General features: G+C 41.2%; 1 long non-coding RNA gene across 1 annotated transcript; it reads right to left on the bottom strand.

Moving 5' to 3' along the window:
- Positions 1–44,919: 44,919 nt before the first annotated feature.
- On the bottom strand, positions 44,920–64,047 carry LOC139435159 (uncharacterized). The gene is made up of 3 exons (XR_011644419.1): positions 63,927–64,047; positions 47,295–47,374; positions 44,920–45,635 (listed from the first exon to the last, which is right to left on the bottom strand). It is a non-coding gene; the product is annotated as an uncharacterized lncRNA (long non-coding RNA).
- Positions 64,048–68,769: the final 4,722 nt, after the last annotated feature.

Below are 68,769 nucleotides of genomic sequence, written 5' to 3'. Positions count from 1 at the left end.
TAGAACCTTTCTTTTTAAAGATAGCTGCAGATTTTATTGCTCCACCTCTTACTTCTCTTTTTAACCTCTCCCTCAGCACGAACACAATTCCAAAAGTATGGAAGTCTGCTTATGTCTTGCCTTTACTGAAAGGAAGGGAGGCAACTATTTTAAATAACTATAGGCCAATCTCTAAATTGTCAGTTCTGGCTAAGGTGCTCGAACGCTTAGTGAGTGAACAAGTAAAGGAGTTTTTATGTATAAATGATATCCTGTCTAAACATCAGTCAGGATTCAGAAAGAAACACAGCACCATCACTGCGACAATGAAAGTGGTAAATGACATTACTACTAATTTAGATAATAAGCAGAGTTGTGCAGCTCTGTTTATTGACCTTTCCAAAGCGTTGACACCGTTGATCATCGCATCTTAAGCAGAGGCTGGTCAGTATTGGCATATCCAGCAATGCAGTGGGTGGTTTGTGAACTACCTCTCTGAAAGGTCCCAATGTGTTCACTTTATGGACTGTCTTCTGAATGGTTAAACATTTCTAATGGTGTACCACAAGGTTCTGTTTTAGGACCACTTTTATTCTCCATATATATTAACAGTGTAGGTGATAATGTGGATGAAGCTACTTTACATTTTATGCGGATGATACCGTGATGTACTGTGCAGGTCCCTCCATTCAGGAGGCTGGTGATAAATTACAGGCTGTTTTTAACACTATTCAGACTCAGCTCTCTGAATTAAAGCTTCTTTTAAATGTGGATCAAACCAAGGTAATGCTCTTTTCAAAAGCTAAAAAGACACCAGAGCCTGTTTAGATATTGTAACTACGCAAGGAACAAAACTTGAAGTTGTTGCCTGTTACAAATACCTGGGTATCTGGCTTGATGATTGTCTCTCTTTTAAACTTCATGTCAATAACCTGCTTAAAAAACTGAGGGTTAGGCTAGGTTTCTTTTTCAGAAACAAGTCCTGTTTCTCGCTTGAGGCCAGGAAATTGGATGCTGCGTATCACAGTGCTCTGAGATTTGTCACAAATTGTAAAGCGCTTACACATCACTGTACACCAAGGCAGGTTTACCATCACTCTCTGTACGGAGGCTCAGTCACTGGTACACGTTTATCTATAAAGCTTTGTTGGGTAAACTCCCGTATTATATCTGCTCTCTGATCACACAGAGAGTTGCAAGCAGCTATTGTCTGAGGTCACATGATGTAGTCTTGTTAGATGTGCCAAGAGCAAGGACTGTCTTAGGTTAGACAGCTTTTATGTGCGCAGCTCCACTTGCTTGGAACAATCTTCAGCAAGAATTGAAACTGAGCAATCTCATTCCTCTGCATGTTTTTAAAGCTAGGGTAAATGAAATGCTTGCTGATACAATGGGCACTTGTAAATGTCTTAACTAACTAAAATGTATAATGTCCTTTATTGTTTTATGTTTCATGTGGAACCTATATGCTGCAGGTCTCCCTTGAAAAAGAGATCTATGATCTCAAGGGACCAATCTGGATAAATAAAGGTTTGAAATGAAATGAGAGACTAGAGGAGGGACTAGAGGAGGGAACTCAAGAGGGGACTCGCAAGGGGAACTAGAGGAGGGACGAGAGGAGGGACTAAAGGATGGACTAGAGCAGGGACTAAAGGAGGGACTAGAGGAGGGAACTCGAGAGGGGACTCGAGAAGTGACTAGAGATGGGACTAGGGAATTGACTAGAGGAGGGACTTGAGTAGGGACTAGAGAAGGGAACTCGAGAGGGGACTCGCGAGGGGACTCAAGGAGGGACTAAAGGAGGGACCTGGAGAGGGAACTCGAGAGGGAACTCGAGAGGGAACTCGAGAGGGGACTGGAGAGGGGACTCGAGAGGGGACTCGAGAGGAAACTTGAGATCGGACTGTGGCAGCTGGGGCAAGAGCTGGGTCTGGAAACATGGCTGCGGGGGCCGGAATTGAGCATGGAGCACTGGAGCATGGAGGCATGGCTGCTAGCTTGGCTTTGCGCCTCCTTCTCTTAGCAGCCGCCTGTAGCATCAAAAAAGCTGAATCCGCTGGGTCCATTCTTGGTCGGTTCGTAATGTTACGGTGTGTGAAGCAGGTAGGACCCAAATGCAGATTAAAGTAAAAATAATTCCTTTATTTCAAGGCTATATATACACAGACAGAACAGAACACTCACCGAGGACAAGCCAAATCACAAGACGAACCGGCACTGAACACTGGGAGACAGGGGAATTTAAACACAGGGTAACTAGACACAGGTGGGAACAATCAGGGGCGGGGCTGACACTGATGAGCACAGGAGACACACAAGGAGTGACAGGTGAAAACACTCAGGAAATTAGACACACCAGGGAAACTAATGACAGACATGAAAACACCGGGAAAAGAGACCAGACAATATACCAGGAGGAAAATACCCATAACCAGACATACAAAACTACAAACGTGACAAAACATGAGAATCCTGACAGTCTCATCTTTACACATTTGTGCAGCCGATTATGCATATAAGCTTACCTTCACCTAAAAAGCTGTCACGTACTATCAGGCATAAATCCGGATTGGCCTCCACCAGTTCAAGAAGGATGTCTTCTTCCACTGCTGTGTCAGTTTCATCAAAGATATGAAGTTCAGCCGCATCAGAAAGCCCAAACTTGCGGTTGACTATAGGAAGATTAGCATGGACACCAGAGAAAAATACAAGAGGCAGGTTTTTAACTGGACATATTTGAATGACAATTTAATTAAAGTCATTATTATTATAATCATGCCAAATCTACACAGAATTCTAAATACTGCATCTTTAAGGCCAAACTACTAAGCAAGTTAACTCAGATGAGGGGATTTGGAAACCGTTTCCGAAATAGGAAGCATATTTTGGAAATCAAAATAAACTAAAAAAGGCCTGCAGCAAAAATCATATTGTCCCCGCTGGCCAAAGCTAATAAAGTTATCAAAAATAATACCACACATCCTTTTGCTTCTGCAAGCTGTACATTTTGTTACACAAGATGGCTACTTACCTTCATTGATGAATTCCAAATAGGTGAACCCCAGATTTAACCTGATGTACTTTTTGGTACTCTGGTATTTTACCTTCAGCAACATGATGAGTCTTCTTAAAGAAACCACAATGGAGATAATGTTAGCAGTCAACTTTTGTTAGCTGCCACATCTAAACATCTAAAAGATTCTGTCTGGAACAATATAGCTTTTATTTATTTTTTCATACACAACCACTCATTTAAGTAGGCTTAGCCTCTTCATGCAGATTTTTGTGATCCAACTGTACATTAATTTACTGATATAAACGTGTTAGCTAAACAGCTATAGCTTGATTAACCTCTCAAATCAGTCTTCTTCTCATTCAGAAGCAGTTTTGGCACTTAATTAAATGGGACATGGTTGGTTAGCTAATTGCCATAGCCAGTGAGCAAGTTAACAAGCTAGTTAAAAAACGGGGCGTTAGCATAGAGCTAGCGATAGCATTGAACTAGCGTTAGCATAGAGCTAGCTAGCAGCTAGACCATGAGTGGTAAGAACAAGAGAAGACAACGTAAAACGAATATTATTGAAAATTGTAATAACCGTTCCAACATCAGTAGCTATCTATCTTTACCTTAGTCACTCGCGCTGACTGAACTCAAAATAGCGTTTTTGGAAAGTTTTGGCTAACACAGCTGCAACTCATCTCCACCTGATTTCACGGCTTATGGCCATGGCTGCATGCAATTACACGTGACTTTGTGCAAAGTAATACTAGTGAGAGTCATACGAGCCAAAGCCTCCACACCAGCCTTGACACATTTGAGTCACATCCTACGTGACGTTATACATACTTTTAATACAAAATTAACATTTTACAGATTAATTTAATAAACTTTTACAAAACATAGGTTGATGTTATATCGGGGGAAAAATACATAATTAAACATTCAATTAGTCTCCTTGCATATTTAAGTAATGCTAGTTTATATAACAGATGAACAGATGTACAATATCCAGAAAGTAAGTGCAAAAAATATATATAATGTGTGCATTTCCAACATTTCCTCTGAAAGAGTGTTAGTCGTTGAGTTGAGCCATTCGTTTTGTTTTCGTGGTGCGATGTCTGCTGAGAAGTCCTTGTATGCCTCGCTGACTTTGAGGACATCTGGGTCTGGCAGCGCCCCCCGCACGGCCTTGTAACGTGTACTCCTTTGAACATGTTTATATAATAATTAGGACTTTTAAGAACAATTTTACACTCGGACAACAATCACAAAGTTGTAGCAGGCGACATACAATTACTTAGGACAATAGATATTACCTTACACCGTCAACAACTGTAAACTGCTTTGGCTTAGTGGAAGTGGACACCATGTCACTCACTCTGCCTGGTTTCACACCCTGTTCATTACAAAATAATTGTCAAATTAATTGAAAAGGTCGTCGATGCATCATACGAGATCAGCTCTTGGCACAAAGGAAATACTCATTAAACCGTGGATTGGTTGTGAACACATACTGTACTTACCATGGGTCTTAGCTTGTGCCATCGCTGCTCTGTTTCAGTGCAGCTGAGGACAGGGGGACAGCAGCTGAGGACAGGGGGACAGCAGCTGAGGACAGGGGGACAGCAGGGACAGCAGCTGAGGACAGGGGGACAGCAGCTGAGGACAGGGGGGACAGCAGCCAGGTTGAGTGTGGAGTAGTGTGCGGTCTGGAACAGCAGTGCAACATGGTGGTTGCAGAGTGCTGTTCCAGCTACACAGGAACACTTTGCCACTGCAATCTCCACAGGGGAACAGTTCTTAAAACAACATGTCAGTCATTTTACATTTAGGACACTGCTTCAATACAACACAGAGAAATGAGAAAGCTGAGAGCAGGCTGATCAGTAGTAGTAGGTGTGGGAAAAGGCTAAACCATGTCAGGTCGTCAGTCACATCACATATACAGAAGTTCTGCTGTTTGGAATACTGTAATTTAAGGACATTCAAACAGATACGCTTGTATAGCCTGTCTCAGCTCTCTCAATGTATTATCTTATATTATAACTACATAAAATAGTGTTAGTAGAACGTTGAACAGCTTAACATAGATGTAGAGTACAAAACCAGCACTTACCTAACACTGGCTAATACAAATGGACCCTACATGGATTATACTAACCATTCAGTAAAGAACAGCAGCCGCCACAACCAGTTTCTGGGGTTTCCATGAAAGCAGAGATGGTTTTCAACCTCTCATTAAGAATCTTTGATGAAAGCTAAGTTTGGGTTTAGCTATTGTATTTATCATTTTACACGAGAGGGTTACGAAACGAAAATAAATCTGTAGCCCCTTCCTGCTACACACACATAGCTAGCTACCAGTTGATGTGAGCACATGTATTGTCACTATGTAATCTGTTGCCACCAGGGGCGTCGCCTGGGGTAGGTTAGACAGCTACCATACTGAAAAAATATTTACTGTGAATGTATGCTTCCAGGAAGAGACCTTTTCTTATATATATTGTATTTTTTTTCTCACCCTTTTTCACCTCCTTCCTTTCCTCTTCCAATCATTTTCGAGTCTGTTGGAACAGGTCGTTCAGAACGAATCATCAAAACGTCAACTATACTTAGAATAATGTTTACATTTTCTATCAGATTATTCTTCGATATTTAAGAAGAAAATTCCTCCTTTCCCTCTTCCTCTCATTTCCGGGTCTCGCTATGTCGGCTCGTTCAAATGTCCTCCTTTTCTTTTCTTTTTTTAGAAAACTTTATTTTATATTATTTGAGCAGTACATGATATACACAACTTAAATTAATAATACACATAAAACACAATGAATACATATATAAATAACATAAAGAGAGCACGTTTATAGCCCAATGAGACTCAGCTCGGTCACAGACGAAAAACGCCCTTGGCTGAGTCAATATTTTTCTAAAACCATTTAGTGCTTCACATTATAAAATACACAACGGCTGTAGCCTGATTAGGAGCTGTAGGTGCGTGTGGTACAGTGTGTAGGTGCGTGTGGTACAGTGTGTAGGTGCGTGTGGTACAGTGTGTGCGTAGATGCAGCGGACAGACGGGTCTCAGTTGGTTTGATGTCCTCTACTTACTTTTAATCATAGGCGGTGCGTGAGGCTCAGGTTTGGGAAGGCTAAATAACTTTTTTTACCTGACCTCCGGCGTCTATAGAAAAGAGATCAACTCAGTGAAAGCACCGCCTGCTGACCAATAAGAGCTCCGTGTGCGGAGTTTAAATCTATCAAGTCATATCACAGGATAAAGAAAATACAGTTTAAACTGCCGTATGCAGAGAAGATGCCGACGTGTCGCACTTTATCATTCATATAATATCATAATATATCACATTTCCTTATCCGAGTCAGCTTCTAGAGCCGTATCTGGCCGTGCATCACCTACATTGTAAGATAGGCCTACTGTATGCAGAAGTATTATTTTAAGCAACACATTAAGTTGACTAAACACTCAACTCAAATGTAATTAAAGTCAGATCCACTCGTGTCTTAGACGGGGCAGTGATATCATAAAACTGTTGTACGCTTTCAAACACTCGGTCGTTATTTTTTAACCAGTTGTTCTATATTCACCTTGCATTGCCCCCCCTAGTGGCTGAAATATGTTACAGCATTACTACGTCGAAAACTGTTCCAATACAAATATTTCGTATATCAATATTTTAATAAGGTAGGACACTGGTTAATAATATTATAGCGTGTTCGAGTAACCAAGGGATGTAGTAGTTATCAAATCAGTATAAGATGTGCACAGTTATGATAAGTTTTACAGTTATGTAATGCACTGTTATTGGAGGGAGAGACCGCCCCTTCCATATGACTGTGTGTGTACGGCGGGCATGGAAAAGTCATACTCAGTGCGGTGAGCGCTGGCTTTATTGTTACTGTATCCGTAGCACCCCACGCAATAGTTGGAACCAGGGTTCCCGTTAGCCGGTAATTACCGGTTTTTAGCTGGTAAAATTGAATAAATACCAGTAAATTCAAAACCTGCCGGTCAAAATGTCCGATGCTCCGATCGATCGGCCGCCGATCATTATCGGCCGATATTCACTCTTGATAGTTTGATCTGTGCTCTCTATAAAGGCCGATCAGGAGAGCTGGATCTGATCGATATGGACATAAACACGAGTGAAGTGTAACCGGACGTGAGAGAGAGAGATCAGATCAGCTGCTGCATGATCACCTGAAGCCCCGCCCACTGTTTAGTGAGCTGCATGAGAAACTGACGGGCTGTCAGGAGAGAGAGGGAGGGAGAGGGGAGAAGAGAGGATCCGTTTCTCCCGTGTTGTTATCAGTTATTATTCAAAGTTAATTTAAACTTTTGAATAATGTACTTCATCTACTACAAGTAGTTTATTTGAATGTAATAATTATGTTGTTTGTTGTTTGCGGAATCATTTATTGAAAGCTGAATCTGAATTTTTCGATCTGTTACGATTATAAACTGAAGCAATATAAAAATGACTCCCATTAACTGAGTTTTAAACATCAGCATATCCGGTCCTAATCCGGTAATGACCTGCTAACGGAAACTCTGCTACACAATTCTTATTAATATTATTGAAACATGACCGGTAAGTTTCAAATTTGTCCGGTAAAATAAATTCTGTCCGGACATTTAACCGGCGAGAAAAAATCCTAGCGGAAACCCTGGTTGGGACGTCAGTAAAAAAAGGTTTGCCCCCCCCAAGCGCAAATGTCAAACTCCGCCTATGCTTGCAGGTGCAACTATGTGGCTTGTATCCTGGATTATATGTTTAAATCATGGATGTTTAAAGTTCATATTTGTCTAATATTAGTTTACTTTTCATTAATGACGGATGACGCTGCGCTGTCCCTATTTGTGATTGGTCAAATGTTGCTAACCCCGCCCCTTTCACGTGAACTCGCTCTCAGCTGGAGAGAGAACCTCTGGCTTGATTTACCGAGTTGATTAACCAGCATCGTAGGACCGCTTAGCGAGATCTCGTTTGTTAGGGTTAGTTAAGATAACTCAAACATATCCAGGGTCTGTTGAACTGGCTTCGTAGTACAGGGCACAGGTGGCTGCATAGCAGTGCTAATGTCAAAGACACAAACATTATACATTATATTTTTATTTTACCAGGATGCAGTGACACAAATATTTGGGAAGAATTAGCCTTCCCTAGCCTACAGCACCCGCCGCCCCTGCTTTTAATACTTGTAAATAAAACATTTGGCCCGTAATTTATTTCCCTCATTGTAGCGACCAGAGAGGGAGGGGGGGGGGGGGGGTATATATCCAGTCTCTGATAGTGTTACGTTATTATGAGAGTGCTCTGTTTGATTCTGAAATGGTATATATATATATATATATAAATATATATATGTGTGTGTGTGTGTGTGTGTGTATGTGTGTGTGTGTCCGCATCTGGAGCCTGTTATTGTCTCATTATACCGCACTGTGAATGAATCAAAGTAAATATAGAAGTGGTCATCTGTCCATCAGACAGAGGGCTGCTGTGCCTCCTGTCATCATTAATGGACGTCTCTTTAAAATGACCGCTCAGAGGAGAGGAGTTCTCATTTCTCTAACCGCCTGCTGCTTCCCCTCCTCTCTCCTCGGCTCCCCTCCTCGACTCCTCCGTTTGCATCTCCTGTGGGCGGGTCTAAGTCTCTAGGATAGGAGTCGAGGATAGGAGTCGAGGAGTGGAGTTAGAGAAATGAGAAAGGGCCCGGGGCTCCGGCACCGACAAGGTGGGCGTAGTTACCCTTCCTCAGATGCCGGTGGACACGGCCGACGGGGAACAGGAGCCCGGCCCGGGAGGGGCGGGTCTTAGCCTTGGCTCGGGCCTTTCCTCCGGTCTTCCTTTTTTTTTTAATGGCACAATTTTATTTTACAGAGTTTTATACAAAATAAAATCAACTCGAGCCCGATTATCGATTTCAAAGGTGTGCTCTAAAATGATATTTATAAATGACTATTATCATTATTATAAGCAAGACAATAAATGGCAAAGATATGTAGAAAATAAACGTATTTAAGATACGTTCATAAGGAACGTAACGTGGAAGAAAATATGTTTCTAGAAGATGTGTAGAAAATAAACGTATTTGAGATACGTTCATAACGAACGTAACGTGGGAGTAAATACGTTTCTAGCAACGTAATTCAGAATGCAGTTTAGTTCTGTGGGAACGTAATTTTTAGGAGACAGGGTTGCCGACGGGGAACTGGAGCCCGGCCCGGGAGGAGCGGGTCTTAGCCTTGGCTCGGGCCTTTCCTCCGGTCCATTTTTTTTATGGCACAATTTTATTTGACAGATTCTGATGTTTATACAAAATAAAATAAACTCGTGAATTATTTCGTATTTCAACAAAAAAATAAACTACCAAGCAGCATAGCCAATACTGCTATTAAAAATAGCTCCAACTTTATCAGCTTCAATACTAAGGTGATGAACAAATTGAAAAATACATAATTATAACAAATATGATTTATTAATAAATGAATACTTTTACATTTGTAGATGTTGACACTGCAAAAAGTATAACCATTTGTAATATTTGTATTCTTTCTATATCCCTAATTATCTTCAAAACGCTTTCTGGTTCTTTGAAGGCTCTATCCAGACTATCTTCTGGTTATTTTCTGCATCAATCCCTATTATCTCTTACAACAACAAAAAACAACATCTTGGACATAACCGCAAGACTGTAACCTCTTCACATTCTGTTGAGATTGTGAGTCAATAGCCATGTCTCCCACATTGCTGTTTTGAATCATTACTATGTGGATGGCAGTTGAACTGGATGATGTAACATGTATGCCATCTGCTGGAAAGAAGACGTATCGCTCTGTTGGCTCGTTTGGACAACAAAAACAGAGTGAAGCTCTCATTTCATAAACAACCTTTGAGTACAGACACCGTCCTGCAGAGAGCACACAGCCCAACAGCACGTTGTTGGTCTAGTGTCATCTTACAAAACATTTGCATTAAGACACTAAGACTAGCTGGTCCATTGTAAAGGTCAGTCCACCTTAAATGAGCAGTGGTTCATCAACAGTCAGTGGTTAACGGATACATCAGAATGACAAAAACATGAAACATATTGTCCACAGACAGATTTCTCTCACGTGTGAACAGTCATAAGACTTATTCATTGTCCTCTCCATCGGCTTCTGTTTCCATGTGTTCAGCTGAGCTGCTGATTGGAGGCTCTGCCTCTCCGTTATTCTGTTTGAATGTCATTAAGCCGTGAGGACTGACGACCAACACACTTGTGCCTTTGGAAAACACCAAGCCATTTAAATCTTTGTCACAAACATTGCAGCTGTATATTTCCTCTCCTGTGTGGACTCTCATGTGTGTCTTTAAACTTCCACTCTGTGAAAAAGCTTTCTCACAAACTGAGCATTTGAATGCCTTCTCTCCTGTGTGGACTCTCATGTGTTTCTTTACATTTTCACTCTGTGAAAAAGTGTTCTTACAGACTGAGCAGCAAAAGGGTTTCTCTCCTGTGTGGACTCTCATGTGTTGATCTAGTTGTTGTCTTTGTCTAAACGTTTTCTCACAGACTGAGCAGCGAAAGGGTTTCTCTCCTGTGTGGACTCTCATGTGTTGATCTAAATCTCTTCTATGTCTAAAACCTTTCTGACAGACTGAGCAGCTGAATGGTTTCTCTCCAGCATTAAATCTGGGATCACTGACAGATTCTTGTCTATGTTTCAGTGAGTTTGAGCCTGAGGCAGGTTCTCTGGTCTCCTTCCAATCAGCACTGTCTTCAGCGTCAGGTTCAGAAGAGTCTTCAGTGTCTTCAGAAGAGTCTCCAGTGTGGTCCTCAGTCTTTGGTTGTAAACTTCTCTCTGGATCTGAGTTGCTGGCTGGTTCTGGTCCTCCACAGTCCTCTCCACCAGCTTCTGTTTCCATGTGATCAGTTTGTTTTTGATGAGGCTGAGAGGACTGAGGTTTCCCGTCATCATCTTCACTCTTCACAGGGTCAGGAGTGAAAGTGGACTTGGTGATATCAGAGTGTGCACCAATCAGGGGGCTGCAGGTCTGGAAACAGGAGCTGTAGTAGTTGGCTTTGTCCTGTAAGCACATCCTGAAGTGTACCTGTTGTCTAATGAAGTGGTGGAACACGCTGGAGAGACCTGGCTGCATTACAAAGTGAATATCTATTTCCAGAGAAATACAGAATGTTTGGAAGTGTTTTGGAAAGAGCTCAAACACAGATCAATACATAGCAAGCACACCATCTGTCAGGTGTGGCATGACAACATACAGTATCATATCAAACAGGGATTTGAAGCCACTGCAATATTTCACATGTCAAATCCTGACAGCGTGAAAAAGCATGCAGACATCGTTGCTGAGGTGATAATACCTCCAGTTATTAACTGTTAAATCAAACGTTTATTCATGTTCAGCATTTGTAATGACTCAATAAATGCATTAGATATTATGCATATAGATATCACAATAACTATTTATGTTCAAACACATGACTACAAAAAGAGAAATAAAACATATAGCCTAAATCAAATGTGTAAGATAGAAACAAATATATAATAATTATGTAATATTCTATTGGAAAGCATTTAACTCTCCTCTTGCTATGAAATAAACAAAGTACTGTAGTAATCAACTAATTGAAATGTATAGTAGTAAAGTAGAATCGACAAGGAGTACTGTAGCTAATGATCTGAGTACTTCCACCTTTACTTTAGAAGCAGATCTGAGTACTTCTACCTCCTCAGTTTAAATGAAATGACTGTAAAAGCGAAATTTCCGACGCGTCCCTGAAGGCGTCCCTTTAAACTGGAGTTTGTGCTGCAGCGGCTCGACAGAATTTCAGGCCAAACAAACGGAACAACCGGAGACTTTCTGACCCCGGTGATCCCCCGGTGATCCCCGGTGATACCCCCATTGCCCCCCGGTGATGCCCCGGTGATCCGGCTGGTGCTCCGCTGTTCGGTAAGTCCTCTTGTTCAGCCTCAGTTTGTAAATGCTGCTGTTTTAATCTGAGCTGTGCTTTAAAAGGATGCTGACATTATGATGCACGCTTTTCAAAATTAAGACACAATGTCTAACTATCTATCATATTTTTCACGCACAGCCCGCCGGGTATATGATTTTAACTTTGTGGATTTGAGCCTTTATTGGAGAAGAAGTTATGTTTGCAGCATTCTTATTATACATCCATGGTTTGCACCGAGCTGCCATTTTGGTGCGTTCAAGTTACATCGGGTGAAAACCGTCAAAAATGAAAATCAGAACATTGCCAAGAAGCAGAGGTGGAAGAAGGACTCAGATCTTGTACTTGAGTAAAAGTAGAAGCACTCAGATCTTGTACTTGACTAAAAGTAGAAGCACTCAGATCTTGTACTTGACTAAAAGTAGAAGTACTCACTTAATTAAAGCATTAATTAATTAACGCTGACAATTATTTTATGGCGCATTAACAGTTTGAATTATTATGTGTTTGCAAACCAAATGTTACTGCACTTGTGTTCATATATAAAACCAAGGTAATGCTCTTTTCAAAAGCTAAAAAGACTCCAGAGCCTGTTTTAGATATTGTAACTACGCAAGGAACAAAACTTGAAGTTGTTGCCTGTTACAAATACCTGGGTATCTGGCTTGATGATTGTCTCTCTTTTAAACTTCATGTCAATAACCTGCTAAAAAAACTGAGGGTTAGGCTAGGTTTCTTTTTCAGAAACAAGTCCTGTTTCTCGCTTGAGGCCAGGAAAAGGCTAGTCACTGTGACCTTTTTACCTGTGCTGGACTATGGGGATTTGTTGTATATGAATGCACCTGCCAATTACCTGAGCAAATTGGATGCTGCGTATCACAGTGCTCTGAGATTTGTCACAAATTGTAAAGCGCTTACACATCACTGTACACTGTATACCAAGGCAGGTTTACCATCTCTCTCTGTACGGAGGCTCAGTCACTGGTACACTTTTATCTATAAAGCTTTGTTGGGTAAACTCCCGTATTATATCTGCTCGCTGATAACACAGAGAGTTGCAAGCAGCTATTGTCTGAGGTCACATGATGTGGTCTTGTTGGATGTGCCAAGAGCAAGGACTGTCTCAGGTAAGACAGCTTTTATGTGCGCAGCTCCACTTGCTTGGAACAATCTTCAGCAAGAATTGAAACTGAGCAATCTCATTCCTCTGCATGTTTTTAAAGCTAGGGTAAATGAAATGCTTGCCGATACAATGGGCACTTGTAAATGTCTATAACTATGTATCCTGTAAATATAATGTATAATGTCCTTTATTGTTTTATGTTTCATGTGGAACCTATATGCTGCAGGTCTCCCTTGAAAAAGAGATCTATGATCTCAATGGGACCAATCTGGTTAAATAAAGGTTTGAAATGAAATGAAATATAGCAGTACGATTACAATAAAACTGCACATACACTACTTTTTTCACTATAGAATTTTTTGTAGAACAATCATGCGATTAATTGACATTAATAACAAATGTTAATCGTTTCCCTGCACTAAAATAAATGTATGACAAACCAAAAACACAAGTGAGACCCTCAAAATTAGCAGAAAACGGACCCCTTTTATATATAGACATGTGTATTCATTGGGATGAACCCCTTGAGATGCACCATCTCGTTTTCAAGGGGGTCCCGACAATAGCAACAACTTACAGACATACATAAACAAAAAGACAAAATGCAAAACATGACACACAAGACAAACCACATACAGTCTGTTACGTGAAATTCAAGCAATGTACACAATCATTACAATTTGAGACAGTCGAGCAAATCAGTTTCATCAATATCAGTTAATAACAAGTGCAGACCAGTTGAAAGTGAGATAACAATGCATGTTTAAACATACCCAATGATGCAAGAGATCTAATGGCAGCAGGTAAAGTATTCCAGTCTGTTGGGGCTTTGAAAATGAACGCTCTTCTTTTCTTTTTTTGCAGAGGACCGAGAAATACATCTGGACAGAATGTCTAACTTGATGAATTGGTGAGTAGGGTACAACATACTGCTTTAAATAAATGGGATAGTTAAAATAAATGCATTTAAATATCAGCTGAAGCCAATGCATGTGTCTTCTTACATTTAAAGAAGGCCATTTAAGTTGGTTATACATTGTGCAGTGATGTGTACGAAAAGGACAACCAAGAACAAATCTGCATAGTCTGTTGTAGGCTATGTTGAGTGGAGCAAGATCTGATTTATGTGCATTTTGGTAGACAACATCACAATAGTCCATAATCGGAAGAATACGTTGAGAAGCAATTCTCTTTCGGACACTGAGCGTAAAGCAATGTAAGCGTAAAGTGGTGTAAAACACCGATTCCGTAATTGACTTTTTGTATTACATGCTTTATATGTAGTTTAAATGAAAGTTCAGAATCTAGCCATACACCAATATATTTAAAGCTATCAACTTTATGCAGAGAAGTAACATCCTTACATGTTATTACTACATTAGTTTTGGATTTGAGCTTCTGCCTGGTACCAAAGACCATGGTATAAGATTTTGTTTTGTTAAGCAGTAGTTTATTGTGTGATAGCCAGTCCTGTAAGATATTAAAATCCGATTGAAGAGAGATCTAAATTTGTGAGAAATCTGATTTGGATGTATATATGACAGTGTCATCAGCATAAAGGTGAGTACAACAATTAATGAGACAAGAAGATAAATCATTTATGTAAATAGAGAACAGAAGTGGGCCCAGAGTTGATCCTTGGGGTACACCCTTTTGTTGGATCAACAGGTCAGACTGTTTTCCATTAACCTGTTAAGCCCGAGCCTGTTTTTCAGGTCTCAGGCTTGAAAATGACATTCCCAGAACAAATGACCATATCTTCTAAAAGGGTTAAATTAATAATCTTTTTTCTCAAAGTAATGATAAACCTGTGAGTTGAATGTAGAAGTGTCAGAATCAATATAGATGTTTTTATTTTAAAGTAAATTCAGATTGAACACAGTAAAAAAATGTAAGTACTTACAGTGAAAACCACACTTGAATGATGTGATGGTAGACTGAAAGCTTTAGGAATCCAAACTACAACATATAATAAGTACCCTGTATCAAGATTGATGCAAAACAAGTGAGATTTGACCTTTTTAGAGAGATTTAGCAAAAAAAACCACTTCTGGGGTCATTTGGGTGGATTTGACCTATCTCTGGCCACCCTTGGTCGATTTTGCTGATTGACATCTCTTTTTAACCATCAGAGCCAATGGAATCAAGGGGAACTCCCACCTATTCCTTATTTGGTTATGTGTTTGTGTGAGACTGCCGCATAGCCAAGACCGGAAGCTGCGAAAACTCTGGTGGCTACCATTAGCAGCTAACTTTTATTCTCCGATTTTTACATACAAATGGAATTATGGATTAACAAATTAAGAGGTTAATCACCGAAAAATGCAATTACGATAGAAATTGTCCCCTGTCAAAAGTTTCTATGGTGTACTACTTAAGCTCAAGGTCATGGCTTCTTCATTTGTTTTTTTCGAGAGGTTTTGACAATTCTTCATAATTTATTGGGTCTTTAAAAGTTCAAAAATTGCCTGAAAAATGTATCAGATCTTATGATAGTGATTAACTACCATAATGTTCGAAGCCTTTACACACTTGTAAAATCTTTCGAATGGATTCATGTTTCTTAGAGATTTACAATTTAAAAAATGTTACACATTGCTGAGTTGCATCTTAAATTAATATTAATATTTCCAACTCTTACATGATGTATACCCCTTTTATGTTGCATATACTATTTACTCTTTTATATCCTCTATACCAGGGGTCTTCAACTAAAATTCAACGAGGTCCAGTTAGAGAAAATGTCCCCATGCAAAGGTCCGGAACATCAAAATGTCTAACTTGCTTCATGAATTAGTGTGATATATATTGAGCTTTATCAACGTCTGCATAATCAACAACTGACTGCCAATCAAATAAAGAATTACAATTCAAAAACAACTATTTATTGTCAATTAACATTAAATACTGTGGATATGTGTAATGTTCCTCTCGGGCTGCATTTACAAATAAAATAGAGAAAATAAATAAAATAGCTTTTGAAAATATGTGCATCTTAAAAGTGCTTAATTTTAGATAAATAAAATAAAGTGTAGCAGCAGCTTGAGTGTCCCTTTTTCTTTGTTAACCGTTTCACATCATGACTTAACAGTTTCAGCCGATTATAGAACAATATCAGTCTTTACACATCATAACAATTGAACAGTTTCTCTTTCTTTCCCTCTTATATTGCAGTCCCCCACTCACTTTTTTTAAATTCAGTGTGAGAATTGAGCTTGAGCTTGTCCTGCCAGGAGTTTGTAAATCTGGGCTGACATGGAGTCAAGTTGTATTTTTTACAGTATGACGGCTTCTACAGATGACATTTTTTTATGGATTCTTTGTCAAAGCACTTCAGATATTCATTGCTATCGGGATGTTAAGAGCATTCCATGGAATATAACAAAAAGTGTATCTCGAGCCGGTTTCTGAAACTTACCTACCCCACCTTTAAGTTAAAAATCAAGGGTTTTTATTATTATTTACAGCAGGGGTGGGGAACCTTTTTCCTTTCAATTTTTACAACATCCTCCGAGGGTCGTACAAATTATTGAACTCAACCTTTGCTTAAAATATTGAAGTTAAAAGCATCAATCTGGTACACTTTGAGAGCAACATTAAGAGATCTATGGATACTCTCAACATCCATATGAAACAGAACTGTAAGCATATTTTTCTTTTTGGATATTTTACAAATCACTCCCCTTTTTAAACTCTATTCTTGTTATTTTTAACAACTTTTTTGTTACTGTCATATATTATTGTATACCAGTTTTTCATTTAGTCTCATTAATAACTATAATGACCATATCAAGGTGCCTTAACCTCACTTGCGGCTTTCACACCAGCGCTTTTCAGTTTCTAGCTCCGAGCGGGAGCTTTTCTGATTCAGCTCCGGTTTCCCTTTTCAGCTCCCGCTCTGTGCACACCGCCCACTGGCGCCCCAGAGCTGCCCTTGCTGCGTCATGACGTCACCGTTTACATCGCTGATTTGCTCCCCAACGGAAGCTCACAACAACAACAACAGCGTCGGGTCGATGATCGTGTTGCTTTTAATCACACGAAGCCAGAATAAATTGAATAACGACTTCTCCAACCTTATACTTTGCTCCAGAGTGCCGTGGTTCATTGTTTATTAATGTGTTTCTGCAGCATTTACCGACCGCTGCAGTGCTGGCTGCTCTTCCACGGGACTTTATTCTCCCGTTAGCTCCCGGTTAGCTCACACGGCAGCGGCCGCTCTAAAGTATTCACTGTCCGACTCACACAAGCAGCTGATGCATATCCCCAGTTCCCTTAGCCTAAGTAGAAGAAGAAGATGAACTTTTATTAATCCCTCATGGGGAAATTATTTCTCTGCATTTGACCCATCCTAGTGTTAGGAGCAGTGTGCTGCTATTTTGAACGGCGCCCGGGGAGCAATGTGGGGAACGGTGCCTTGCTCAGGGACACCTCGGTAGCACTTGGTCTTGCCGGGACTTGAACTGGTGACCTTCCAGTTCCCAAGCCAAGTCCCTATCTACTTCGCCACCACCGCCCAAGTGAATGTGTGTCAGTCTGAATTGACACTGTTTGGTATCACAACGCTGTTATGAAAGTGTCTCTGGTATAAAACGGGTGATGTTGGCATAGCAACCGAAGCTAAACTGACTACTCTAATCCGATAGCTGCAATAATACAAAACAACACGTCTGCCTCTCTCCACAATGATCGATAACAGTGAACGGATGGTCAAAGTAAGGCACAAATAAACAGAACCACACGAAGCCTGGTTAGTGTTGCCTGACTTTATAAAGTGTGTTTATAAGCACTACTGCTTGTAGGCAGGCATAACAGTCGACCCATGGGAGGTGGGTTTAGTTTCCTGCATGCCTCGACGTAAGAGAGACGTAAGCGACGTCACACTGCGGCATGTGTACGGCTCCTTATGGATTATTATCCTTATATGCAATATTTTAAGGGCTGGAGCGGCGTTCCGGTGCTCAGCACTCCTTTCAGACGAGACATATACCACGTGAAGACACGGAAGACAGGTTACGTTCGTGTTGTGTTCAAGGAACCTGTCCTTGGCCAGGAAAAACAGGTACTCGCTTGTTTAATTATTTTTGCGGTCTAGATTTCTTCTTCTTTTGTGAAGTGAGAAGTTGTCCGTCAGTCGAAAACTCTTCGGTTCTCCACGAATTACACAAGTCACCCAAATAAGCGTTAAAAAAGCGGGAGGCGCCGAAAAATCCCCTATTAATGTATTGATTATAGCTCAGGTCCGTTTAGGTCTGGGTCCGGATCCGGACCGCGGTCCGCCTGTTGCCGACCCCTGCTCTATACCCTGCCCTTCTAAAAACAGAGAATTGTGTAACCCAATTAAATAATGCAGTGAGTTTTAGACTCTGTAATAAACAGCAGCTCCCACTTGGGGCAGTGCTGGTACAGCAGAGTCTGCATATGAGGGAGGAGAGGAAGAGCAGGCCAGGTGTGGTTGTTAATGAGGCTCAATGAGTGGCAGCTGAGTGTGGGCCCTGTGTGTGTTCAAATTGTTTGATGATGTGCTAAGTTTGAGACTGCGGGGAACCAGGAACTAGCAGAACTGACGGAAGTTTTTGGAGCTGCAGTTTTTGTCTTTTCCTCACCAGAAAAAGGATTCTACTCACCAGAAAAAGGATTCTAAAGGATTCTACTCACCAGGAAAAGGACTGATGGTCATTGGATTACCAGAGAGAGAGAGAGAGAGAAACTACAGACAACCCGGGTTCGATTATTGTTGTTTTGTCCATGATAGCAGATTGGGTTTCACTGGGGTGGATGAGGGGTTTGTGAAAGTGTTGTATGAATGTTTAATAAAATGCCGGCTATATTAATTTGATATTATTTTTTCTATTTATATAATCTTCTACTCCTCATTGAAAGCAACCTAGTACATAGGAGTGTTACATTATTAAGGTGTACAATAGGGGTGCACCGAATGGGAAATTCTTGTCCGAAACCGATACCGAAAATAGGAAACAGTTGGCCGAAAACCGAATGCCGAAAGGCCGAAAATGATTAATAGAAATATATATATATAGGGATGCTCCGATCGATCGGTCACCGTGCGCTTTGCTTTTCCCCCGCATCGAAATAATGATCTTTATATCGCGGGTCAAGTACAGTCGCGATACAGTACAGGGGATCAGAGTAGATATCAGCAAAACGTGGGTTCACAGACTCCAAGAGTGTACTTTTCCTAATTTTTACTCCACGGTCCGTTGCAACCTCTTTCCTTAGAAGACGCTTTAGAGCCGTATGTAAAGGGATGACGTCTGCCACCGATGTGTCAGGTGAGCTAATCTCTCTAGTTAGCTGTTCAAATGGGGCAAGAATGGAGAGAATGTTCTCCATTAAGATCCACTGGTTTGGAGTGAATGATGCGGGGAGATCATGATCTGTGCTGTATGTAGCCAGTTGAGAATGTTTGAAGTGACCAACAATCTTTCTGCTTACGGCCAACAGATCTTTTACGCTGCGTTGAGCCAACACTCCCTTGTTCACAGCTAATTGCAGAGTGTGGGTCATGCAGCGTATTCCACTCAGATTGCCTTCTTCCATAGCTTCAGTCATATTTCTTGCGTTATCATTGACTATTGCGTGCACTTTAGGTCGGTCGATATGCCATGTGTCGAACATATTGGCGAATGCCAAGGAGATGGATTGTGCTGTATGAGACCCCCTAAACTCTTGTGAATGCAGCAGAATATTTTGCAGTTTAAAATCCTTGTCGATCCATTGTGCAGTTAGACTGAGCATACTGGTGATGCTTGTAAACGTCTGAGCTCCATATGTCTGTCGTGAAGCTGATGGCTGTAATATCTGTAGCCAAGAGCTCATGGATGTGATTAGCAACGACATTGTACAGTTCAGGTAAGCACACGTCTGCTAAGTGCCGTCTGCTAGGCAAGGAATAACGTGGCTCAATAAGCCTACGAAATCCAACGTCCTGTACGACAGAAAACGGTTGATCATCCATGGCGATACATTCCATTAACTTCCGAGTAATGCCCTTTGCCTTGGGACCATCATTGGGAAACTTTTTTACCTTTTCAAAAAGGTCCGCCACAGAAGGAGTCGGGGTAGGGGAAGGACTTTTTTTTTCTGTGCGCTAGTGATTTGATCATACTCCGCATATTTGTCCGGGTGTTTTGATTTCAAGTGGTGGAGTAATCCCGAAGTGGTGAAAGTCTTTGCAGTTACACCCCCTCGAGAAATGTCAGCTGAACACGTTTTACAAATCGCAATCAGCGCCTCTTTCTCTGATATTTTGAAATATCTCCAAGCGGCAGACATGTTGGCTGTGAGCCAGCCGCGAACATGGTCACGCGCCAATGCTTGTCGCCACATTTTGATTACGTCATCACAACAACACGTTAGGTTACCAACGTAACCCTGTTCTCTCTGACATTCGGTGATATTTTTTCGGTGCTAAAACCCTTTCGGCCTTTTTCGGTGGCCGAATATTATCTCTAGTGTAAAGGGTTTTGGGTTTTCAAATTCTCTGTTGACTAACTCAAACTCTGTTTTCTGTCCCACAGACTGGAAAGCGCAGCAGACGATGCTCTAAAACACCAAATAAGTGTCTTGTCTTCCTCTGCAAAGACCCAAGTTCTCAGGACGTTGTTCAGGAAACAAAAAGAGGATTTACATTTTGGTTTTTGATGTCAGCATGGAGAACATGGATGAATACATCTGGCAGCGCCGCATCCACCACGGGATTCGGCTGCAGAAAGGCACCGTCCCATTCCCAGAATCAGAGAAGGCTGGTTTGGACTTCAATGCAGCGTTGGAAAGGAAGGACAAGTTGGATCCGAGGCTGCTCACAAACGATGTGATGCTGGAGCTTTGCACATTTGCAAGAACTGTGACGCAGTCCAAGATCTATTTCTTGTTTGAAATGCTGGACTTCAACTTTGACCTCAGCGTAGACTTGGACAATGATCAGCAGTACTAAAAGTACGCGAGGCGTGCTCATAATAAAATAAAGGTAGTGAGGGATAGAATCATGAAGAAAACTCATTAAAGACATAAAGATAAATTCTCGCTACCAGTCAAGATCACTGCAAATGAGCAGCCCGGACGCTACTACCCTAAAGAAACAAAATGGTTGATACTTCGGTACTTACTGATGGCAGCAGGAAGACAGCAGAACCTCAGAAGACGGAGATCAGTGAAGTCACGTCAATGATGAAGAGAGCAGGAGAACTACGAGTCAAGGCTAGATCTTACCCATACTGTGAAGACCTCGGTATGTCTCTGTTTGTACGACATTCTGGAGCACAACTTTGATCTTGATCTGCAAAGCAGAGAAACCATGCAGGTGATCCAGAGATGGTACGGCACACAGAAAAGAATGAGCATCACGTCAAAGGGTTTAGTTACCTGGAAGAACGACCTCGTCCCATTGAGTGGCCACGCAGAGCCAGAGCCAGAGCCAGAGCCAGAGCCAGAGCCAGAGCCAGAGCCAGAGCCAGAGCCAGAGCCAGAGCCAGAGCCAGAGCCAGAGGAGTCCTCTTTGAGATGCACCAGTATGTGAGTCAAAACTGCAACCGGTACAATCCTACTCTGTACGAGATTCTGGAGTACAACTTCGACCGGAGCTCGCAGAACCATCGGAAAGTAGAGTTCGCCTGGTCCATCGCCTCTCAGGTCATCGCAATAGCGGGTAAACACGGCCGAAAGGGAGACTATCTGAACAAAGTGATCGAGTTGCCTGTTGAGATCACAGAATCTTCGCAGTCCGTCTGCAAAGAAGAGCCCAAAGACGAATTCATCGAAGTAGACCTAAACGATGACGATGACATTGTGTTTGTCCGAGAACTGATGCCTGTAGACATAGACGTGATGATAGATTAACATCGCTGCTCCTGTAGTGATCAGATTGGCATTATGAGTCATTAGCCTTCTGAAATCCAAGACGATGTTTTATTTCACGTGTTCTGTCTAAAACGTATATTTACTACCACATGAGACAAAGAAAAGCAGCACATATTGACAATGGAGACATTTGCTTGGAATCATTGCAGGAACAAATACTTAAATGTTAATCCTGTCGCCAAGGCCATTGTTAGGAAAGGTCAAATAGTCAATAGTTCAAAATGTTGTAGTTTCTTCCACGCCCCGTGCTTCACCCCTCTACCAAAGTACAACCAACACAAAACAGTGTATAACCTTAATGAAGGTTTGGTTCATTGCAAAGCTGTAGTATTTGGTTGCATTGCTTTAAGATGGCTGTTTCTTTTCATAATAACATGAAAACTGAATGTAAATATTGTATAGAAACGTGTTTTTTCCAACCTTCATTACATTAATGGTAAATATGATGGATGTGGCTTCATCTCAAACAAATAACATCTGGTAATATAAAAAAAAAAACGTGTTGAACTTTAATTAAAATTAGCATTTAGTTGTAATATACACGCGTTCTGTTTCTGGAACCATTTTAAGAAGTGATTTAATTGTGGCTCATAATTGTTAGCTGTTACTGACCAGGAGTTACGGCCACATCTGACTAAGTTTAAGTGGATTCAAACATATTTTCCTGTCTTGGATGTACGGTTTTATTTTATTATGTTCTGTGGTCAGTAATTAAAGTGTCTTTACTGTGTATAATGTCGGTGTCAGATGTGTTTGAGCTTGAATACAGCATGTTAAAATGTTTTGCTTATAATTCTTATAACACTTATAAACCTAATTTTGAGAGCATCAAGCATCCTTAGCGGATAATTTGCAGATTGTTTTGCATTTAAAAAAAATATATATCTTACACATTAAATGTATTGTCATTGGAAATATATATTTTACATTATGTTATTAGTCATACATTTATTTATGATTAAAGAAACTTTTTAATTATCAAAGAAACATTGATTTAGTGAAAAAAGCAATTTTATTAAATAAAAGTTTGGGTTTTCTAGGAATTTTTATATGTATACATATTTCAGGTCTGCCTTTATGATTGCCACCAACAACAAAAAACAGGGCTCCCCAAAAGCAAATAAGTAAATCGAACACTGGTCGATTGTGTTTAGGATATACATATTTTATACATACAGTGGGGCAAAAAAGTCAGCCACCAATTGTGCAAGTTCTCCCACTTAAAAAGATGAGAGGCCTGTAATTTTCATCCTAGGTACACTTCAACTATGAGAGACAGGATGGGGGGAAAGAATCCAGGAAATCACATTGTAGGATTTTTAAAGAATTTATTTGCAAATTATGGTGGAAAATAAGTATTTGGTCAGCTACAAACTCCACTATGGCCAAGACCAAAGAGCTGTCAAAGGACACCAGAAACAAAATTGTAGACCTGCACCAGACTGGGAAGACTGCATCTGAAATAGGTAAGCATCTTTTTTAGATATTTACTTTGCAGACATTTAAATGTGAATGGAAACCTAGTTAACAGTTAATAATGCAACACGTGCTTAGTGATTAAGAGAAGTGCCATTTATATGCATGTGTGTTAAAGCAAACAGATATTGTTCTAAATTGTATTAAAGTAAACAGGTATTATCTTGAACTGTATTGAAGTGAACATGTATTATTTGGGACTGTTTTTAAGTAATCCTATATATATATAAACCTTCTTACATATACTTTCCCAGACACCCTGACACACACACACAATACACTCCCTGACAAAGATACCAACACACACACACATACACTTTCCCAGACACCCTGACACACATACACTCCCTGACCAAGATATCAACACACACATACACATACACTTCCTCTTTACCAAACACACACACATGTCCTTTTCAAGGTTCTTTTTGGGGCCAATATAATCTCAAATACTAATATATCTGTGTACAATGTTTGATACTAATATATCTGTGTACAATGTTTGATACTAATATATCTGTGTACAATGTTTGATTGTTTGAGAAAGAATAGTTTGTGGGGAACCTTCCCTGGGAAATTAAAGGAGTAGAATCCAGTGGAAGATAAGAAGTGACTCTCCGCCCCAAAAAGGTCCATATATACTGTTGTTTATTCATGCCAAATGCCCCCTGTTTCTGACTGGCTGGTCCCGATACCTGTATCGCACAGCAGTAGAACTGGGAGTCCGGAGTACTCTGTAAAATTGTATTGTGTCTTTTTACCATTAAAATCAGATTATTGTTATAACTTTTATGCCGGTGTTTTGAACTCCTTTTCTTATTAATCCGACCAGGCTCATCTAACGGACAGCGCGGAGCAGAGCTGGGCTTTAAACCACCACAACTGTGTCTGCTCCTACAGTGTGCAGGGTACAACATCTGTGTAGGAAGGAAATGTGCAGTTGGGCTTTTTTCATTTAGTCCACAGACAAATTTTGGTCGATGATTGATGACAGGTAAATATTTAAATTGACTGGAATTAATATTCCAGAGTAAACCGTTAAAAAAAGTTAGAGGTGAGTGGGGCTCTTAAAAGAGCCGTTGGTTTGTTTTAGATGGTCCCGATCGTTCGCTTCTTGGCGGCCTTATCGGTCTTCTTGGGCAGCAGCACAGTCTGGATGTTGGGCAACAGCACAGCCTGGATGTTGGGCAGCAGCACAGTCTGGATGTTGGGCAGCAGCACAGTCTGGATGTTGGGCAGCGGCACTGCCTGGATGTTGGGCAGCAGCACAGTCTGGATGTTGGGCAGCAGCACAGTCTGGATGTTGGGCAGCACAGCCTGGATGTTGGGCAGCAGCACAGTCTGGATGTTGGGCAGCACAGTCTGGATGTTGGGCAGCAGCACAGCCTGGATGTTGGGCAGCAGCACAGTCTGGATGTTGGGCAGCAGCACAGTCTGGATGTTGGGCAGCACAGCCTGGATGTTGGGCAGCAGCACAGTCTGGATGTTGGGCAGCACAGCCTGGATGTTGGGCAGCAGCACAGTCTGGATGTTGGGCATCAGCACAGCCTGGATGTTGGGCAGCACAGCCTGGATGTTGGGCAGCAGCACAGTCTGGATGTTGGGTAGCGGCACAGTCTGGATGTTGGGCAGCAGCACAGCCTGGATGTTGGGCAGCAGCACAGTCTGGATGTTGGGCAGCAGCACAGTCTGGATGTTGGGCAGCAGCACAGTCAGGATGTCTTTATTCTGGATGTATAAAGAGGTCTGTGGGGGGGAGGTTGGGGTAATGTTTTATTGAAATGGTTATTTAGGGAGTCAGCTAAGATGCCTAAAGCACCAGAGACATACATGTTGGTTAACATCTGGAATATGATCATTGTCTATAGTTTTATCCTCTGGGGTCAAATTGACAGGTACAGCACGTTGTTGGTCTAGCGCATCGTTTCTCAAAGTGGGGCGCGCCACACTGGTGGGGCGCAGAGATGTGATAGGTGGGTCGCGAAAAGAAAAGAAATTATTTAAAAAAATAAAAAATCCTATTATTATTTATTTTTATCAACACTGGTGGAATATCAAAACAGCGGCCCGCCTGGGGTGCACAACGCATCAATGAAAGCGACCCTCTACCACACAAAACAACACCTGTAGATAACCCAATTTGTGTTCTTTGAAATTGAAAATGATATTGAATTGTTTTTGTTACTTTCGTTGCAGTTGTATGTCTTAAGTGCAATTTGGCATGCTTTTATTTTGAAGGCGAGTTTACGCTGTTGACAGTTGTTGTTGCTATGGAAACAAGAAACGTTTCACAGCGGGCGGAACTTGTCATAAAGTCTGCGATAATAAAGCCCACCCATTTAGAGGGAAGATATGATTGGTCAATTGTACTGTCATTTGACATTACTCTCTCGTTCAGTTACTATAGCTGGCCCTCTGTGAATTCATAGCTGGACGTCCAATCAGCTCCTGTCTTCACAGACTCGCAGAGACTGAATAGGCAGATTCAAAGGATTTATTTCTTTGGAAATGTTATTTTAAATACAATTTAATCAAGTTATGTTTGGTCAAACTAATGACAAATATTACTAAAAACATATTTAAAAAAAATATATAAAGAAAAATATAATTTGTTTTAATGTTTTTAAATATTATTTTGTAGAATATCTTAGGCCCTCAGAGACAGGCTCGCCACTGGTAAAAATCTAATCAAAGTAGGGCTGCTCGATTATGGCAAAAATCATAATCTCGATTATTTGGGTCAATAAATGATATCACGATTATTAAAAACGATTAACCATTTACTTTGAAAAACATCAATTTATTGAAGAAAATAATTTGAAAAGTATGTTTTTAACAGTTGATTACCCTGAACTTTAAGTATAATTCAACTGAAAAACCTATTTAAAAAAAAAAAAAAAAAATCGTTTTATTTCGATTATGTTTTCATAATCGCTGAAAGCCAAAATCGTAATTGCGATTAAAATACGATTAATTGAGCAGCCCTAGCTCAAAGTGCACCAGATTGATGCATTTAACTTCAACATTTAAAAAAAATCTTCCTGGGGATGCATGCCCCCGGACCCTAGAGGATGTGACGTCCACCACCAAATAAAGCAGGTTAAAATAATTAAATTGCATACATTTTATTTTAGTAAACACTGAAAACGGGTCCCACAGACCCAAACACCACTCAAAGGTTAAAGGTAGCATATAATATTGTTAAAATGTGCTAAATATATACATTGCAAAAAAAACAAAAGAGGAGTAAAAGTAGCTCACGACTTGTTTTATTTTTTGAAAGTAGCCCTCATCCTAAAAAAGGTTGGAGAGCCCTGTTATAGAACGATACATTTGACCATTTTATTGGAGCGATGAGGAACAGGTGGGGCTTGAAAAGGCCCACCTGTTCAAAGTGGGGAATGACAGAAAAAGTTTGAGAACCACTGGTCTAGCGTCATTTTACAAAACGTTTGCATTAAGACTAGCTGGTCCATTGTAAAGGTCAGTCCACCTTAAATGAGCAGTGGCTCATCAACAGTCAGTGGTTAACGGATACATCAGAATGACAAAAACAACAAAAGCAGAGTGAAGCTCTCATACCATAAACAAGCTTTGAGTACAGACACCGTCCTGCAGAGAGCACACAGCCCAACAGCACGTTGTTGGTCTAGCGTCATTTTACAAAACGTTTGCAATAAGACACTAAGACTAGCTGGTCCATTGTAAAGGTCAGTCCACCTTAAATGAGCAGTGGTTCATCAACAGTCAGTGGTTAACGGATACATCAGAATGACAAAAACATGAAACATATTGTCCACAGACAGATTTCTCTCACGTGTGAACTGTCATAAGACTTATTCATTGTCCTCTCCATCGGCTTCTGTTTCCATGTGTTCAGCTGAGCTGCTGATTGGAGGCTCTGCCTCTCCGTTATTCTGTTTGAATGTCATTAAGCTGTGAGGACTGACGACCAACACACTTGTGCCTTTTGAAACAATTACGCCATTTAAATCCTTTGTCACAAACATTGCAGCTGTATATTTCCTCTCCTGTGTGGACTCTCATGTGTGTCTTTAAACTTCCACTACATGAAAAAGCTTTCTTACAGACTGAGCAGCTGTGTGCTCTTTCTCCTGTGTGGACTCTCATGTGTGTCTTTAAATTTCCACTCCGTGAAAAAGCTTTCTTACAGACTGAGCAGCTGTGTGCTCCCTCTCCTGTGTGGACTCTCATGTGTTCCTTTAGAGTTTCCTTCCGTGAAAAAGCTTTCTTACAGACTGAGCAGCGAAAGGGTTTCTCTCCTGTGTGGACTCTCATGTGTTGATCTCGATCTCTTTTAGCTCTAAAAGCTTTCTGACAGACTGAGCAGCTGAATGGTTTCTCTCCAGCACTAGGTCGGGGATCACTGACAGATTCTTGTCTATGTTTCAGTGAGCTTGAGCCTGAGGCAGGTTCTCTGGTCTCCTTCCAATCAGCACTGTCTTCAGCGTCAGGTTCAGAAGAGTCATCAGTGTCTTCAGAAGAGTCTCCAGGGTGGTCCTCAGTCTTTGTTTGTAAACTGCTCTCTGGATCTGAGCTCCTGGCTGGTTCTGGTCCTCCACAGTCCTCTCCATCAGCTTCTGTTTCCATGTGTTCAGTTTGTCTTTGATGAGGCTGAGAGGACTGAGGTTTCTCTTCATCATCTTCACTCTTCACAGGGTCAGGAGTGAAAGTGGACTTGGTGATCTCAGCCTCCTCCAGCTCCTGAAGCTGCTCCCCCTCCTGTTCCTGCTTAATGTGTGGGGGGGGCTCTGGGTCCTCCTGGTCCAGGCTGGTGCTCCCCTCCTGCTGGTCAGGGAGAGGATCTTCTTTAACCACCACCAGCTGCTGGACATCTGCTCTGTGGATCCGACGCTGAGGCAGTAAAACAGCGTCCAGTAGTTTCTGGAGTCTCTCGTTCTCCTCTTTGGAAAGAGACAGCTCCTCCTCGAGCTCTGCTATTGTTTGTTCAAACAGAGCAAATATCTCTTCAGCAGCAGCAGTGAGTCGCTGCTTCTTCAACGACAGCAGCATCTGGACTTTACTCATGTTTCCTAGATCACCTTTCCCTGCAGACTCCGTTAAACACACCGTTTCTCTCTCCGTCAAACTCTCAATCTGACTAGTGTTGCTAACGTGTTTCCAGCTAGCATGCTAAGCTAGCTCCTATAGTCCGAGGTAAACGCTCCAGAAAAAAAGAGCACAGAGTCCATTCAGAGGTCTATCCAGACACACAGATGATGGATCAGTAGAGCTGGAGCTCACACACTTTCTCAGGAACACAGAGAGAGAACCGAAGCGACGAGAGGCCGCATGCAGGGCTCGAGTTATGTGTGAGCTCCGGTCTTGCCTCTTCCTGACATATTTGATTTCTCGGGTTTCCAACGAACTGTGGCTCTCTGCTCGCCACAGCGGCTATTTATATCCACCAGCTGCTCTCTGATTGGCCATCAGCGAGCGTATCGACGATCGTCCAATCAGAAGGGAGGTTACGTTGGCAAGGCTCTTCATGAGGCTTATTTAAAAATAAAACAGGACATATTTAACCAGACCATAACCCTTAATATAAAAAGTGTTTGATAAATAATCCCACAGAAACACTTGTTGACATTTCCAGTGCATCCAGAGAATGTTAATTATATTCAAATGTGTTAAGTTTGTAAGGTTTAAACACATTAATATGAAAACAATCCCTGAAACCTGAAACTAAAATGTGACAAATCCAATCTAAATGACTGCGATATATTCCCTGTACTGAAGTAATACTAAAAAACACAATATCTGCATTAAAACAGTACACTGTACGGTTAATGAAACATTAGGAGGTAAACAAACATAACATGTAAATCGCTTTGGATAAAAGCGTCTAACACGTGACATGTAATGTAATGATAAGCTTTCAGAGGTGCACCAATCAGGGGGCTGCAGGTCTGGAAACAGGAGCTGTAGCAGTTGGCTTTGTCCTGTAAACACATCCTGAAGTGTACCTGTTGTCTAATGAAGTGGTGGAACACGCTGGAGAGACCTGGCTGCATTACAAAGTGAATATCTATTTCCAGAGAAATATAGAATGTTTGGAAGTGTTTGGAAAGAGCTCAAACACAGATCAATACATAGCAAGCACAGCATCTGTCAGGTGTGGCATGACAACATACAGTATCATATCAAACACGGATTTGAAGCCACTGCAATATTTCACATGTCAAATTCTGACGGCGTGAAAAAGCATGCAGACATCTTTGCTGAGGTGATAATACCTCCAGTTATTAACTGTTACATCAAACGATTATTCATGTTCAGCAGTTGTAATGACTCAATACATGCATTAGATATTATGCATATAGATATCACAATAACTATTTATGTTCAAACACATGACTACAAAAAGAGAAATAAAACATATAGCCTAAATCAAATGTGTAAGATAGAAACAAATATATAATAATAATGTAGTATTCTATTGGAAAGCATTTAACTCTCCTCTTGCTATGAAATGAACAAAATACTGTAGTAATCAACTATTTCAAATGTATAGTAGAAAGTAGAATCGACAAGGAGTACTGCAGAAAAACATTATTAATGACAATTGATGAATTAAAACACAGTAAACACAGAGTTACCCAAGATGTTTTAAATAGATTAGAATAGAATATTATCGCTATTGTCATCGTGCAAAGATAACAACATTTATTTGGCCTCTCTCACTGCAGTTATACAAATAGACACATTGATTGATCTGAGTACTTCTACTTTTACCTTAGAAGCAGATCTGAGTACTTCTACTTTTACCTTAGAAGCAGATCTGAGTACTTCTACCTCCTCAGTTTAAATGAAATGACTGTAAAAGCGAAATTTCCGACACGTCCTTGAAGGCGTCCCTTTAAGGTGGAGTTTGACGGTGCTGCAGCGGCTCGACAGAATTTCAGGCCAAACAAAGGAACAACCGGAGACTTTCTGACCCCGGTGATCCCCCGGTGACCCCCGGTAATGCCCCGGTGATCTGGCTGGTGCTGCGCTGTTCGGTAAATCCTCTTGTTCAGCCTCAGTTTGTAAATGCTGCAGTTTTAACCTTAGCTGTGCTTTAAAGTATGCTTACATTATGATGCACGCCTTTCAAATTAAGACACGATGTCTAACTATCTATCATATTTTTCACGCACAGCCCGCCGGGTTTATGATTTTAACTTTGTGGATTTGAGCCTTTATTGGAGAAGAAGTTGTGTTTGCAGCGTTCTTATTATACATCCATGGTTTGCACCGAGCTGCCATTTTGGTGCGTTCAAGTTGCATCGGGTGAAAACCGTCAAATGATATCAGAAAATTGCCAAGTAGCAGAGGTGGAAGAAGGACTCAGATCTTGTACTTGATTAAAAGTAGAAGCACTCAGATCTTGTACTTGAGTACAAGTAGAAGTACTCACTTAATTAAAGCATTAATTAATTAACGCTGACAATTATTTTATGGCGCATTAACAGTTTGAATTATTAAGTGTTTGCAAACCAAATGTTACTGCACTTGTGTTCATATAGCAGTACGATTACAATAAAAGTCCATATATATACACTACTTTTTTCACTATAGAATTTTTTGTAGAACAATCATGCGATTATTTGATTATTAATAACAAATGTTAATCGTTTCCCTGCACTAAAATAAATGTATGTATGACAAACCAAAAACACAAGTGAGACCCTCAAAATTAGCAGAAAACGGACCCCTTTTATATATAGACATGTGTATTCATTGGGATGAACCCCTTGAGATGCACCATCTCGTTTCCGACAATAGCAACAACTTATAGACATACATACATAAAAAGACAAAATGCAAAACACACAAGACAAACCACATACAGTCTGTTAAGTGAAATTCAAGCAATGCACACAATCATTACAATTTGAGACAGTCGAGCAAATCAGTTTCATCAATATCAGTTAATAACAAGTGCAGACCAGTTGAAAGTGAGATAACAATGCATGTTTAAATTAGGGATGGGAATTTGAAAGCAATTGTATATTCGAATATTCGACCCCCCAAAAAACGGTTAACCGGTTAACCAAAATGTACATATCCTATAAAAAAAAAATTGGGTAAACATTTTTTTTGAAAGAAACCAAGTCGAATTTGTCAAATGTATTGAACTGATGATCACAGTTTGACAGCTATAGGCCTACAGCTTTCATGTGTGGAGGTGATTCACAATCAGGCCAGCTGTAGAGAAGACCCTCTCAGCTGGAACGGAGGTTGCGGGTATAGCATGTATATATAAGTTTAATTTGGCTTAGTTTGACCTCTACACCTGGTCGAAATATTTCCACACATTACTCCTTTTTGACGCCATGTCTGTTGTGTAGGACTCTTCTTAGAGTGTAAATAATTACCGGACTATGACTGGTAAAATATGTTGAATACCGGCAAAACTAAATCTCTCCTGTCAAAATGTCTATGTACTTTGCCGCCACACACGGTTGCCAAGCAGCGCTTATTGTTGTTTAGGCTGGCCACTCATGTGTCACGAGTGTTGACAGGGGGCGGAGGAGCATGCTCATGAACTGTTAGCGCCGGAACCTCGCAACGGCTGCGGAACTCATTTGCGCCATATTTGGGCCTAAGATGAGGTTTGAGTCTGCGTGATCTGCGTGTAGGGAGGGGCAGCAGCCATATATTTGGCTGTAACCAGCTAGATCTGATGGATTTGGACATAAACGCGAGTGAAGTATAACCGGACACGAGAGAGAGAGAGATTAGCCCCTGCAGCTCTTCCCGCTGTGAGGGACCGGTGAGCGGAGCAAAACACACCTTTAGACGTCACCTAACACATTTAGCTATGGCACAGTCATATATATATACATTGAATTATTCAATTTGATAATATGTAATCAACTTAGGCATCACTCCCAAAACATTTAAAAAAAAAAAAAAAAAAATATTAATAACTCATATTCGAATTCATGAATAATTATTCGAATATCTGAATAATTTCGAATATTCGATTAATCGTTCCCATCCCTAGTTTAAACATACCCAATGATGCAAGATATCTAATAGCAGCAGGTAACGTATTCCAGTCTGTTGGGGCTTTGAAAATAACGCTCTTCTGCCAATAGATTTTTTTGCAGAGGGGACAGAGAAATAAATCTGAACAGAATGTCTAACTTGATGATTTGGTGAGTAGGGTACAAAATACTGCTTTAAATAAGGGGGATAGTTAAAATAAATGCATTTAAATATCAGCTGAAGCCAATGCGTGTGTCTTCTTACATTTAAAGGAGGCCATTTCAGTTGGTTATACATTGTGCAGTGATGTGTACCAAAAGGACAACCAAGAACACATCTGCATAGTCTGTTGTAGGCTATGTTGAGTGGAGCAAGATCTGATTTATGTGCATTTTGGTAGAAAACATCACAATAGTCCATAATCTGAAGAATAAGTTGAGAAGCAATTCTCTTTCGGACACTGAGCGTAAAACAATTGCAAGAGCTGTGTAAAACACTGATTCCGTAATTGACTTTTTGTATTACATGCTTTATATGTAGTTTAAATGAAAGTTCAGAGTCTAGCCATACACCAAGATATTTAAAGCTATCAACTGTATACAGAGAAGTAACATCCTTACATGTTATTACTACATTAGGTTTGGATTTGAGCTTCTGCCTGGTATCAAAGACCATGGTATAAGATTTTGTTTTGTTAAGCAGCAGTTTATTGTGTGATAGCCAGTCCTGTAAGATATTAAAATCCGATTGAAGAGAGATCTGAATTTGTGAGAAATCTGACTTGGATGTATATATGACAGTGTCATAAGCATAAGGGTGAGTACAACAATTAATGAGACAAGAAGATAAATCATTTATGTAAATGGAGAACAGAAGTGGGCCCAGAGTTGATCCTTGGGGTACACCCTTTTGTTGGATCAACATGTCAGACTGTTTTCCGTTAAGCCCCGAGCCTGTTTTTCAGGTCTCAGGCTCGAAAATGACATTCCCGATGCAACATGCAATGTTGTAAAGAGAGAAGGTAAAAACCCTGTATTAGTTTGGACCTATTTTTCTTCAAATAAACTGATCCCACCTTTTGGACTGGGACAACTTAAAGGACATCTGTGCTCTCCTCTCCTGCTTCAAAGGTAAGACTGCACCCTGCCACACTCATGTTTAGGTAGGAACACACCTCATTTACTGATACCAAAATCCTTCGGGATCGCTTAAACGGATTAAAAAAGAGTTGTCTGAATTTAAACAGCAGTTAATTGAACCTGGTTCTTCTGGGAGTTAATAGAGGTGAGATCTTTCTGACGTTGGTGGATCTGAGCCAAGCAGTAAACTTACATAGACTCAGTAACTTTGGTCAGGTCAATTAGTAGGTCAGAGTAATTTACCGGAATAAATTATCAGGACCTCACCTATACTCTAAACATGGCGCCCAACGTGGGGCTCTGTGAAAAGTAATACTTTTACAGAGTCAAACTACAAGAACAAAAACGACCTAGTGAAAAAAATCGATGAGTACAAATCAGCGAAATACAGGCTGAAAGTCTTGTTAAAATACCTACCCGAATCCTAGAATATATATTTTAACCTAAAAGTGTAGTAATTTAAGTTGATACTATTGCACCGGACTGAGGGTTATATTATATCGGATATTGCTGTCTGTTAAAGAAGCTAAAGTAGGTTCTTCTTCCCCTAGCCAAATTGGGAAGCCCCTGGGGTCCCTTTAACACAGGTTTGGTGGCTAGTAGTGAAGTCAGCCGTAGGAGCACTGCTCAGTATCTGTCCAAATTACTTTGAAACTTATATGTAGGACTTGACAAAGAGCTGCGGTTTGAACTTTTGCGTTAAAACATAACGTGGGGAAGAGTTAATGGGAGATTTAATAAAGATAAACATAGGTCTAAAGGTACCTATGCTGTTGAAACAGCTCGAAGCTCGATACATAACTCTCTTAACTGAGGTGTCCGCATGCACTAGCTGAATCCAGAAGAGTAACCTAGAACCAAGTGACGGTATATTCGGACTGATCCTCCGGTGTGAGTAAAAGCCTAGAAACGTGCATGTGTATAAAAGAGTGAATGTAAACCCTTGAATAAAATAAAATAAAAAGAATGGCTGATGAGGTTAGAATGCAATTTAATGACTCGGAGCCAACTTCAGATGGGGAGGGATACACAGAAGCATCATCCGGAGCTTCTGCTCGCCCTGGTCAGCTTAGCCCAGACCCACGGGCGTACCGCGACCTAAATACTTTCCTGTCAGACTACCGTTTGGACAGAGAGCAACAAGCAGGTGGTATAATGTCTGAGACCCTACCTCCACCCTACAGGGATAAAAGCTCAAAAATGCCATTTATGAGTATCTACTAATCCTAGAAGAAAACACATTGTTAGACATGATATTCAGGGAAAAGGAATGTTGGAAATAATAAATGTCAATTATTGAAAATCTTAAACTAGTCAACAAACCATGTTAGTGAACCCTGCTAATAGGAAGCTAAAACATGCAGGAGGAATAGCAGTAGCTCTGGAAAAGAGAATAGGTCCTAGCATGAAAGCACAGTGATAATATGATAAGGACTATTAAACTGTCAGAAGGCAAGGTGGTGATCAGATGACCCACAAATACTGGTTGTTTTGCAATGTACTTTTAAGAGAAAACCTATGTGGGAACTATCAGCAGATATCAAACCCCAACAATATCTTCAAAACTAATATGAGGAAGTTTTTTACGAAGCTAAAGCTCAAATACTTTACCAAAATCAACTAAAGTATTTTGCTCATGCTTACACTTTTGGAAAAAAATCTCCCCCTTTCTCTGCTCCTGAGGTGCTGCAGAAAAACCCAGCACACAGGGTCAGAGACAGGTGTGACCTCTGGAGGGGAAGCAAATCTTAACAGACCACAGAGCGATCCATTAAAAGTTGTATGGCCTCAGCACAGAGAGGAAGATGGAGATAAGAAACTCTCCCAAAGCAGGCTATCCACCCCCACCCCCACCCAGCACAAGGGAAAGAGTTCCTCTCACCAAAGAACAAATCACCTCTTAACCAAGTCAGATATAAAATAGACATAGCTCCAGTTGTTAAGAAAAGAGGGAGATTCAAAAAATGATCTTAACACCAGAACAAAAATATCAATATCAAAAAACTGAGAGAATAAGAATGGAAAATGGCAGAGGACGATGTCTGATCCAGATGTGGAGTTTAGGACCACAGGAAGTAAGCCACAAAGGGAAACATTGAAACCCTTAAAGAAAAACCGCTGCTCCAAAGGTAACACTGTTTACAGAGGGGAGTTTGCGAAAAGGTGACCAAGCAGCCACTTGGGCCTTTATAATGAAAACTAATTCACTTGAAGTACTTTGCAAGCAAAAGGGTGCAATACCAGGTACAGCACAGACTGCTGAGGCAAAGGCCATTTGTTGAGGGACTTCTTTTTGCTAAACAACGTAAAATAACACACATCCGTATTGTTACTGATAGTGATTATTGTTACAAAGCGGGTAAAGAAGAGCTTAATAACTGGGAACAAAGGCAGGTGACCAATGTGAAAGGTGAAGCACTTACACATGCCCTTCAAGTGAGGGTCTTATTGCAGAGTTAAAGGCAGGCATGTACCTGGAGTGGAATCATGTCCGTAGCCAGACAGATAAGATCGAATTAGACTATCAGGGTAATAGAGAAGTTTTACCTTGCTTAAAGCCGGGGACGGGTTAACCACCTGATTGCCATATTCCCTAGAATATGGAAAAAGGGTAGAAGCATTCACGTACCCCCTGAAGAAGCTCCTCAGGTTGTGCGTGAACTACACAGCAGTTTAGGCCATGTAGGGCCTATTTCGGATGAGAAAATATTGTCTCCACAATGAAATCCTCATACCGAAACTGCGATTGCACTTACAACACACACGGTCAACATGTCTTCAATGTGTAGAGGTGAATGGGTTCAAGAAAATTCATCCTGAGCATCTTAAAATAATAGAGGAAGAACCACTAATCAGTTTTAGGGCTGACATAGCAGGTCCTTTTCTGACCCGCACTCCCAGTAGGAACAAGTATTTCCTTGTGACCTTTGATAATGGAGGGAGTCATAAACATGTCTATCCTCTGACCAGAGCAACTGGAACACAGTGTCTGCTGAAATGGCGGAACATATAAGTATGTTTTCCTAAAACTGAGAGAATAAGAATGGATAATGCAACTCACTTTAAAAATGAGAGTTTTGTCACCCTTGCAGGATAAAGGGATTCACACCTATCTGGTCTTTACCATATAAGTATCAGGCGTTAGAGCAGCCACAGAGTGGAGTATAAAAACTGTAAAACAAATTGGGATATTCCGTTCAATTTGACAAGGCTGAATATATTCCTATATGTATGGAAAAGCTACCTAGGGCAAAAGTCAGGTCAAATCTAACTATCACACCTTTTCCGTTTAAGTTCAGAAATCGTGTATGGGTGACCAGAAAGGGGCGAAGTCCAGAGAAGGGTTAGCTTAAAACTAAATCAGAAGGTTTGGATACAGTGAAGTCAATCTCTGGGAACGTAGTTTCACTCCAGAAGAGAGGACCGGTTCACCCGAGCCAACTGAGTTTAGAATCCAGATAGGAATATGACTGCGGCCTACCCATCCACTGTTGATGCTATCAGTCTCACATCACATTACATGTTTTGCACACACACGTGGCAGTTAATGTGCTTTCTTCCACAGGAGAGGATGGCTTTTTGTGGGATCTTCCCGCAATAATTTAGAAGTTGTCTTGGTAAATTCGGTACCAAGGGATATTTTATAGAGCAAAAGAGGGAATTTAAGTCTGAGTAACAAGTAATAGCTCAAATGCAAAGGATTTAACAGTATAACTGTTAGAATCGTTAGTGAATTATGCAAAGAAAGATGGAAACTCTGTCTATTAGCATATGGATCATTAGAGCTTGAATGGAGAATACCTCAGTATCAAAGAGGAAATGGGAAATAACCTTTGTATTATTTTTCTCATTGTTTTTTAATTTTACACTATTAGTTTTCTTTTCAGTTATTTTAATTGTTATATGCCGACACCCTACAACAGTATTCATTTAAATTAGATTTTTTTTTTGAGCACATCTTCCTCCTTCTTTTTTGCTCGTTTTCACACAGCATGGAGGTGAAGGGCTGTCAGGTCGTTAAACTGATAAGAGTAAGTTATGGCCCAGTGCTTGAGAAAACCCTTGGGGAAGTTTTTAAACTGAAAACAACTTTTTATGAATCAGAGAAATGATTTATACTTGATCTTAGCTATATTGTTGAGATTAATACCTCAGCAATCTACCAAGAGGATTTGAACCTGCCTAGCGGGACAACTTCAGTCACAGTGCCTCAAGTGAAGCCAAGTCCTGGACCCAGGAAACCTGTGCAGCATGGAGCCAGCGGCTGAGTCACCTGTACCCTGCCAGTGGAGGATGATGTTTCTTCCAGCTATGTGGGAGAGGCTGCATCTCTACCCGCTGAGCCACTCCGATCGCAGTGGATTTCAAAAAGGGACGACGACTACCTGATAACTGCATGGTCAGATATCAGACGCCAGGTAGCAGCAGCTCTACCTACCCCTGACACTGGTCCACTTCACCATCTCCAACGACTTCGTGCTGGTCAAGGACTTCCGGAGAAAGAGCTGGAAATCCAACCGTTGGCAAGGGCCCTACCAGGTGCTTCTCGTCACCCAGACAGCGGTCAAGGTCACAGAGAAAGCCACGTGGGTCCACGCCAGCCACTGCAAGGTCGTTGTCACAGGCCAGGAGAGACGGTAGACACAGATGACAACAAGTGACGTGCCAAGTCACCACCAGCACCACATAAACCTAATCTCACACTGCACACACAGGATGCAATGAGCGAGTGCCAGCTAAGCTGTTTCATATGCTTCTGGTTCCTCGTGTGTGCTATCATTGTGTGGGGCCTCATTGACCTTGTCACAAAGTCATGAGAAATTATTGACGAGGTCTAAAAAATCCACAACAACTGTCGACCGAGTTATCTGGCTTTCGTTTGGAGGTGTCATCCAGGGAGGAACCTCAACCCCTCCATGGTCAGGGTCAAGGATTTACATCAGATAGCAACATGGATTTAGGAGTCTACACCGGAAAACACAGATAGGCCCCCGCTCCTGCAAGTGCCAGGCCGAGTGGGGGTGCGTACAAATCTATGCTCATCATGACTCTTTTTACTCTGATGCCTGACCTATGTGTCACCAAGAACATTCCAGTGAGGTACTATGTTTTCGGCGTTCTCCACACCAGGTTCATCAAAAGGTCGTCCTGATTACACATACTGAAGAACTTTTCATGATATTGATGCTTGAAGTTTTACGTATGTAATATGTATGTGTTTTTACGATTTTATCTGTTGCTGTTTGATAACTTTGCGTTTTAAAAAGAGGGTGTTGAGAGCTTCATAGTATGAAGTGAATACTTAAAACGAAAGTTAGTTATAATCAAATATAATCAATTATATTCTTGTATAACCCACAATGAAAATGCTTCATATTTTAGGTTTTTCTATATTTACAGCATAAACAAAACAAAGTGGTTTGTTAAGTTGAGTGTAAGGCCTAAAATGATTTATGCCTTACTCTCTGATAAGAGAGTAGGCAGGTTCTTTCCTCTCCTCTCACAGCAGAGAGGGGGGCTCCTGACTTACGACAGGCGCGGATAGTTCTCATTGGCAGGTTTCTTTGATGACGTTTATATTAACCGATCAGGAGTGTTGTGGACTCATTCCAAACATGCCTGACTTGTCTGCCGTGTTTTGGCTGAATTCTATTGCAAGTGCCGTAGCTCTGGCTGCCGGCCAGAATCCGAAAACCATACATTATACTGTAAAACTAAGGCTTATTACTGTATATTGACCAATGGGGAAAAAACCACAGCAACATAAATAAAACAAGGATAACTGTGACTTGTTGAGTAAATAACAGTGTGTGTTTTAAACATTGGTCCTCCCTGCAGAGATTTCTCCACTTTCTATGATTTGTTTTAATGATATTGTCAACTGCAGATGTTTACAATATAGTAAGTTAGGAATTTCATGAAAACATATTTATTTACTTTTGTTTCAACATTGGATATGTTGTGTTTGTGGTGGATTCAATCGAATATTGAGAAAATTATTTATGTAAAAATGTTTTACTTACATTTTACGTTTTTTTTTTATTTTACGCTTTTTTTTACAGTTTTATGTTTACCTTAAAATTACAAAGAAAATCTTAAAGTCTTATAATAGTAATACACTTTTATATTACGAGTTACATATTTAATTACAGATTATTTTATTTTACGTACATCTGCATGTATTTTCTGAAAGTGCAAAAATACTGTAAATATTATATAGTAAATTTACTGTAAAAAAAAAAGGTAAATAAACGTTATTTGTTGTCAAAATACTTAAAATAATGAGTTGGGTTGTTAATTTATAGTTAATCTGTCATTTTACAGGATTTTGCAAGTTATTTAAAAAAACATGATAATTACTATAAAAATGTACAGTTATTTCCTGTAATATTACGATCTTTTTTTACAGTGCACCCAAATGGCCCCAGAAGTGGGTTTTTTGCTAAATCTCTCTAAAAAGGACACATTTCACTTGTTTTGCATCAATCTTGATACACGGTACTTATTATATGTTGTAGTTTGGATTCCTAAAGCTTTTAGTCTACAATACCATCATGCAAGGGTGGTTTTCACAAGTAATTTTTTTATTTTGGACGGACACAATAATTTACATTTTTTTACTGTGTTCAATCTGAATTTACTTTAAAATAAAAACATCTATATTGATTCTGACACTTCTACATCCAACTCACAGGTGTAACCTTGCTTTGAGAAAAAAGATTATTAATTTAACCGTTTTAGAAGAAAATATATGGTCATAGATAGATATCTATATCTATATATATATATAGATATAGATATGGTCAGGTGATATTTTGGTTTACTTATCAATACTAAACCAAAATTAAATTATACCTCCTTTGAAAGCCTCGTTTTTAGTCTTACGCATCCGACCTGGAAAACTTTGCAGCCAATCTTATTTGTTACAGTGTATCGTGCACCAGGTCCTTATTCAGAATTCTTATCAGAATTCTCTGAGTTTTTATCAACGTTGGTTCTTAAAACAGACAAAGTAATTATCGTAGGTGACTTTAATATGCATGTTGACGATGATAAAAATAGCCTTACTGTTGCATTTAACTCTATATTAGATTATGTTGGTTTCTGTCAGAGTATAAATAAACCAACCCACTGCTATAATCACACTCTCGACCTTGTTCTGACTTATGGTATTGAAATTGAGCAACTATTAGTCGAACCGCATAATCCTGCTTTATCCGACCATTTCTTAGTAACTTTTGAAGTACTATTACGAGACTACAAAGCATTAGTCAAAAGCTCTTCCAACAGAAACCTATCTGTTAGTGCTATAGCCACATTTAAGGAAGAGATTCCACCCATACTTAACTCAATAGCATGTCTGCATGTAGGGGAGGAAACTTATACAACATGTACACCACCCCAAATTGATCATGTTGTTGATAGTGCTGTAGATGCGCTGCGAATACATTTAGAATCTGTTGCTCCTTTGAAAAAGAAGAAAATAAAACAACATAGATTAGCTCCATGGCATAATGCCGAAACCCGCAAAATAAAGCAAAAGTCTAGACGACTTGAAAGGATATGGCGTTCCACTAAACTTGAAGAATCTCGTTTAATTTGGCATATTACTCTCAATGAATATAAGAAAGCACTGCGTAAAGCGAGAGCAGCCTACTACTCTTCATTAATAGATGAGAATAAGAATAATGCAAGATTTATTTTCAGCACTGTAGCCAGGCTGACAGAGAGCCACAGCTCGATTGAGCCTTCTATTCCCATAGCACTGAGTAGTAATGATTTTATGTGCTTTTTTAACGATAAAAGTGTTACTCTTAGAAACTAAATTAATGACCTCTTGCCTTTGACCAGTATAGTGTTATCAACAGCTCCCGGAAACGTAAGTTATAATATTAGACTAGATAGTGAACTAGAATGCTTTTCAGCCATTAACCTTGAACAATTACATTCAATGATTCTCTCTTCTAAACCATCAACGTGCATGTTAGACCCAATTCCAACTAAGCTGTTGAAGGAAGTTTTTCCATTAATTAGCACTTCTTTATTAAATATTATGAATATGTCTTTATTATCAGGCTATGTTCCACAATCATTCAAAGTAGCAGTGATAAAACCGCTTCTTAAAAAGCACAACCTCGATCCAGAGGTTTTAGCCAACTATAGACCTATTTCTAATCTTCCGTTCCTCTCAAAGATTCTTGAGAAAGCGGTCGCAAAACAGTTGTGTGATTACTTAAAAAACAATGATTTATTTGAAGATTTTCAGTCTGGCTTTATAACACATCATAGAATAGAGACAGCTCTGGTTAAAGTCACAAATGACATTCTAATAGCCTCAGACAAGGGACTTGTCTCTATTCTTGTTTTGCTCGATCTCAGTGCTGCATTTGATACTATTGACCATGATATCCTATTGCAAAGACTAGAACACTTAGTTGGCATACAGGGAACTGCTTTAGGCTGGTTTAGGTCCTATCTATCTGAACACTCTCAGTTTGTACGTGTTAACGATGAATCTTACACGCAAACCAAAGTTATGCGGATGATACTCAACTATATTTATCAATCAAGCCTGATGAAATTAATCATCTAAATAAAATGCAAGACTGCCTTAAGGACTTAAAAACGTGGATGACCTTACACTTTTTGATGTTAAACACGACCAGTTATTGTACTTGGCAGGAAGAATCTACGAAACAAATTATCTAAAGATATACTAACTATGGATGGCATTAATTTGGCCTCCAGTGAGACTGTAAGGAATCTTGGTGTTATATTTGATCAGGATTTATCCTTTATCGCCCACATAAAATCAATTTCAAGGACCGCCTACTTCCATCTACGTAACATTGCAAAAATCAGGCATATCTTGCCTCAAAACGATGCAGAGAAACTAGTCCATGCATTTGTTACTTCTAGGCTGGATTATTGTAACTCTTTATTATCAGGGAGTACCAAGAAGTCAGTCAAGTTGCTTCAGCTGATTCAAAATGCTGCAGCTCGTGTACTAACCATCAGCACCCGGCAGTAATTTCAAACGGTTTTAAATCGTTTTTGAGCTGCTTAGTCCGTCATTTGGGGCTCTGTGAGCCACCACAGAGAGGTGCTTTTCCCGGTTTATGTCATGAAAGTCTGACATAGCCTGTGTCCTGGGAAATAGCCTGTTTGTCCATGTCAAATCTTGCTATTAATTGATAACTTTTAATAGGAATCTCTGTTTGACATATGTTCAGAATGTGCTATTTATTCAGAAATAGCACATTCTGAATGACCCAGTGTACACATCGTTGTGTACCTCTGTGTCACAGCCTGCTGCTGCTGCTGTATTCACATACATTTTACCCAGCTTTCACACACTTATTGCTGGGTAAGAAAGCCATGTGCATGACCCTGGATCTCTGCCTGTGTGCGTGGAACCCTGCTTACAGCAGTGACTCTGCTGTACATTTCATGAGTCAAATGTGGATGAAATGGACAGATTATCAGGGTGGACCCTCATTGAGCCATCAATAACCCAATTTGATATATAGAGTAAGCGGGCCAGCATATCGTCACGGTGGACAGTCATTGAGTTATCATTAACTGAATGTGATATATAGAGTAAGTGGGCTAGCATATGGTCAGGGTGGACAGTCATTGAGTAATCAATACTACAAATATTTGGTAAGTGGGATAGCATATCGGGTTGACTGACACCCCCCCCCCACGAGTTTAAGTACAATACTACAAATATTGGGTAAGTGGGATAGCATATCGGGTTGACTGACACCCCCCACCCCCCCCCCCCCCCCATAAGTTTAAGTACAATACTACAAATATTGGGTAAGTGGGATAGCATATCGGGTTGACTGACACCCCCCACCCCCCCCATTAGTTTAAGTACAATACTACAAATATTTGGTAAGTGGGAGAGCATATCGGGTTGACTGACACCCCTCCCACCCCCCCCCCATAAGTTTAAGTACAATACTACAAATATTGGGTAAGTGGGATAGCATATCGGGTTGACTGACACCCCCCCACCCCCCCCCCATAAGTTTAAGTACAATACTACAAATATTTGGTAAGTGGCACACATATTGGGTTGACTGACACCCCCCCCCCCCACGCCCCATTCACCTTAATATGTGGTAAGTGGGCACTCATATTCAGTTGTGGACACCCCCCCCCACTGAGTATAAGTACACGGGTAAGCGAATACTCGCTTTGCTGTGTAATATGCGACAAGTGGGCTCCCGTATCGCATTGCCGGACACCCCCGACTGCTCCACCTGGTGGTCGGCGACGGAAGCGCGTCCTGATGGGGCATAACGGTTTAATTGGCACCTAAAATAGGGGGGGGTCGCGGAGGGGCGTGGCTTGGCGTTTTCTCGAGTCGCGGGGACCCTCCCGAGACCCCCCGGGGGTCCGGCTATTTTAAAAAGGGGGAGGGACTTGGAGTAAGGCGGGGTTTATCTTCCTCTGTACAGCGGCTGTATATTGCGGTGGGAGCAGGCCTGTCAGCTCTGCTACTTTTGGTAAGCGGACATGAAACTATTGGCAAAACTATAAATAATAATCTAAGTTATTGAGTTTTTAGCTTAATACTTCAGAATCTTAAAACCCCTTAATGTTTGTATGCAATTGTGCTAAATTCAACACTGGAATCAAATATTAATGTTTGCATGACATTAGTTATTTGTATTTTGATATCACTTAAAGGTGGGGTAGGTAAGTTTCAGAAACCGGCTCGAGATACACTTTTTGTTATATTCTATGGGATGCTCTTAACATCCCGATAGCAATGAATATCTTAAGTGCTTTGACAAAAAATCCATAAAAAAATTTCATCTGTAGAAGCCGTAATACTGTAAAAAGTACAACCAATCCGTTTAGCCGGCCCGGCTAAACGGATGGCCTACCTGCCTGTCAGCCTTCCATCGGGGCACACACTTATCTCGTGCCCTCATTGGTCATGTGCGCGTTCGTGTGTGTTGGAGGAAGGGCTCTATAAGGAAGTGGCAGATTTTCTCCGGTTGTGTATTTTCAAATTACAGCGATCTCGAGCCGGTTTCTCAAACTTACCTACCCCACCTTTAACTATACGTTTAATACATTTAAGTCAAGCTAAGGTACATGTGATGGTAGCTAGTTAGTGCTCTTACCTGTGAGGCCTCCTCCAAACAGCATAATAACCAGACTGTATCATTAAAACTAAGTACCAGTTCTAGATCCTTGACTTTAGACAAACAATTCAAAAGACAAAATGTATTTAAAGACCATTATTTGAATGGGCCTCTTAACCTGAGATATTAGTTATACAGTAATAGTATTGACAATCTAAAAAAACTGAGCAACTCAACAGTCAACTTTATGTTTCTTATTGTCTAAAGCATTTATTATTTTCATTTTCCCCTCTCATATTCAGTGTGGACGGATTGAGACAGCATGGTGTCCAGAGGGCTGCAGAGACTTCAGGGAGAAACCTCCGTGTGATGGACGTCCTGTCTGTTGGTTTGGAGAGGACTGAGGGTCTTTCCTCAGCGAGGAGGACCAGGCCTGATGGAGGAGCCCATGCTGGGCAAAGCTGATACCAACTGCACAGGCCTAGTCTGTCACTTTATTTGACTAAATGTGTTTACTTATATATTTAATAGGTTTACACCTTCTGTCCATATGTGCTTTTTATTTAAAACATGTTTGATTACCTTTTGGTTCACATTTCAATAAATTGTATTTGTATTTGTATCCTTTTGTCCATTATTCTTACTGAAAATGTTAGATTACACATTCACATCTGACTGAAGATTGGCCCCATTTATTTGTGACCTTGCAAACTCTGCGGTACAAGGCACAGGTGATGTGAAGCTCATAAAGTGAGGCAAATAGAAATAATCAGCTGATGGAGTGTAGATGTGGAAATAGGTGCATTTGATCAGCTGACTGTGTTTTCACAATAAAAGTAGTTTCTTAGTGAATGTCCTGTATTGGTCTTACAATCTCATAACAGCAGCTCTTAATGTTCCTCTTGGATGTTCTTCTTGACCCTCAGAGAAGGAGAACATGTCGTGTCTTTCAGGCATATCCTTTCCTAACAGAAATGACAGGAAACATAAAACATATTATTGCAGAACAAGTGTGTTATTTATGAAAGCGGTGTGTGTGTGTGTTTAGGGGCTGTAGATATCATTATTTTGTAATTGTAATGTTTTTTTTCATTTCAACAGTGAGCTACAAAGACAATCAGATTATGAATGAACAGTATGAAGTTCATCAACATTGAAATATACGTTATTATCCAAATAATATTTAACTGTTATCAAAACGTAGTGCAACTGTCGAACTTGCTCTGTTGTCTCACTGAAAGAATAACTTTTACCACGTTTTTTACAGACAATATTGAGAGATAAATAGTAGCAGTTCTCACTATGTGTTAAATATCTTTGCCTTCAATAAATTAAATTAGAAAGCTGACAAAGTCATATTGCTAAATATCTAAAATGTAACTTTTTGCATGGAGAAAACCCTCAACTTAACTGATGTGTAGGTGATCTAGTATTTAGTATTGTTTAATGCAGGGGTGGGGAACCTTTTTCCTCTCAAGGGCCATTTTTTCAACATCCTCCGAGGGCCGTACAAATTATTGATCTCTGCTTAAAAATCACAGCCCATTCATTTGGCCTTTCTTTCATGCTGTGCAAAGAAAAAGCAACCTCTTAATCCAGATATCTTGCCATGACTCGTGCATGCATTCACGTGCACGGTTGTGGCATGACCACCAAACAGAAATATATGGACACAAGATGTGTGCAAAAAATGCATTTAGTTTCCTATCCATGTGAACATGATTTAAGTGGGGGGACCAACCTCCTCTAGGGCGGTCCAGGGGGGCATGCTCCCCCGGGAAGATTTTTTTTTAAATATTGAAGTTGAAAGCATCACTCTGGTGCACTTTGAGAGAAAAATGAAGAGATCTATGGAAACATCTCTCAACACCCATTTGAAACAGAACTGTAAGCAGATTGACTTTTTCTTTATGGATATTTTACAAATCACTCCCCTTTCAAACTGTATTCTTGTTTCTTAATAACAACTTTTTTTTACTGTCATATAGTATTTTATACCTGTTTACTTTATTCTCTTGTTTTTTGATAACTATAATGATCATATAAAGATGTGCCTTTACCTCACTGGTTGGAGAAAAAGCTTCTTATATTCGTTAGCATAGCTAGCTAACCAGATGCTAATAACAACAAAGTTATTGACTGTATGATCAGTATGACAGATGAACAGATTGCCACTGGGCTTTCAACTAAAGACACAGCCACGCAAAAACTGCAGCATGTGTACGGACTTATGGGTACTGCAATTTGTTGAAGTCCCGGAGCGGCGTTCTGGTGCTCTCCTTCAGAATTGCACCCCTGTCAGATGAGACATATACCACGTGATGACACCTAAGGCTGGTGTTGTGTTCAAGGACCATGACCATCGCCAGCAAAAACAGGCACTCGCTTGTTTAATTATTTTGCGGTCTACATTTCTTTAATTTTTTTATTTTTTGCGTGTGTTTAGAAATTACCTCGAGGGCCAAACCAAATGGTCTTGTGGGCCGTATACGGCCCGGGGGCCAGAGGTTCCCCTCCCCTGTTTTAATGGAATGTATATCAGTGTATTAAAGTCAATACTTCATTAATTTAAACCAATATTTTTCTTGATTCTTTGTACAGTATGAACAAAAGAGTCTTTGTACCTGAGCTGAAGTTCACTGCTGTGAGGAGTCCAGTTCTGTCTCTCACTCTCTGGTTCAGCCTGTCTGCATCACCTGGACACCTTAAACAAACAGATATATATGTAAAGTACCATGTGTACAAACAATATAACTGATTCTCTTCTGTTGAACATGTTGGATTGTGTATTGTCCGAGTCAGGGTCCTTTTTTTTTACTGTAACTTTGGAAGTTGTGTTACCAATGCTTACTGTTTATTTGATACCCATTTGGTAATGCAATTAATAAAAACAACAAGGTTTGGGTTCGTTCTTCAGATGACTGTGACGTTAACGAGTAAGCTCAATAATGAACTCAGCTCAACCAACCATATTACAATATCTAAGTAATCATCTTGAAATCTTGTGAGGTTGATTTCACATACACTACTTCAACGTTAGCTTGTCTACATACTTGAGCATAGCCAATTTAAATTAACCTTAGCGATGCATACAGTTCCTACCTACATAATAAAATATCTCTCCAAGTTACAAGGATGACCTTATTTGATCAACCTCAAACAGAAGCCGTTTGTTCTACAGTATTATCCCTTGTCCTTTTGTGTCTTTAACTTAAACTGTGAGCATTTTGCAAGTGAGTGGCTGGTTTGTTGGCAGAATAAACAGCATGTGTTGTGACTTTGGGCAGAAAAGGACTTGATCTTATTATCCATGTAGCCTTTGTTTCTTTCTTTCATTGCAGTGACACCGGTGGCAAATGTGCCCTGTTTCCTATGCCTTGGTTCACTCACAGTGGGGGGTTTGTTGCAGCTGGTACATTTTGAGTCCTGAATATTTCCAAACAGTGGGTCAGAGGCAATTCTAACTTTTTTTTCAACCAAGTTCACAAGGTCAATGAATAGTGCTCTGCAACCACATCTCTCCTGCAAATCACATGCATGGCTCCTCCACTTCTCCCTCACCTTATAAGAAGCTTCATCATGATGTTTCTGAGGTTTGATGGCATGTCCAACTCATTCATGTGCATGATTCGCTGTGTTCAATGTGAGCATTCCCGTAAGAACAGAGAAAAGGATTTCAGTGATTTGACATCTTCTGCTTTAACCAGAGGCCAGCTATCAATTTAGTCCATATAAGCAGAAGCACTTTTGTATTCATTTCCAGAATGTTCAGCAAGCAGGGATTTGGCTCTTTGGTATCCTTGAACAGAGGGTAGGTGCCGACAACTTTTCACCAGGTCTCTTGGTTGCCCCCTGGTGAACTGCTCCAAGAAATGTAAACAATCACTTGCATTATCAGTTTTAACCTCAACACAATGTTCAAAGGATCTGATGAAAGAATGATACTGAAGAGGATCACCATCAAATGTGGGTATATGTCCCACTGGTAGGGAGGATGCTAAATGTTGCTGTACTAACATTGTAGTGATGTCAGTTTGGCGTTGCATGATATTCACAATGTCATTTTGGGTGTCACTATTGCATGTCGTATTCAAGGAGGATGCTCGTCCTGTCTGTTGAGCATCATGAACCACCTGTGTTGGTGCTTGAGTGTATAGTGGTCTGATGTCCGTCTGTAACACTGCCATTTGTTTAGGCCTGACAGTTTGTGATGTGTCTTTAAACCTGATGGTCTGTGAGGTTTTCTTTGGTCTTACAGTGACAGCCTGGACATTAGGGTGAAATTCATTTTGCATGTTATTTTTGTCATTTCTCTGTGGGAAAAATTGATTAGCCTGAGGATTGAGTTGCCTTGTACTCTGAGCCTTGTTCCTTTCCACATAATAGTTCATTCCATCTGTGACAAAGGTAACTTTGTCACTGTGGACTAACGGCTTCGGGCCTTCTATATTGCACATGTCTTTTATTTTTGAAAAGTGTTCCCCCTCCCGTTCTTTCTGTTACTCCTGATTATGTTCACCTGGTGCCCTGTGTTGTCCCCCCCACACCTGTGTCTAATTGCTCCCCCCTCACCTGTGTCTAATTGCTGATTAGTGGGTGTGTATTTAGGCTCTGTGTTTCTTGTTTGGTGAAGGCTGGTAGTGTGGGTGAGATCCTTGTGGCTGTGTTCACCTGGGCAGCAATATTGAGGCTGTGTATCCTGTACCACAGCGATGAATAAATGTCCACACCGGGTTATATTTGAATTCTCTGCCTCTGCCTCCTTGCTTGGTCGGGCCGCTCAACGGTTAGCTTCACACCATCCCTTTTGGAGCTGCATTTTGAGCTAGTTTCCAGAACATTGATTTTGGCATTAGTTGCAGCTAGCTCGGTCTCCAGAGCTAACTGCTCCTTTTCTTTTCTTAGTTCCTCCTCTTCTTTTCTTAGTTCCTCCTCCTTTGCTTCCAACTGATGTTTCCTTTTTAAAGCCTTCATGCGCTCCACAATTACTGCTTTATCAGCCTCTGCTTTTAGCCTGGCAGATGCGGTGGATGATGTTTTAGATACATTAGAGTGTGTTTTGTGTTGCCTTGTTTTGTGGACCTGAAATGTTAGAGGCACTGTCCTCCGGTTGTTATCATCAATAACAGCATTTTGTTTAGTTTGAGTCTCAACATCAGTTTCAACATCAACATTGCTAACATCATTGTCATTTTCCACTTCATTGTCAACGTTTTCATTTGATTCCACATGAGGGTGCCCAGCAGCAGACAACCAATCCTTTACAGACTCAGTGAAATTACAAAATGTCATCATTGTTGCATTGAAATATGTATTTTGCTTTTTGACCTCCTCCTCGGGCAAATCCATATCTATGAAAGACTCATGCATGTCCTTAGCGTCCTCATAACACTTGATGAAGTTGCACAAATGAGCTAGCACTAGTGCTGTAGCGACTTCAAAATATCGTCGGCGACATATTTCCGCGTCGCCGCGTCGCTACACACACGTTGGTCACCCAAAGCAACAAGCAGTTCGCAATCGCACTTCAAACACAATGGAGACTGGAACGGCTACCACCTCCTCCTCACAGGATTGCGCACGAAGCCCTCAAACGAAAACATCTCGCCCTAGGTCTTCAAAAGCATGGGAATATTTTAAAGTTAGTCCAAAACGCAAAGATATTGTCATTTGCAGTCTTTGCCAAATGGAGTTGGCATATCTCACAAGCACAACGGCTATATTGGAACATTTAAAGCGGCAGCTAGCTGTGGTGGCTACCATTAGCAGCTAGCATTTGCTCTCTGATTTTTACATAAAAATGGAATTATGGATTATAAATTCAATATTTTTTTTATACATAGACGTTAAAAACCTATGGATTAATCGATTCAGCCGCGTTTTTTCTCATTTAAATGCCATTGAACACGTCTTTTGATCAGATTGACAGCTACGGTGGTGAGACGATCTCCCTAGAAGCTCTGTAAAAGTACGTGTTGTGATGACTGTATTTGCTTCCCCTGTCGCGATTCCGGATCACTCAGTGATGATACTATATACCTACATAATCTGTGGAGTCTCAGCTTTAATCGGATATCTTGTATGTGCAGCTACGATGAGTAATAAGGGTACTTTTATCTTGAGTTCTGTGCCAATGTCCGTTAGCATTTTTCGCTCATGGGTCATTTAGATGCTTCTTATGAGACTTGTGTTTTGTTTTGGTAAACATGGTTTGTATCGTCAGTTAGCTGAGATTATTTCCGTTAATCTGGTATAACACATTAATAGGTTCTTAAATATTAAGATCCCCTGAGACACAGTATCGTGACATTTTCTTTTGACATTACGTTTTTTACGTTACGTTTTTTATGAATTGAAAAATAATCATTAGATTAGTCGACTAATCGATCAAATAATCGCCCGATTAATCGTTTTCGAAATAATCGTTTCCCCCCAGCACTAGCTAGCACAGACTTCACATTGTCAGTAGATTTCATCCAGACACGTATTGGTTCAATGTATTTATTGGCCTGCTTGATTTTTGCCGATCTCTTTTCTTGGCACGTTTCTATGTAAAACGCCAAGCCTTTTGGGGTAAACTTGAGGCTCCGTTTTACAGAGGGCTCAGGCGGAGCCTTTTCCACACTTGAAACATCTGAATCAACCACAGGCATTGTCTCGTTTGTCTCAACCAGCTGCTCCATATTGTCTGATTGAGTTCACACAGGCAATTATATTGACACTTCACGTCGGAGATTTATGAATAAATGTCTTTTCAAGTCCAACAACTCCCAATATTCATCAACATGTAGCGAAACAGTAATTCAGTCACTCCAAATAAGTTTGCTTTTTTCCAATAAAGCTGACAGATTATCCTTCACATACCAATGTTATGTTGTTGTGGAGTAGGTTTGTGCGGCGTCCATTTAAACCGTGGGTGGTCCTCTGTTCTCCGATCGTGTCTTTAACAGGCAATTCAAAGTTTCACAAAGTCAATGAGCATTGTCTCAGATCTCCAGATCAAACGCTGATGCGCCAGCATCCATGTTCCTTTGTCCCCTGATCAGCACGATCATCTCAGCCTGAGCGCGGTGGTGTGCAATCCAAACGTCCATGCAGTGCAAAAAATAAATAAAAATAAAAGTGTCCTCTTCAATAAGGAAGGTTTTTTTTATTTATGTAGTGGCTATTTGTCAACAACACCAACGTTTCAAAAGGCCACTGAGGCACCAGTTAGTAGATCTTACGCAGATCAGGAGCCGGTAATTAATCCATTGTCCAAACAAGGCATCAACGTTTTTGTGGTATTTATTAGTTTCACCTTGCGGGAACAATACAGCAAAATATGTGTAAATGTTTGCTGAACTCAGCCCTGACACTGGTAAAAAAAACATATACCTTCCCGGTGCCCACTGACTGCTGCTGTGACTTGATTGCCTTAAATAAACCCAGCTGTGTGCCCAAATTGACCCATCACCTTCAAAATAAAAGCATTTTAGCTGGAACACAACTTAACTTAAACAATATGGCTGTAAATCAATTAATTTTACAAAACATAAAACAACAAATAAATACATTAAATAAATGTGAAAAATACTGAAAAAAAAGCTTCCACAAGGACCAACACCTCTCTCCATCAGGACCAACACCTCTCTCCATCAGGACCAGAACCTCTCTCCATCAGGACCAGAACCTCTCTCCATCAGGACCAACACCTCTCTCCATCAGGACCAGAACCTCTCTCCATCAGAACCTCTCTCCATCAGGACCAACACCTCTCTCCATCAGGACCAAAACCTCTCTCCATCAGGACCAGAACCTCTCTCCATCAGGACCAACACCTCTCTCCATCAGGACCAACACCTCTCTCCATCAGGACCAGAACCTCTCTCCATCAGGACCAACACCTCTCTCCATCAGGACCAACACCTCTCTCCATCAGGACCAGAACCTCTCTCCATCAGGACCAGAACGTCCTGAACCTCTCTCCATCAGGACCAGAACCTCTCTCCATCAGGACCAACACCTCTCTCCATCAGGACAAGAACCTCTCTCCATCAGGACCAGAACGTCCTGAACCTCTCTCCATCAGGACCAGAACCTCTCTCCATCAGGACCAACACCTCTCTCCATCAGGACCAGAACCTCTCTCCATCAGGACTAACACCTCTTTCCATCAGGACCAGAACCTCTCTCCATCAGGACCAGAACGTCCTGAACCTCTCTCCATCAGGACCAAAACCTCTCTTCATCAGGACCAGAACCTCTCTCCATCAGGACCAGAACGTCCTGAACCTCTCTCCATCAGGACCAAAACCTCTCTCCATCAGGACCAACACCTCTCTCCATCAGGACCAGAACCTCTCTCCATCAGGACTAACACCTCTTTCCATCAGGACCAGAACCTCTCTCCATCAGGACCAGAACCTCTCTCCATCAGGACCAGAACGTCCTGAACCTCTCTCCATCAGGACCAAAACCTCTCTCCATCAGGACCAGAACCTCTCTCCATCAGGACCAACACCTCTCTCCATCAGGACCAACACCTCTCTCCATCAGGACCAAAACCTCTCGCCACCTCAACAAGGCCCCCCCCCCCACTGACACTTTACCTCAGCCACAACGCAGACTCTATGCATTACATAATGGAGATCACAGGATGGTAAATAATGCAATGTTTAAATATTGCTTACTGCACATATTGTATATTCTATAATTTATTGCATTCTATTTTGATGTAAGTTACTGCTTTATTTTATTTCTATCTTACTATATTTTTATTACAGTGTTCTTAATATAGTTCGCTATCTGTGTACTTTTTTATTTTTTTTTATTTGTATGTTTGTTGACACCTAGTCAAATTCCTCGTATGTGTGAACCTACCTGGCAATAAACCCGTTTCTGATTCTGATCTGTTTGTCCTCTAGGTTGCACTGCCACGTCTACAGCAGCGCAGAATGGACAGAGGAAACATGATTGGGCCTCAAGTTTTTTGCAGCCAATATTCATTATCCTACAAACTTGGGATAGGAGGGTGAGTGAACAAGCTATCCATTGGTTGGAACCTACATCCCCATTGTTAGACTTACTAAATCCTGCACACTGCTCCTTCAAATGGACAATGTGAACATATGTCGCCATTTTGCAATTTCTGTTATTTTCAGTTGAGAATGTTTCAAAGTAATCTTAAAAAATTCAACTTACTTTTTGTTTCTACTGTTTATAAGTATTATCTTTAAATATTACATGCTGTATTCATTAGTTGTACTATAGTTCTACACATATTTTTATATTTTAAGTTTTCAGAGTAATTGTTTTCTACAGAACATTTTGTGATGTCATTTTGTTGAACCTGTTTCATTGGAAAATGTTAGAAAAAAGCTGTAAGATAACAGTATTCTAGCTGTAGAACTTTAGGTTCTGTATATATTTTAGCGTTTGATCATACAAATCTAATAAAAAAAATGTTAACTGTTTTTCTCATCAGAACTTTATTTAAGGTATTTTAATGTAACATTTTAAGACAATGGATTTTGAAAAGAGAGGAAAGTTTCCTCTAAAATCTTTAAGGACAATTTCTGTATACTAATTGCTTTTGCACTTTATTTCAGTTAATGTATTTTACTTTAATTTTATGGTTTTTTTTGGCAGCCGCTGCTGCTATTCATTTGACCGTTTATTTACGTTTTTTTTGCCCGTAGAAGTATTAGTGCTGTACTTTTATTAAAGGTTATTGACTGTAAAAGGAGAGGGTAAATCTGTAAAATTACAATGTTTCCCTGTAAAATCTGTAAGGACAATTCCCGTAATTTAATGGCTTATTCACTTTATTTCAGTTAAAGTATTTTACTTTAATTAAGGGTTTTTGTTTGGCGGCTGCCAGTACTTTGACCGTATTTTTACGAGTTTTTTTTTTACAGTGTGGATTTTCCTTATCTCTGGCCCCCCTTCTTCGATTTTGACATGTGACATCTCTTTCGAACCGTTAGAGCCAATAGAATCGAAGGGAAATCTCCCTGCACACACTCATGTTAAAAAAAAAGATGGCGTCTTCGCGCACACAGTTTTGCTCCAGAGTGAAGCTGTCTCAAGGTCTGACATCTCAAAACCGAAAAGCTGATTTATTTCTCATGGATTATCAGAAATCATTCAAAGGGACACATTGGATTAACCTATGGATTAACTTCAGCATCGTTTTTATCGTTTTAATGCCATTGAAGACCAGTTTTGACCAGACTACCACACAGGTGAGCCATTTTTCCGTTTTTGGCAAACTAGCTCCATATGTTTTGATGTGTGTTCTTGTCATTATCTCCGAGAATTTGTATGATTGAGTGATAATGAGGGTACCCATCGATTCTGTGTCCCCTCACTATGTGAAACGATGGGTTGAGATGTGCAGCAAAGATAAATAATAAGGTTTTGAGTGAATTCCGGTGCAGTCATCTGTTAGCATTTTTCGCTCGTTGCTAATTCAGAGGCTCAGCGTTAGCATTGTGGGGTTTTAAATGATCAGTTAGATGAGTTTCTTCCTGTTACATGGATATAAAACATTCATAGTTTATTAAATGAACATGCCCTCAGACACCGTTTCCTGCAAGACATTGCAGGAGGCCCCCCGTTACTGGGGTCTCTCGGGCTTAACAGGTTAAGAAAATGGTCCCACTGCAACAAAGCTAAAATCCAATCATCCAAAATGGTCGCAGCGTGAGTATCTCAAGCTCGTCTGTTTGTTGCTGTTAAATTAGCTCTTTAAAGCTCATATCATTGATCCACATGATCTGAACCCACGAACATTTGTATAACATAGTAAAGCGGCTCACTACGGTCTCAGGATTTTTGTATTTTTTGCATTTGCAACTATGGAGGGAAACATGTCTCTGCAAACGTTGTGGGACGCGATTCAGCAAATCAAGACCGACATGCTGACTCACATTGACTCAAAAATTGATCCCATTCAAAGTAGCTTGAGCAGGATACACAAGTCCCTGTCTAGTTTGGGAGACCAGGTCAATTTGTTAGAGCAGCGTGTCGGGGCTAATGAGGACAATGTACACGAGTGTGTCGCTCGAGTCAAGCAGCTTGAGAAAGACAACTCCTTCCTAATGTTGAAAGTTGATGACTTGGAGAACCGGAGCCAACGTTCTAACCTTCACTTCGTAGGAATCCAGGAGTCCGCTGAAGGCAGTGACATTATCGGCTTCATGTCTCGGCTCATCCCGCAGCTCCTGGGGCCAGATGCCTTCCCTACCCTGCCTATCATTGAGAGGGCACACCGCTCACCGACTGCCAGGCAAAACTCCCGTGATCGACGGGCCATCATGATCGAGCTGCTGAACTTCCAGGACAAAGTGAAAATCCTTCGTCTTGCCAGGGAGAAAAAGTCTCTGGACTACAACGGGAAACACATCAGCATATATCCCGATTTCAGTCCCGAGCTTACCAGAAGACGCCAGAGCTTTGATCCAGTCAAACGCAAGCTCCGTGAACTCAACATGAAGTACTCTCTCCTCTACCCGTGCACCCTCTGCGTTGTTGTTGATGGCACACAACAACGCTTCTCTACCCACAAAGACGCGGAGGCAGTCTTCATGTCCACCTCAAACTCTCCTGGGTGACGAACATCCCCAGAGATGAGGCTGCTGCTAATGGTAGTATGTTGATCCACTTCAATGGTGCAGCTAAGTGACTTTCTCCTCAGTTTCCTCTCTTCTCTTGTTTTTTATTTTTCTCATCTTCTCTAAAAACAGAGACCTATTTACGTGACGTGTCATGACTGCTGAGATGTTGTTGACACTCTCTTTTGTGTTTATTATAACAGGTGGGCACCCGCCTGGCTCTTTCAGTTGTGTGGTTTGTTTACATTTTACAGTGACGTTGACGTCACTACTTCTTCTTCTTTGGCACGTTAGAGCCCACTACTATTGCATTACTGCCCCGAGTGGCTGTTATTGTTAAATAATGTTTGTGTTCGTTCGGATGAATTTCTTTGAGCTATGACTTCTTTATCCTCTTCGTAATGCAGACTGAGCTCTGTGCACATACAATATATCCGATTAAAGCTGAGGTTCCACAGATTATTTAGGTATATATCATCACTGAGTGATCCAAACTCTTGACAGGGGAAGCAAACACAGACATCACAACACGTACCTTTACGGAGCTTTTATGGGAGATCGTCTCACCGTAACTGTCAATATGATCAAAAGACGTGTTCAATGGCATTAAAATGAGAAAAAACGTGGCTGAATCGGTTAATCCATAGGTGGATAATGTTTCTGTGTTATCATTTTTTGTATTTATAATCCATAATTCCATTTTTATGTAAAAATCGGAGAGCAAAAATTAGCTGCTAATGGTAGCCACCAGAATTATCGCAGCTTCCGGTCTTGGCTATGCGGCAGTCACACACACACACATTACCAAATAAGGAGTATGTGGGAGTTCCCCTCGATTCCATTGGCTCTGACGGTTAGAGAGAGATGTCAATCAGCAAAATCGACCAAGATAGGTCAAATCCACCCAAATGACCCCAGAAGTGTTTTTTTTTTGCTAAATCTCTCTAAAAAGGTCACATTTCACTTGTTTTACATCAATCCTGATACAGGGTACTTATTATATGTTTTAGTTTGAATTCCTAAAGCTTTTTGTCTACCATCCCATCATTCAAGGGTGGTTTTCACTATAAGTACTTTTTATTTTTGCACAGACACAATAATTTGCCTTTTTCTTACTGTGTTTAATCTGAATTTACTTTCAAATAAAAACATATATATTTATTATGACACTTCTACATCCAACTCACAGGTGTAACCTTGCTTTGAGAAAAAAGATTATTATTTAAACCTTTTAGAAGGGAAGATATGGTCATTTGTTCTGGGAATGTCATTTTCGAGCCTGAGACCTGAAAAACAGGCTCGGGGCTTAACGGAAAACAGTCTGACATGTTGATCCAACAAAAGGGTGTACCCCAAGGATCAACTCTGGGCCCACTTCTGTTCGCCATTTACATAAATGATTTATCTTCTTGTCTCATTAATTGTTGACACTGTCATATATACATCCAAGTCAGATTTCTCACAAATTCAGATCTCTCTTCAATCGGATTTTAATATCTTACAGGACTGGCTATCACACAATAAACTACTGCTTAACAAAACAAAATCTTATACCATGGTCTTTGGTACCAGGCAGAAGCTCAAATCCAAACCTAATGTAGTAATAACATGTAAGGATGTTACTTCTCTGCATACAGTTGATAGCTTTAAATATCTTGGTCTATGGCTAGACTCTGAACTTTCATTTAAACTACATATAAAGCATGTAATACAAAAAGTCAATTACGGAATCAGTGTTTTACACAGCTCTTGCAATTGTTTTACGCTCAGTGTCCGAAAGAGAATTGCTTCTCAACTTATTCTTCAGATTATGGACTATTGTGATGTTTTCTACCAAAATGCACATAAATCAGATCTTGCTCCACTCAACATAGCCTACAACAGACTATGCAGATGTGTTCTTGGTTGTCCTTTTCGTACACATCACTGCACAATGTATAACCAACTGAAATGGCCTTCTTTAAATGTAAGAAGACACACGCATTGGCTTCAGCTGATATTTAAATGCATTTATTTTAAATATCCCCCTTATTTAAAGCAGTATTTTGTACCCTACTCACCAAATCATCAAGTTAGACATTCTGTTCAGATTTATTTCTCTGTCCCCTCTGCAAAAAAATCTATTGGCAGAAGAGCGTTATTTTCAAAGCCCCAACAGACTGGAATACTTTACCTGCTGCTATTAGATCTCTTGCATCATTGGGTATATTTAAACTAGGGATGGGAACGATTAATCGAATATTCGAAATTATTCAGATATTCGAATAATTATTCATGAATTCGAATATGAGTTATTAATATTTTTTTTTTTTTGGGAGTGATGCCTAAGTTGATTACATATTATCCATCCATCCATCCATCTTCTCCCGCTTATCCGTGGTCGGGTCGCGGGGGTAGCAGTTCCAGCAGAGAGCCCCAAACTTTCTTTTCCCTGGCGACATCAACCAGCTCTGACTGGGGGATCCCAAGGCGCTCCCAGGCCAGCGAAGAGATATAATCCCTCCACCTGGTCCTAGGTCTACCCCTTGGTCTCTTCCCAGCTGGACGTGCCTGGAACACCTCCCTAGGGAGGCGCCCAGGTGGCATCCTAACTAGGTGCCCGAACCACCTCAACTGGCTTCTTTCGACGCGAAGGAGGAGCGGCTCAACTCCGAGTCCCTCCCTGATGACCGAACTTCTCACCTTATCTCTAAGGGAGACACCAGCCACCCGGCGGAGGAAACCCATCTCGGCCGCTTGTATCCGCGATCTCGTTCTTTCGGTCATGACCCATCCTTCATGACCATAGGTGAGGGTAGGAACGAAAATGGCCCGGTAGACAGAGAGCTTTGCCTTCCGGCTCAGCTCCCTTTTCGTCACAACGGTGCGGTAAAGCGACTGCAATACCGCTCCCGCTGCTCCGATTCTCCGGCCCATCTCACGCTCCATTGATCCCTCACTCGAGAACAAGACCCCGAGATACTTGAACTCCTTCACTTGGGGTAAGGACTCATTCCCTACTTGGAGTGGACAGTCCATCGGTTTCCTGCTGAGAACCATGGCCTCACATCCCAGCCGCTTCACACTCGGTTGCGAACCGATCCAGTGAGTGCTGAAGGTCGCAGACCGATGAAGCCATCAGAACCACATCATCTGCAAAAAGCAGTGGTGCAATCCTTAGTCCACCGAACTGCAGACCCCCCCCCCCCCCACGACTACGCCTCGAAATCCGATCCATGTATATTACAAACAGGATTGGTGACAAAGCGCAGCCCTGGCGGAGGCCAACCCTCACCGGAAATGGGTCCGACTTACTGCCGAGGACCCGGACACAGCTCTCGCTTTGGGAGTACAGAGATTGGATGGCCCTGAGTAGAGACCCCCTCACCCCATACTCCCGCAGCACCTCCCACAGTAACTCCCTGGGAACCCGGTCATACGCCTTCTCCAAGTCTACAAAACACATGTAGACCGGATAAGCGTACTCCCAGGCCCCCTCCAGGATCCTTGCGAGAGTAAAAAGCTGATCCGTCGTTCCACGACCAGGACGGAATCCGCATTGTTCCTCCTCAATCTGAGGTTCGACAATCGGCCTGACCCTCCTTTCGAGTACCTTGGAGTAAACTTTCCCGGGGAGGCTGAGTAGTGTGATGCCTCTGTAATTGGCACACACCCTCTGATCCCCCTTTTTGAAAAGGGGGACCACCACCCCGGTCTGCCACTCCTTCGGTACCGTTTCCGACTTCCACGCAACGTTGATGAGACGTGTCAACCATGACAGTCCCTCAACACCCAGAGCCTTCAGCATTTCCGGGCGGATCTCATCCACCCCCGGGGCTTTGCCACTGTGGAGTTGTTTGACGACCTCAGTGACCTCCCCCCGGGAGATTGGCGTTGATCCCCCGTCATACTCCAGCTCTGCCTCTAACATAGAGGGCGGAGTTGTCGGGTTCAGGAGTTCCTCAAAGTGTTCCTTCCAACGTCCCAACACTCCATCAGTTGAGGTCAACAACGTCCCATCCTTACTGTACACAGCTTGGATGGTTCCCTGCTTCCCCCTCCTGAGGTGTCGGACAGTTTTCCAGAACAACTTTGGTGCCGCCCGAAAGTCCTTCTCCATGTCTTCTCCGAACTTCTCCCACACCCGCTGCTTTGCCTCGGCCACGGATGAGGCTGCTGCACTTCGGGCCTGTCGGTACCTTGCAACTGCTTCGGGAGTCCCCCGGGATAACAAATCCCTGAAGGCCTCCTTCTTCAGTCGGACGGCTTCCCTGACCACCGGTGTCCACCAGGAGGTTCGAGGGTTACCGCCCCTTGAGGCACCTAAGACCTTGAGACCACAGCTCCCCACCGCGGCTTCGGCAATAGAGGCTTTGAACACCGACCACTCTGGTTCAATGTCCCCAACCTCCACAGGAATGCCCGAAAAGCTCCGCCGGAGGTGTGAGTTGAAGGCCTCCTGAACTTGGGCCTCCTCCAGACGTTCCCAGTTCACCCGAACTACACGTTTGGGCTTACCAGGTCTATCCAGAGGCTTCCCCCGCCACTCGACCCAACTCACCACCAGATGGTGATCAGTTGACAACTCCGCCCCTCTCTTTACCCGAGTGTCCAAAACATACGGCCTCAGGTCCGATGATACGATAACGAAATCGATCATGGACCTTCTGCCTAGGGTGCTCTGGTACCACGTACACTTATGAGCATCCTTATGTTCAAACATGGTGTTTGTTATGGCCAATCCATGACTAGCACAGAAGTCCAGTAACAAACCACCACTCCGGTTCAGATCAGGGGGGCCGTTCCTCCCAATCACGCCCCTCCAAGTGTCTCCATCATTGCCCACATGTGCGTTGAAGTCTCCCAGCAAGACTAAGGAGTCCCCTTCAGGAGCCCCATACAGGACTCTTTCCAGGGTCTCCAAGAAGGCCGAATACTCTGAACTGCTGTTGGGTGCATAAGCACACACAACAGTCAGAGTTTTCCCCCCCATAACCCGCAGGCGTAGGGAGGCGACCCTCTCGTCCACTGGGGTAAACTCCAACAACGAAGCACCTAACCGGGGACTTGTGAGTATCCCCACACCCGCCCGGCGCCTCACACCTTGAGCAACTCCGGAGAAGAATAGAGTCCAACCCCTATCCAGAAGTAAGGTTCCAGAGCCGACGCTGTGCGTAGAGGTGAGCCCAACCAGATCCAACTGGTACCGCTCCACCTCCCGCACAAGCTCCGGCTCCTTCCCCCCCAGAGAGGTGACGTTCCACGTCCCCAAAGCCAGCTTCTGCCGCCCGGGTCTGGTCCGTCGAGACCCTCCGCTTTCACTGCCACCCGTCTGGCAGCGCACCCGACCCCATCGATGTTTCCCGTAGGTGGTGGGCCCGCGGGACAGAGAAGCGGAGGTGTTGCCCACGTTGCCTTTTCGGGCTGGGCCCGGCCGGGCTCCGTGGCAAGCCCGGCCACCAGACGCTCGCCGACGAGTCCTCCTTCTGGGCCTGGCTCCAGAAGGGGACCCCGGGCTTCCTCCGGGCCGGGTATCCTCACTTCTTGTTTTTCCTTTCATGAGGTCTTTTGAACCAATCTTAGTCTGGCCCCTTGCCTGAGACCAATTTGCCATGGGAGACCCTACCAGGAACACAAGGTTCCAGACAACACAGCCCCCAGGTTCATCAGGGCACACAAACCTCTCTACCACGGTAAGGTGCTGGTTCTTCAGAGAGGTACATATTATACATTGAATAATTCAATGTATATATATATGACTGTGCCATAGCTAAATGTGTTAGGTGACGTCTAAATGTGTGTTTTGCTCCGCTCACCGGTCCCTCACAGCGGGCAGAGCTGCAGGGGCTAATCTCTCTCTCTCGTGTCCGGTTATACTTCACTCGCGTTTATGTCCAAATCCATCAGATCTAGCTGGTTCTAGCCAAATATATGGCTGCTGCCCCTCCCTACACGCAGATCACGCAGACTCAAACCTCATCTTAGGCCCAAATGTGGCGCAAATGAGTTCCGCAGCCGTTACGAGGTTCCGGCGCTAACAGTTGAGCGTGCTCCTCCGCCCCCTGTCAACACTCGCGACACATGAGTGGCCAGCCTAAACAACAATAAGCGCTGCTTGGCAACCGTGTGTGGCGGCAAAGTACATAGACATTTTGACAGGAGAGATTTAGTTTTGCCGGTATTCAACATATTTTACCAGTCATAGTCCGGTAATTATTTACACTCTAAGAAGAGTCCTACACAACAGACATGGAGGAAAAGGAGATGTGTGGAAATATTTCGACCAGGTTAGTGAGTGCGGTGTAGAGGTCAAACTAGGCCAAATTAAACTTTTATATACATGCTATACCCGCAACCTCCGTTCCAGCTGAGAGGGTCTTCTCTACAGCTGGCCTGATTGTGAATCGCCTCCACACATGAAAGCTGTAGGCCTATAGCTGTCAAACTGTGATCATCAGTTCAATACATTTGACAAAGTCGACTTGGTTTCTACACTTATTTGAACATGTATGTATTTCAAAAAAATTATTGAAAAAAAATTGGGTGAAAAAAAAAATTCTGAATTTTTTTTTTACCCAATTTTTTTTTTATAGGATATGTACATTTCGGTTAACCGGTTAACCGTTTTTGGGGGGGTCGAATATTCGAATATACATTTGGTTTCAAATTCCCATCCCTAATTTAAACATGCATTGTTATCTCACTTTCAACTGGTCTGTACTTGTTATTAACTGATATTGATGAAACTGATTTGCTCGACTGTCTCAAATTGTAATGATTGTATGCATTGCTTGAATTTCACTTAACAGACTGTATGTGGTTTGTCTTGTGTGTCATGTTTTGCATTTTGTCTTTTTATGTATGTATGTCTATAAGTTGTTGCTATTGTCGGGACCCCCTTGAAAACGAGATGGTGCATCTCAAGGGGTTCATCCCAATGAATACAAATGTCTATATATAAAAGGGGTCCGTTTTCTGCTAATTTTGAGGGTCTCACTTGTGTTTTTTGTTTGTCATACATACATTTATTTTAGTGCAGGGAAACGATTAACATTTGTTATTAATGTAAATTAATCGCATGATTGTTCTACGAAAAATGCTATAGTGAAAAAAGTAGTGTATATGCACTTTTATTGTAATCGTACTGCTATATGAACACAAGTGCAGTAACATTTGGTTTGCAAACACATAATAATTCAAACTGTTAATGCACCATAAAATAATTGTCAGCGTTAATTAATTAATGCTTTAATTAAGTGAGTACTTCTACTTTTAGTCAAGTACAAGATCTGAGTGCTTCTACTTTTACTCAAGTACAATATCTGAGTGCTTCTACTTTTACTCAAGTACAAGATCTGAGTCCTTCTTCCACCTCTGCTACTTGGCAATTTTCTTATTTTCATTTTTGACGGTTTTCACCCGATGCAACTTGAACGCACCAAAATGGCAGCTCGGTGCAAACCATGGATGTATAATAAGAACGCTGCAAACACCCAATAAAGGCTCAAATCCACAAAGTTAAAATCATATACCCGGCGGGCTGTGCGTGAAAAATATGATAGATAGTTAGACATCGTGTCTTAATTTGAAAAGCGTGCATCATAATGTAAGCATCCTTTAAAGCACAGCTAAGATTAAAACAGCAGCATTTACAAACTGAGGCTGAACAAGAGGACTTACCGAACAGCGGAGCACCAGCCGGATCACCGGGGCATCACCGGGGGTCACCGGGGTCAGAAAGTCTCCGGTTGTTCTGTTTGTTTGGCCTGAAATTCTGTCGAGCCGCTGCAGCACCGTGAAACTCCACCTTAAAGGGACGCCTTCAGGGACGCGTCGGAAATTTCGCTTTTACAGTCATTTCATTTAAACTGAGGAGGTAGAAGTACTCAGATCTGCTTCTAAGGTAAAAGTAGAAGTACTCAGATCATTAGCTACAGCACTCCTTGTCGATTCTACTTTAGTTGATTACTGCAGTACTTTGTTTATTTCATAGCAAGAGGAGAGTTAAATGCTTTCCAATAGAATATTACATTATTATTATATATTTGTTTCTAATTTAGGCTATATTTTTTATTTGTATTTCTATTTTTGTAGTCATGTGTTTGAACATAAATAGTTATTGTGATATCTATATGCATAATATCTAATGCATGTATTGAGTCATTGCAAATGCTGAACATGAATAAACGTTTGATTTAACAGTTAATAACTGGAGGTATTATCACCTCAGCAACGATGTCTGCATGCTTTTTCACGCCGTCAGATTTTGACATGTGAAATATTGCAGTGGCTTCAAATCCCTGTTTGATATGATACTGTATGTTGTCATGCCACACCTGACAGATGGTGTGCTTGCTATGTATTGATCTGTGTTTGAGCTCTTTCCAAACACTTCCAAACATTCTATATTTCTCTGGAAATAGATATTCACTTTGTAATGCAGCCAGGTATCTCCAGCGTGTTCCACCACTTCATTAGACAACAGGTAAACTTCAGGATGTGTTTACAGGACAAAGCCAACTGCTGCAGCTCCTGTTTCCAGACCTGCAGCCCCCTGATTGGTGCACCTCTGAAAGCTTATCATTACATTACATGTCACGTGTTAGACGCTTTTATCCAAAGCGACTTACATGTTATGTTTGTTTACCTCCTAATGTTTCATTAACCGTACAGTGTACTGTTGTAATGCAGATATTGTGGTTGTTAGTATTACTTCAGTACAGGGAATATATCGCAGTCATTTAGATTGGATTTGTCACATTTTAGTTTCAGGTTTCAGGGATTGTTTTCATATTAATGTGTTTAAACTTTACAAACTTAACACATTTGAATATAATTAACATTCTCTGGATGCACTGAAAATGTCAAGTGTTTCTGTGGGATTATTTATCAAACACTTTTTATATTAAGGGTTATGGTCTGGTTAAATATGTCCTGTTTTATTTTTAAATAAGCCTCATGAAGAGCCTTCCCAACGTGAGCTCCATTCTGATTGGACGATCGTCGATACGCTCACTGATGGCCAATCAGAGAGCAGCTGGTGGATATAAAGAGCTGCTGTGGCGAGCAGAGAGCCACAGTTCGTTGGAAACCGGAGAAATGAAATATATCAGGAAGAGGCAAGACCGGAGCTCACACATAACTCGAGCCCTGCATGCGGCGTCTCGTCGCTTTGGTTCTCTCTCTGTGTTCCTGAGAAAGTGTGTGTGAGCTCCAGCTCTACTGATCCATCATCTGTGTGTCTGGATAAACCTCTGAATGGACTCTGTGCTCTTTTTTTCTGGAGCGTTTACCTCGGACTATAGGAGCTAGCTTAGCATGCTAGCTGGAAACACGTTAGCAACACTAGTCCGATTGAGAGTTTGACGGAGAGAGAAACGGTGTGTTTAACGGAGTCTGCAGGGAAAGGTGATCTAGGAAACATGAGTAAAGTCCAGATGCTGCTGTCGGTGAAGAAGCAGCGAGTCACTGCTGCTAATGAAGAGATATTTGCTCTGTTTGAACAAACGATAGCAGAGCTCGAGGAGGAGCTGTCTCTTTCCAAAGAGGAGAACGAGAGACTCCAGAAACTACTGGACGCTGTTTTACAGCCTCAGCTTCGGATCCACAGAGCAGATGTCCAGCAGCTGGTGGTGGTTAAAGAAGAGCCTCTCCCTGACCAGCAGGAGGGGAGCACCAGCCTTGACCAGGAGGACCCAGAGCCCCCCCCACACATTAAGCAGGAACAGGAGGGGGAGCAGCTTCAGGAGCTGGAGGAGGCTGATATCACCAAGTCCACTTTCACTCCTGACCCTGTGAAGAGTGAAGATGATGAAGAGAAACCTCAGTCCTCTCAGCATCATCAAAGACAAACAGAACACATGGAAACAGAAGCTGATGGAGAGGACTGTGGAGGACCAGAACCAGCCAGGAGCTCAGATCCAGAGAGCAGTTTACAACCAAAGACTGAGGACCACACTGGAGACTCATCTGAAGACACTGATGACTCTTCTGAACCTGACGCTGAAGACAGTGCTGATTGGAAGGAGACCAGAGAACCTGCCTCAGGCTCAAACTCACTGAAACATAGACAAGAATCTGTCAGTGATCCCCGACGTAGTGCTGGAGAGAAACCATTCAGCTGCTCAGTCTGTCAGAAAGCTTTTAGAGATAGACAAAAACTAGATCAACACATGAGAATCCACACAGGAGAGAAACCCTTTCGCTGCTCAGTCTGTAAGAAAGCGTTTTCACGGAAGGAAACTGTAAAGGAACACATGAAAGTCCACACAGGAGAGAAACCCTTTCGCTGCTCAGTCTGTGAGAAAGCTTTTTCACGGAAGGAAACTGTAAAGGAACACATGAGAGTCCACACAGGAGATAGAGCACACAGCTGCTCAGTCTGTAAGAAAGCTTTTTCACGGAGTGGAAATTTAAAGACACACATGAGAGTCCACACAGGAGAAAGAGCACACAGCTGCTCAGTCTGTAAGAAAGCTTTTTCATGGAGTGGAAGTTTAAAGGAACACATGAGAGTCCACACAGGAGAGGAAATATACAGCTGCAATGTTTGTGACAAAAGATTTAAATGGCGTAATTGTTTCAAAAGGCACAAGTGTGTTGGTCGTCAGTCCTCACAGCTTAATGACATTCAAACAGAATAACGGAGAGGCAGAGCCTCCAATCAGCAGCTCAGCTGAACACATGGAAACAGAAGCCGATGGAGAGGACAATGAATAAGTCTTATGACAGTTCACACGTGAGAGAAATCTGTCTGGACAATATGTTTCATGTTTTTGTCATTCTGATGTATCCGTTAACCACTGACTGTTGATGAACCACTGCTCATTTAAGGTGGACTGACCTTTACAATGGACCAGCTAGTCTTAATGCAAACGTTTTGTAAAATGACGCTAGAACAGTGGTTCTCAAACTTTTTCTGTCATTCCCCACTTTGAACAGGTGGGCCTTTTCAAGCCCCACCTGTTCCTCATCGCTCCAATAAAATGGTTAAATGTATCGTTCTATAACAGGGCTCTCCAACCTTTTTTAGGATGAGGGCTAAATTCAAAAAATAAAACAAGTCGTGAGCTACTTTTACTCCTCTTTTTAGTTTTTTTTGCAATGTATATATTTAGCACATTTTAACATTATTATATGCTACCTTTAGCCTTTGAGTGCTGTTTGGGTCTGTGGGACCCGTTTTCAGTGTTTACTAAAATAAAATATATGCAATTTAATTATTTTAACCTGCTTTATTTGGTGGTGGACGTCACATCCTCTAGGGTCCGGGGGCATGCATCCCCAGGAAGATTTTTTTTAAATGTTGAAGTTAAATGCATCAATCTGGTGCACTTTGAGCTAGGGCTGCTCAATTAATCGTATTTTAATCGCAATTACGATTTTGGCTTGCAACGATTATGAATACAACATAATCGAAATAAAATGATTTTTTTTTTTTTTAAATAGGTTTTTCAGTTGAGTTATACTTAAAGTTCAGGGTAATCAACTGTTAAAAACATACTTTTCAAATTATTTTCTTCAATAAATTGATGTTTTTCAAAGTAAATGGTTAATCGTTTTTAATAATCGTGATATCAATTATTGACTCAAATAATCGAGATTATGATGTGGCGAGCCTGTCTCTGAGGGCCTAAGATATTCTACAAAATATTATTTAAAAACATTAAAACAAATTATAATTTTCTTTATATATTTTTTTAAAATATGTTTTTAGTAATATTTGTCATTAGTTTTACCAAAAATAACTTGATTAAATTGTATTTAAAATAACATTTCCAAAGAAATAAATCCTTTGAATCTGCCTATTCAGTCTCTGCGAGTCTGTGAAGACAGGAGCTGATTGGACGTCCAGCTATGAATTCACAGAGGGCCAGCTATAGTAACTGAACGAGAGAGTAATGTCAAATGACAGTACAATTGACCAATCATATCTTCCCTCTAAATGGGTGGGCTTTATTATCGCAGACTTTATGACAAGTTCCGCCCGCTGTGAAACGTTTCTTGTTTACATAGCAACAACAACTGTCAACAGCGTAAACTCGCCTTCAAAATAAAAGCATGCCAAATTACACTTAAGACATAAGACTGCAACGAAAGTAACAAACACAATGCAATATCATTTCCAATTTCAAAGAACACAAATTGGGTTATCTCCAGGTGTTGTTTTGTGTGGTAGAGGGTCGCTTTCATTGATGCGTTTTGCACCCCGGGCGGGCCATTGTTTTGATATTCCACCAGTGTTGATAAAAATAAATAATAATAATTAGAATTTTTTTTTTTTTTAAATAATGTTTTTTCTTTTCGCGACCCACCTATCACATCTCTGCGCCCCACCAGTGGGGCGCGCCCCACACTTTGAGAAACGATGCGCTAGACCAACAACGTGCTGTACCTGTCAATTTGACCCCAGAGGATAAAACTATAGACAATGATCATATTCTAGATGTTAACCAACATGTATGTCTCTGGTGCTTTAGGCATCTTAGCTGACTCCCTAAATAACCATTTCAATAAAACATTA

This window comes from Pseudochaenichthys georgianus, chromosome 14 (assembly GCF_902827115.2).
Source record: "Pseudochaenichthys georgianus chromosome 14, fPseGeo1.2, whole genome shotgun sequence".
NCBI classification, from domain to species: Eukaryota; Metazoa; Chordata; class Actinopteri; order Perciformes; family Channichthyidae; genus Pseudochaenichthys; species Pseudochaenichthys georgianus.
This window is presented reverse-complemented; position numbering and strand designations above follow the sequence as displayed.